Below are 72,089 nucleotides of genomic sequence, written 5' to 3' on the forward strand. Positions count from 1 at the left end.
ACATTTGCTTCTCCTCAGTTGCAGTAACTGCCACAAGGGAGGTGCAGCAAGAACCCTTGGCTCATTCCAATAATACACATGACAATAAAAAAACCTCTCTCCTATCTACAAATGGAACACCAGAAGAACTGACTGGGAAGCACATAAAACAAAGACAAACTGAACAATTACATTGAATACCACCATTCTTGTGAAGATTATGCCAATATCCTTCAAATAATAGAACATTCAGCCAATACTGCAGTCCCATGCTGTATCATGTTCCATCTGAGCAACACAAGTTCATCAGTTTGGTGCGATGAAGATTGTAACATTGCTATTGTAGAAAGATGGGAGGCACTGAAAGCACATAGGCTAAAACCTGCAGCTGAGCATTATACATTATTCAATCCCATATGGGCGACGATGAAACACATAATCAAATGAGAGACAACAGCTGGCTGGAAAATACTTTGTGATAGTCTTAGCAAAGCCACTACAATGACTTCTGTCTGGAACATGACAAATCATATCCAATGAATGTCCAGTAGCTCTGATACATTCTTCACACACTTGCTACACAGTCTGACTATAGTGTTACATTCCATCAGGCCGATTTCTGTGAAACACGATATGGAAAATGTTCAGCCCTGGGACTGACTTGACTGGATTACAGTAGATGTACTTTTTATTCCAGTTGATCCATAGTCATGAGATCCTTTGGAACATGTGAGAAATACAACAAGTATTTACAAAATAAGGACAGATATGCTAATGTCCCTTCCACAGATCCCAAATGAAATGGCCCTTGTGGATATGGAATCAATAAAAAAAAAAAAAATCTTAAGCATATTTACATTTAAAAGGTTATAAGACTTGTCACGAAGTATTAAATGTTCAACACACTTAGGTGCATATGATAATTCTTAGGCTACTGAAACCACATCATCTATGAACCATTCTGTGAAAAGGATCTCCACAGAGCATTGTCATGGGATAAAGTACTGCTCTAGCATCGCACAAAATATTGTATACTATTATCAGGTTGTTTCTGGAAGTTGGGAAACAACAATTTCTCAAAGTATTTCACACAGTATGGTTCACTCATATTGATATCTTGCAGCTGAAAACTGGGAGGAGGAGGAGATTAATGTTTAATGTTCCATAAACAACAAAGTCATTAGAGACATAACACAAGCTCAGGTTAGAGAAGGAAATCAGCCGTGCCCTTGCAAAGGAACCATCCCGGCATTTTCCTCAAACGATTTAGAGAAATCACGGAAAACCTAAATCAGAATGGCCGGATGTGGGTTTGAACCTTTGTTCTCCTGAATGCGAGTCCAGTGCGCAAACAACTGCGCCACCTCACTTGGTCTGAAAAACTGGACACTTTCACCAGACCTATTCACAAGAGTCGTATCATAGAGACAAGTGACACTGCATCTACATATGTACTCTGCAAGCCACTGTATGGTGTATGCGGAGGGTACCATTTATCACTAGCAAATTCCTTTCCTATTCCACTAGCAAATGTAGCGAGGAAAAAAACAACTGTCAATATGCCTCTGTACAAGTCCTAGTTTCTCTTATTTTGTCTTCGTGGTCCTAAATGTGTGTGGGCAACAGAAGAACCGTTTTTCAGTCAGCTACAAATGCCTAGTCTCTAAACTTCCTCAACAGTGTTTCACAAAACATCATCATCTTCTCTTCAGAGATTCCCATTTCGGTTCATGAAGCATCTCTGTAACATTTGCTTGTTGACTGAACTTACTGGTAACAAATCTAGCAGCACGCTTCTGAATTGCTTCGAAGTCTTGTTTTAATCCAATCCAATCCAAGGATGGGTACTCTATATGTGGACTCTTTTGAGGGTGAGCTACACTTTCCTTAAATGCTCCCAATGAACCAAAGCATTCCCTACTATTTTCCTTACATGCTCATTCCACTTCATGTCACTTCACAACTTTATGCTTAGATATTTAATCAAAAAGACTGTGTCAAGCAGAACCCTACTATTGCTGTATTCGAACATTACAGGATTATTTTTTCTACTCATCTGCATTAACATACATTTTTCTGCATTTAGAATGTGCTGCCATTCATCACACCAAACATAAATTCCATCTGAGTCATCATATACCCTCTACAGTCACTCAACAGCAATACTTTCCTGTATACTATAAAATCATCAGCACACAGTAGCAGACTGCTGCGCACCCTGTCCGTCAGATTATTTATACGAGGGTTGAATGAAAAGTAATGCCTCCATCTTTGTTGATTGGGTTAGGATCGGAATATTTTAATAAATTAAATTCAGAAATAATCCTTAGAATGTGATATTTAATTACCAATATTCAATTTTCCACATAATCACGAGCCAATTCGATACACTTCTGCCTACAATGAACAAGTTTTCTGAAGCTGTCACAGAAGTAGTAGACACTGTTTCCACAACTACAGTCTCACAGTTCTCTCAACATCTTCATCAGAAGCATAATGAGGTCCCCACAAATTGTCTTTCATTATCGGGAACAGATGGAAGTCAGACGGTGCACACATGAAGTGTGTGGTTTCGCATTGTCATGCTGCAGGAAAGCATTCCCCTTTTCCTTTGGGACCCTCGTTAGCCGTTGTTTCAGAGTTCGCAGCATTGTGATGTAACGCTCTGAATTTATTGTTGTTCCACGATCAAGAAAATCAACATGGATAACACCATCCGTGTCCCAGAACACTGTGGCCATGATTGTTCCAGCTGAAGGCTGGGTCTTGAATTTCTTTTTCTGGGGCAAGTCTTTGTGTTGATATTCCACAGATTGTTGTTTCATCTCTGGGTCGTAATGGTGTACCCACATTTTGTCTCCTGTCACAATTGAATGGAGAAAGGCATCACCTTCATTCTCGTAACGAGAGAGGAGTTCCTGGCAAATTTCAAGTCTGTGCACTTTCATTTCAGGAGTCAGCATCTGGGATACCCATCGTGCACATATCTTCTGAAAGCCAAGCAAAACAATAATGTGACCCACATGTTCTTATGAAATGCCGATTGTACTTGCAATTTCTCTATGAGTGATACGATGATTGTCCTAAATCAATCTGTCAACATTTTACTTGTGAAACTCGGTGGTTGCCGTCACAGGACGTCCAACTCTTTGTTTGTCACGCAGGTCAGATGTTCCCGCCTCAACATCATCAAACTTACTTGCCCAGCGATGCACAGTACTCACATCAACATGATTGCCATAATCTGCTTTCATTCTCTGGTGAATCTCCTTTGGGGCGACACCTTCTGCCGTTAAGAATTCAATGACTGCATGTTGCTTAAATCGCATTGACCGACCATCTGCACAGGGTTCCATACTTTACACTGTAACAGCACAACCTTCCAATGATAAGTCTTCCCGCCAACCCGAGCTGTAGAGAAGAGGCTAAGAACAAGCCAGTACCTGCCAGATACCAATGCTGCCAACTGTTGAAGAGTTACGAAGGTGGAGGCATTACTTTTCAGTCAACCCTCGTATATACAGGGCAGTCAAATGAAAATGAGACAGATGAAAATAAACTAAGTAAACTCTGCAAAAACAGACATAATGTCTTATGGGATAACAGCAATCAGTGATTTTATAATGTTACTTTAAATCCGTCTTGATTGCAAATTTTTTTTATTATTCATATGACCGGTTTCGGTTCATTCAGAACCATCTTCAGATCTGATATTTAAGTTACAGGAGTAACCCGTCCAATTCAGCAACTTTCACATGCTACGTCACATGTGACGTAGCAATCTATCCTTTTCATCATACACTGAAAATTATAAAGCGTAGCATGTGAAAGTTGCTGAATTGGACGGGTTACTCCTGTAACTTAAATATCAGATCTGAAGATGGTTCTGAATGAACCGAAACCGGTCATATGAATAATAAAAAAAATTTGCAATCAAGACGGATTTAAAGTAACATTATAAGTAAACTCTTTATTATTTCAAAAGTAATTTCCATAACTGTAAGATGAGACGGTCATTGCATTCATGGAAAAATGTTTGCGGTTGTCTCTGTAACAATTATTATACCCAGGCATGCACCTCTTTGTTCGAAGTGAATCGATGGCCACACGTCTTTCTTCAGGACTCCAAAAATACAGAAATCGCATGGGAAGGATCGGGACTGTATGGAGGATATGTAAAGTCTTTCCAGTGAAACTTCTGCAGTGTACTCGAAAACCTTGGCAATGTGTGTGAGCCGCATGTAGCCAAGGCTGTTTGAACTACGCTTTATAATTTTCAGTGTATGATGAAAAGGATAGATTGCTACTCACCAAAACATGTCATGTTGAGTTACAGGCAGGTACAATGTAAAGACAAAGAGGAGGGACAGGTCACTCATATCACAGGATGTGGAAGCCCAACTGCAGAGAGCAGTGCTGATATGAAGCAACAGTATCTGAACTCATCAGTATATGCATTATTGTTTCTTTGTGTGGTTTCAGTTTGAGCTTGTGAAAAGATCTGTGGGCAGATGCTACTTACACGCCAATACAACATGCTAAATGGCGCACAATTTTCTCAGATTTTTATTCCAAGGTCACTTCCCAACTGGTTTATCTGGCTGAAACCTCTATGCCACTAGCAGAGTTCGACGAACAGGCTGCAAAGTATGTCAGATCAGAGGCTGCCCTCCTGATACCAGTTTTTGCACCACTACAGACATGGTACTTGCATTCTACGTGGAACATCCTGATCACTTCTTATTGGCAAAGCTAAAAAAAAAAAAAGACTACTTTCTCAGACGTTTTTAATTTTAAGAAGCTTTTACTGTTTTGACACACTGTTTTGGTACCCTTAATAAACAACATTACACATGGGGAAAATATGTAGTGGTAGTAGTAGCTTTATTCATCTGTAGGTCTCTTTTTACAAGGATATAGGACATGTCAAAGTATTTACAAGTTTAGATCAATTTAAAATAAGCTAACTCACATACACATATATTTACAGAATTCTAGTTAGAGACAATCATTAGATTTAATCCTGGTATACAATACTTTTCTCACAAATAGCTTATTAACTAATGTAATGCCACACTGTTCACTCATATCTCACTATCAGTCACTGCACACACTATACACACATTGTTTCATAACACTTCACTCCCCCCCCCCCCCCCCCCCCCCACACACACACACACACAGGTGATCTCTGGGCCATCTTCTGTACCGCAACTTCCCATTTGCTATCCTGAAAAACTGAGTCAGCATCCCTCCATTCTGAGTGAGATGTTGAGCTCAGAAAGAGGAAGAGGTGTTAGTATTGTGCTATGCATAGCTTGGGGGTAAGTATTTCTAGAAAGGAAAGAAGAGGGGAAAAAACATAAAGTGAAGGTGTTATGTAGAATTTTGGATGTTTTATAGTCATTATTTTTATTTTTATTTATTTGTATAACATTTTTTTATCAAACCCCTACTCTGTCTTATCTAAGGAATCCTGCAATGTATAAAATGTATTGCATAACAGGTATTTTTAGCTGCCTTTTTAAATAAGTGTATTTTTGCAATTTCTTTAATCTCTTTTGGTAACTTATTGTACAGTTTTATTCATTGGTGGAAAATGCTGTGTTGAGTTTTATGTTTATTTTTTCTTGGTAAATGTAAGTTGAGTCTATCTCTTGTTGCATGGTCATGGACAGAGCTGTTTGTGCAGTAATTACCAATCTTATTTTTGATGTGTACACGACTGGTAAATGTATTCACATTGAGCAGTTAAAATCCTTAGTGTTTTGAACAGATCTTTACAAAGAGCTCAACTAGTATTTTTGGTAATTGTTCTTATGGCTCTTTTCTGGAGTTTGAAAATTGTGTTCATATTTTGTGCTTTTGTTGCCCAAAAAAGAATGCCATAGCTAAGAATTGAGTGTACATATGAACAATATGTAACTAAAAGGCACTGTATGTTACACACTGATGATAGGATTCTAAGGGCATAACATGCTGATGACATTCTGTCTGCAAGGACCTTTGTGTGTTCACACCACTTCAACTGAGAATCGATATTCATACCTAGAAATTTTGCATTTGTTACACAGTCTATAGAGGTGCCATCTACATTTAATTTAACATGGTCATTCATCCTCTTCAAATTGAAAATCATGGCATTAGTTTTCTTTATGTTCAATGTCACTTTATTGCTTATTGAACAATCATAAATTTCCTTGAGAGTTTCATTTGCTTCCTCGGCAAGGAGTTCTCTTGTTTTCTCAGTGACTATAATATTGCTGTCATCAGCGAAGAGAATTTTTTCACCGTGAGTAACACTACTGGGAAAGTCATTGGTGTATATCAGGAACAGTATTGGTCCTAATATGCTACCTTGCGGAACCCCTACATTAATGTATTTAGATTCTGATAAGTGTTTTGCTAAATTTTTAGATCTATTTGAAGTATGTGTTATTTCTTCTTTTTGTACCCTATCTGTTAGGTATGATCGAAACCAGTCATTAGCTACCCCTCTTATTCCTAATTCCTCTAATTTATTTAATAGAATCTTGTGGTTGACTGTATCAAACCCCTTAGAAAGATCCAAAACTGTGCCTGTGACACACTCATTTTTATCAAGAGCATCAAGTACATTCTACTATGGCTGACTCCGTATTTTTGCCACTTCGAAAACCAACTGTGATTCACTTAAAAGATTGTATTTATTCAAGTGATTCATTAATCTGTCTTTCATAATTGCTTCTATTATTTTTGAGAAGGCTGACAGCAGGGAAATGGGCCGGTAATTTTCTATGTCTTCTGCATTATCTTTTTTAAGCAAATGTACAACTCCTGCCTGTTTAAACTGATCTGAAACTGTCCCTGATGTGAATGATTCATTTATTATATTTGTTAAGGGGCCTTGTATAATAACTATGCATTGTTTCAGTACATACGTTCGTACTTCATCTAAGCCTACTGACTTTATTTTTTAGTTTTTTTAGTTTTTGAACAGTTTTATTGACTTCATTCTCTGTGGTTGGAAGTAACATCATTGTATTTAGTGCAACATTATTTACAGGTGTTATATTTGTTTTGAAGAATTTTTGCTGTAACTTCTCTGCAATGCTTGAAAAATGCTCATTTACATGGTTTGCTGCGTGTTGCGGATCATTTATTACTTATCCTGCTCCCTTAGCAGTATGTTATTCTGCATTTGTTTGCCTCTTCCCGTTCCTTTTTTATAACATCCCAGACTGCTTTGCTTTTATTCTCTGCATTATATATTATTTTGACATTAAATGACTTTTTTGCAGCAATTAGCACCTTCCTATAGATCTTCTTGTATCTATGATAGAAATTTAAGAATTCTGGATCATTGTGAATCTTTTTCATGGAACTAAGGTGTTTAAGTGTTGGGGGGACTTCTTAATACCTGCTGTTATCCATCTGTTTTTGTGAGACGTTGGTACAGACATGCATACTTTTGGGAATGCCTTTTCAAAGTTCAATTTAAACAATGTGGAGAATTTCATATTCACATTGGTTTCCTTATACACTTCATCCCAGATTTGTTTTTCTAGCTCTTTTGAAAAATCTTTTATTTTGATTTCTGATAGATGTCATTTGCAGGCTTGTTGTTTAGGGAATGATTCGATGCCTGATTTTACTGTCGTTATTTGACAGAGATGGTCTGATAATCCGAGATATTTTACAGCTGCATCACATTTTCACCTGTCCATATTTGTGGCCACATGGTCAATTACTGATGCAGTCGTTTTAGTAACCCTTGTTGCACTATTGACCAATAGGGACATACCAAAATTTTGAAGGATGTTTATGAAGGTGCTGCTGGATTCAATTATGATATTAGTGTTGATGTTAATGCCCCACACAGAATTACGTTGACCTTTGTCCTTGAGACTTTATCTAGAACTTCTGTTAATTTATTGAAAAAAGTATCCACACTACCACTGGGAGATCTATACACACAAACAAAATGATTAATTTCTTGGTGATATCAAGCCCTGTTAATTCAATAGCTGATATTTCAAAGTGTTTGTCTTCACTTACTGTACTGAGGTCATGTCTTGATTTGAACTGTGTTCCTTTTTTGATATAAATGCATGATCCTCCACCCCTTGAAGTAGAAGCAGTTCTGCAGTAAGAGTTTGCCTTTTCATACAATGATAATACTACATGTTGGATTTCTGTGTCTCTACACCAGTGCTCAGTAACACAAACTACTGTGCAGCAGTTCAGAGATTGGAGCTCAACTTCTAATAGTTGTATTTTATTTTTTATTGATTGCATGTTTTGACAGAGGATTGTTAAGTCTGTGAAATGTCCTATGTTACTCTTTCCAATGGTTTGTTTTTCTTTGTGACATCAGTTATATGTGATATTTGAAGTGTTAAAATCTGTCTTGTGAGAGATTGTTCGAGTATTTTTTAAACTGATGGAGATACTCTTTAGGCAGGGGAACCTGTTGTCTGGATTTATCCTAAAAGAGACCTGCTTTTCCTACCTATGACCATGTGTGGCCCGAGATCCACCCCCTATACACTCATGAATCAGCTGTACCAATCTTCCCTTCCCAGTCCTGTTTAAGTGTAGGCCATGCCTAGTGAAACCCCATCTGTTGATTGTCCCGAGAAACATGAGCAAAGTTGGTTGTCCTCAGAGCCATCCTTAACACCACATTGATTCATCTCACAGTTCCATCAAGGTGTGGTCGATCGTGACGCCGGAACAGCTCAACAAAGTGTACTTTGGTGCCATGAGCCAGGGAAGCTATCTTGTCCAGGTCACCACCTATGTCATATGCCCCATCCCTGTCCAAACTGTTTCCCACCCCACTAGCTATCGCAACATGGTCCTCTTTTGTAAAGACATAAAGACCCTAGGTCCTCTATCACATGACTTAGCCCCGCATTTGGCTTGAAGATACTGGTGGCCTGGTACACTGCCCCTAAACTTTCCTGTAACCTACACCTCACCCATGGCTACTACCTGGCAGCAGCACTCTTCTTCCTAAGACTTTGTACATTCCTAGACTTCTTGGCCTCAGTTGAAGTGCGCTGCACAATTCCTGCTCCTCATTCTACCTGAGGCTCTTCTCCACTTCTGGCAATGGTAGATACCAGCTGTTTTTGGTGTTAATCATAAAACTGTCAGATTGTGTTCTCTTTCTTCCTATCCTCCTACCAGCTGCCAGTTCCCAATCACCCTCCTCCCCCCTATCTCCCTTTATCCTTATGGGTTCCTTCCTTGCTTCCGCCAACTGTTGCTGAAGGGCACAGATTTTCCCCCCGTTCCCTAATCAAAATGTTCCTACTGCATACTCAGCAGTTCCAGGAGAGAGACTCTTCTGTTCTCCCAATATTCTCTCCACTCTATCCCCATCTCCCCCCCCCCCCCCCCCCCCCGCAGTGAAAATATTTCCAATCAGATTGGCAACAAATCCCTCTACTCACTATATAACAGTCCCACATTTCTCACTCACGGTCAGTTTCGAAAGAATAATTAAGTTTAAGGAATGTTTTAAATTTGTCAAGGATGTGAGATTGGCAGTGTGTAAACAAAAATGACAGAAAGGTGTTGTGTGCAGTGGTTGTTATTTTTATACTGAATTAGAGATACAATGACAGAAGAATGAATTTGTAATTAGTTTGCTTTTAGAGAATTTATGTTATCAAGTGTGTTTGGTCAGGTTTTTGACCTTTATAACTTGGAAAATTTAGGCCTAGATCGCGTCTGTCTAACTAGTAAACAATACAAAATGTATTAGTTAAATATGATTTAGAAATGTTTATTTACACTTTTATTGTAACAACAGACACTGATGAAATTAGTACCTGTCTTTTTTAAAATAATTTTCACTATCAAAAAAACTTGAATAGAAATTTTTGTTTTTATGTTATGCAAAATTTCAGGTTACGTCACAATTGTTGGGACTTAAGCTAAAGAACCCCCCCAAGAACCATGGACCTTGCCATTGGTGGGGAGGCTCGCATGCCTCAGCGATACAGATAGCCGTACCGTAGGTGCAACCACAACGGAGGGGTATCTGTTGAGAGGCCAGACAAACGTGTGGTTCCTGAAGAGGGGCAGCAGCCTTTTCAGTAGTTGCAAGGGCAACAGTCTGGATGATTGACTGATCTGGCCTTGTAACAATAACCAAAGCGGCCTTCCTGTGCTGGTACTGCGAACGGCTGAAAGCGAGGGGAAACTACGGCCGTTTTTTCCCGAGGGCATGCAGCTTTACTGTGTGATTAAATGATGATGGCGTCCTCTTGGGTAAAATATTCCGGAGGTAAAATAGTCCCCCATTCGGATCTCCGGGCGGGGACTACTCAAGAGGACGTCGTTATCAGGAGAATGAAAACTGGTGTTCTACGGATTGGAGCATCGAATGTCAGATCCCTTAATCGGGCAGGTAGGTTACAAAATTTAAAAAGGGAAATGGATAGGTTAAAGTTAGATACAGTGGGAATTAGTGAAGTTCGGTGGCAGCAGGAACAAGACTTCTGGTCAGGTGAATACAGGGTTATAAATACAAAATCAAATAGGGGTAATGCAGGAGTCAGTTTAATAATGGATAAAAAAAATAGGAGTGCGGGTGAGCTACTACAAACAGCATAGTGAATGTAATATTGTGGCCAAGATAGGCACGAAGCCCACACCTACTACAGTAGTACAAGTTTATATGCCAACTAGCTCTGCAGATGACGAAGTAATTGAAGAAATGTATGATGAAATAAAAGAAATTATTCAGATAGTGAAGGGAGACAAAAATTTAATAGTCATGGGTGACTGGAATTCAGTAGTAGGAAAAGGAAGAGAAGGAAACATAGTAGGTGAATATGGATTGGAGCTAAGAAATGAAAGAGGAAGCCGCCTGATAGAATTTTGCACAGAGCACAACTTAATCATAGCTAACATTTGGTTCAAGAATCATAAAAGAAGGTTGTATACATGGCAGAAGCCTGGAGATACTGACAGGTTTCAGATAGATTACATAATGGTAAGACAGAGATTTAGGAACCAGGTTTTAAATTGTAAGACATTTCCAGGGGCAGATGTGGACTCTGATTACAATCTATTGGTTATGAACTGTAGATTAAAACTGAAGAAACTGCAAAAAGGTGGGAATTTAAGGAGATGGGACATGGATAAACTGACTAAACCAGAGGTTGTACAGAGTTTCAGAGAGAGCATTAGGGAATAATTGACAGGAATGGGGGAAAGAAATACAGTAGAAGAAGAATGGCTAGCTTTGAGAGATGAAGTAGTGAAGGCAGCAGAGGACCTAGTAGATAAAAAGACGAGGACTAGTAGAAATCCTTAAGTAACAGAAGAAATACTGAATTTAATTGATGAAAGGAGAAAATACAAAAAGGCAGTAAATGAAGCAGGCAAAAAGGAATACAAATGTCTCAAAAACAAGATTGACAGGAAGTGCAAAATGGCTAAGCAGGGATGGCTAGAGGACAAATGTACGGATGTAGAGGCTTATCTCACTAGGGGTAAGATAGATACTGCCTACAGGAAAATTAAAGAGACCTTTGGAGAACAGTATGAATATCAAGAGCTCAGATGGAAACGCAGTTCTAACCAAAGAAGGGAAAGCAGAAAGGTGGAGGGAGTATATAGAGGGCCTATACAAGTTGAATGTACTTGAGGACAATATTATGGAAATGGAAGAGGATGTAGATGAAGATGAAATGGAAGATATGATACTGCGTGAAGAGTTTGACGGAGCACTGAAAGAGCTGAGTCAAAACAAGGCCCCGGGAGTAGACAACATTCCATTACAACTACTGACGGCCTTGGGAGAGCCAGTCCTGACAAAACTCTACCATCTGGTGAGCAAGATGTATGAGACACGTGAAACACCCTCAGACTTCACGAAGAATATAATAATTCCGATCCCAAAGAAAGCAGGTGCCGACAGATGTGAAAATTACCAAATAATCAGTTTAATAAGTCACGGATGCAAAATACTAACGCGTATTCTCTGCAGACGAATGGAAAAACTGGTAGAAGCTGACCTCGGGGAAGATGAGTTCGGATTCCGTAGAAATGTTGGAACACGTGAGGCAATACTGACCCTACGACTTATCTTAGAAGCTAGATTAAGGAAAGGCAAACCTACGTTTGTCGTTTGTAGCATATGTAGACTTAGAAAAAGCTTTTGACAATGTTGACTGGAATACTCGCTTTCAAATTCTGAAGGTGGCAGGGGTGAAATACAGGGAGCGAAAAGCTATTTACAATTTGTACAGAAACCAGATGGCAGTTGTAAGAGTTTAGGGGCACTTAAGGGAAGCAGTGGTTGGGAAGGGAGTGAGACAGGGTTGTAGCCTGTCCCCGATGTTATTCAATCTGTATATTGAGCAAGCAGTGAAGGAAACAAAAGAAAAATTCGGAGTAGGTATTAAAATCCATGGAGAAGAAATAAAAACTTTGAGGTTCGCCAATGACATTGTAATTCTGTCAGAGACAGCAAAGGACTTGGAAGAGCAGCTGAACGGAATGGTCAGTGTCATGAAAGGAGGGTATAAGATGAACATCAACAAAAGCAAAACAAGGATAATGGAATGTAGTCGAATTAAGTCGGGTGATGCTGAGGGAATTAGATTAGAAAATGAGACACTTAATGTAGTAAAGGAATTTTGCTATTTGGGGAGCAAAATAACTGATGATGGTCGAAGTAGAGGGGATATAAAATGTAGACTGGCAGTGGCAAGGAAAGCGTTTCTCAAGAAGAGAAATTTGTTAACATCGAGTATAGATTTAAGTGTCAGGAAGTCGTTTCTGAAGATATTTGTATGGAGTGTAGCCATGTATGGAAGTGAAACATGGACGATAAATAGTTTGGACAAGAAGAGAATAGAAGCTTTTGAAATGTGGTGCTACAGAAGAATGCTGAAGATTAGATGGGTAGATCACATAACTAATGAGGAGGTATTGAATAGGATTGGGGAGAAGAGAAATTTGTGACACAATTTGACTAGAAGAAGGGATCGGTTGGTAGGATATGTTCTGAGGCATCAAGGGATCACCAATTTAGTATTGGAGGGCAGCGTGGAGGGTAAAAATCGTAGAGGGAGACCAAGAGATGAATACACTAAACAGATTCAGAAGGATCTAGGTTGCAGTAGGTACTGGGAGATGAAGAAGCTTGCACAGGATAGAGTAGCATCAAACCAGTCTCAGGACTGAAGGCCACTACAACAACAAGCTAAAGAACAAGTTTTTTCAGGAAAAAGCTCCGCTGGGATGCTAATATTCAGTTGTGTGACAAGAACGGACACTACAGCAAGTATACAAAACAAAGAAAATTTAAATTTGACACTATTTCCTCTTAAATAAGTTCATGTAGCGAACGAAGAAAATACCTGTGATCTCACTTGGCGGCCATCTTGTGTATAATAATTTGAGACACAATTAAGGGAAATAAAAGCCGCAGAGAAACACTTTTTGGGTTGAAAATCTAGGACGGAATAACGACAATATTATGAAAAGTATAGAATGCTAATCATCATACAGAGGAGATGTCAAGTCAGTCAGGCATGCAAAAGGACTGCTATACATGTGAGCTTTTGGCCAAAAGGCCTTTTTCTAACATAGAAAACACACACACACACACACACACACACACACACACACACACACACGACCACTGGCTCTGGCTTTAGTGGCCACACATAGTGATCTTGTGTGTGAGTTGTGTGTGCTTGTGGCAATGTGTGTGTTTTGTACATTAGGAGGTGGTCCTCTAGCCAGAAGCCAAAAACTCACATGTATAGCAGTCTTTTTGTGTGCCTGTCTGTGCCTCAACGTCTCCTCATCATTTTCATGATACTGACATTTTGGGTTGATAATTTTATGTTTCAGTTCATGTTTTATGTACGACAAGCAGCAGCAGCAGCAGTAGTAGTAGTAATTGTCATGGTGGTGGGCATGGTGGCGGCAACAGCAGCAGTAGCAGCAGCAGAAATAGGGCTCTCTATAGCAAACTTGATAAACAATTATGGAAAAGGATCATGTTGTAGGTAAATGATAATACGCATACTGTTGTAGTTGAATCATCTTTATGTCTTGTGGTTTGTGATTGAACTATCATGTACATATTAATACAACAGATTAGCACAAGAGCATGAAATTAAAGCTGCACATTAGAGAGTCAAATTTAAAAGAATCTCATCCTCAGTATTTCATAAATACATATTTCTTTACAGAAAAACAAACATTAATGACAAATAGCTGCATGACACAATGTAAGCTAAATACAAGCCGTTCTACACAGAGAAAACAGCTTAGTTAATCTTCATCACTTAAAAGCTTTTTTCTTCTTAACTTTGTTATTCTTACATCATCATCAGTTGGGCGAATATGAACTGGAGGAATGAGAGCTCCTGCTACATAACGTCCCTCAGCATTTAGAAAATTAAATGTAGAGCATGCACGTTCAGTTGGAAGAACTTCCAGATTTATGCGGTGCTGCTTTACAATGTCTGCCACTCTTTTTCTAAGATTTATATCGTATGTTGCATCCCCAATTCCCAGCACAAGCAAATCTGGAATACAAAAAATGAAACAATGAATAATTCACACTGAGAAGTAAGCCTTTAATAGACTAAACCAGGAGATATAAATAACAAGATTTTAACATAAATAATAAATAAATAAAAACATAACAAACTAAAAGCTGATTCTGCTTGTCTAATAGTACAAGTAATGCATAAACTTAACAAATGATTTGAATTAAAACCACTATGCAGTACAACAACAAAGCTCGAAATACACAGCAACATGTAACCTGTGCATTTCCTCTACTGTCCAAAAAACATTTAGCATTTGCCTATTTACTCTCTATCAGTGCGCATTTATCTCTATCAGTGCACACACATATCAGATTATACCAATTGTGTACTCCATCCCTTCCCTTCTGTTTTCCTTCAGAAAAGTGGCAGAGAGCAATGAGAGGTTATTCTCTCCACAACTACAATTATTGATGGGAGAGATGTGAAGGCTGCATGCTTTGTTTCAGACATCAATATAGATGGGTCCCATAGCAGAAGTGAGGGTCACGTGTAATTTCATCCATAAAGTACTGGAAGGTCTGCGCAGGATTGCACAGCCTCAGATGCATTCTAGTGAACTAAAACTTGCCAAATAGCAAACATCTACATTCATACTCCGCAAGCCACCCAACGGTGTATGGAGGAGGGCACTTTACGTGCCACTGTCATTACCTCCCTTTCCTGTTCCAGTCGCGTATGGTTCGCGGGAAGAACGACTGTCGGAAAGCCTCTGCGCGCGCTCGAATCTCTCTAATTTTACATTCGTGGTCTCCTCGGGAGGTATAAGTAGGGGGAAGCAATATATTTGATACAGACTGTAAAGCTTCTGTGATCAGTGTCCAACCTCTTGGCATTTTCGTCCCAGCTATCCAATGATTTGAATTTGTCCAAACTGACATTGCTGGCCCACTGTCTTCATCTGTAGGACACATCTTTGCTGTTTTGCTGAGCAAGAAGCATATTCAGACTGCAGTTTATCATCTAACAGCAAATGCCTCAGTCGAGCACTTATACCACCAATTAACAGTGCGTCTGAGAAACAGTGTTGGACAGACAGTTTATCCCTTCTCCTATCAGGTCTGTGCAACACCACCAGGGAAGATCTTCATGTTACACAGTATAACTGGTCTACAGCCACACAGTCCAGTTACCTGGCAAATTCTTCACCAATACACCAAATGGTTTTATTGAGCCATAAGACCTCTTTCCACAATGATGTTCACATATTCCCTAATTCCCGTCACAGTTCTTAGCCAAAAGAGAAGACATTTAAGAGTGACGTCAGTGACACTTTTACTATGATTTCCATTGATAGTCTTAAACCAGTTTTCTGCATCTACAATGCTGGTAACTACTAATCAGACAAGACACCAACAGTGCCCTCCTCATGATGCCACAATACTCGGCATCACTCCATCTGGACATTGTGTGGATTTCAGAAGAAAATGCCATTAGCATTTTGGATAGGAAGTGATGATTAGTGATAAAGTTGCTCTGTTGGGCTGTTTGGCCAATGAAGACATGCAACATCACATTCAGTGTGAGTAATAGCCTTTTACAAACTACCCTATACTGTATGTCCACTGCATGCAGTTCCCTTTGCATTGTTTGCTTGGAAACTGGCCAAGATGATCCGGCATTCACTGACAGTAGTAATTCCTGTAAAATCAAAAAGCAGTTGTCACAGGTAAGGGAGGACATTCGTCTCTGGTGCCCGATGGTTAGAATATTTTTACAACCACATTTCTTGTGCAGTGTTACATGACTTAGTGGTTTACTATTTTTGTAAAAATGTTGAACAGTCCACACTGATCCACTGAGAAATCAGGCAACATTATTCAGAATGCGGTAAAAAATATAAAAGCCACACGGCACTATTCGCTAGAATATCCCACAGGTAGTTCAACCACCTAGCGGAAGGGGTATTCTTTCTCAATGTGCAACCAAACCAAGTAGCGAATAAAGAAATAAAAAAGTGTACTTGTGTAACAGTTATTTCCAGAAAAATACTTTTTCATCCACACACAAAAATTTATGTCATAAAATAATGGATATCATCATGAGAAATCTACAATTAGGCCAACCATAGACACTCAGTGGTACCTGTTGTGAAACCAGGGAAGGTTGCAGCCAAAAAAGATGCAAACTACTGTAACCAACGTGTTGTCCTTAGGCTATACTCAGTTTTGTTTGCAGGTGGTGTTCTGTATTATTTTAATAAAAACACTGTCTTTTCATTAGTGTGATAATCTTGTCATAAAGTTTAATGGTTATGTGCTATTAAGCACCATCATTTGTTTTTATATAATTTTTGCAAGAAATCTGTTCGCTTCCTGAAAATGAGTCATACCCAGTTACAGGTAAATAAATTGTTTTATTTAATAATATTTTGAGTGATTTATAATATGTCTCTAACTGATCATGCATTATCCACATAATGAAACTCAGCTAAAATGGAATATGAGCACAGCATAAATAAAACAGGAGGGCCATCTCTAGAGACAGTATGTTTTGTCCAACTTAGAAGTTAAAAAAAAAAGACATTATATGTAAATAAAGAAACAGGATGTGTAAATTTAGTCTAGTAAACACAACATGAATGTGGAGTGTTATTTTGAGCCAGAATATAGGGCGAGATAGTTACGGAGAACACTGGGAATAGTGGTGTCTACAAGAACAAGAAATGCGCAACACCATGATGATGCACGGGGCCACACAGTGGTGGCTGACTACTTTTATCATCTGTCTGTGGCATCAATAGACATAGGTATTCAAGGGCATATTGATATCACACCACTTTTCTGTCCATTCATATCAGTATTTCAAAGCTGTAGGTGTTATCTTCTCCTTCAAGTAGCTTTCCAACTACCCCCAAAATGCTATGTGTGCCATGTTTCAGACCAAACACACAGGAAAAAATTCTCGGTAATGCCAGAAGCAAAGATGGATGCTTCATTTTTTGGTCAAGCATTCTCACTATTTTACTATGGGGACTAACATAAGAAATGATTTTCCTTACAAGCTAACTGGACAAAATTTTAGTCACTACACTTAAAGAGGACACTGGTTAGTTTTCAACACTGTAGGCGGTGTACAAGAACTGGCACCGGATGATTGTGAGGCCATCCACCACTGACTAAGTCATGGCAATGAAGTGATGTGTATAAGCCAGTCAGTTGTATGGAATCACTGCAGTACGATGGTCAATGTGTAGATGGGACACAATGTCAGAAAGGAGCTATCATGTCTGGATGTGATGTGCACACAACCAAGTCATACCCGGCTCTGCAGATGAGGTCAGTAATACAGACCTGTGCAGTGGTGTTTGACTCTGAAGTACACCAGTTCACACCTTTACGGTGGATGAAATTGTCACTGCCAGTATTTGGTTGGCAAGGTGGTGGAGTGGGGGTAGTGTAAAGTTCCTAGTCGCCAGTCTTTGTACTAACTCCTGTGATTAAATTTCATATCTCTCCAAAGCATCTCATGAAGTCAGCAGATGTGACATTGTTGGTGCAGATCTGCCGTTGGATGGGGACATTAAGCTCAATGGGCCCCTTGGTTCTATTCTACAGGAGCAGGCTACATGGCGGCGCCAGGTTTCATTCTCCCCCTTCTCTCAGTAATATACAACAAAAATGCAATACTACACTATACACACATTCATTACTCTTATCCATACTCATAAGATAAAACACAATTCTCACATATCACCAAGGAAAGGGGCTACTACTGAAATTGGTGTAACGGTAATGAATTACATATGCTAACCTGCTTCATGAATGAGTCTGTCCATACAGCAGTTCCTGAGATAAACCTTCACATACAAACAGGAAGACACGGCAGTGGACTTATGGATTTATGATATGGATACATAAGACAACTGGGGTCAACATGGCAGTAAAAGGAGAAGTCAGGCTTTGTATGTTATTTGATACAAACTGATTTTATATACAAACAAAACAAATGATGCAAAAGATACAACGGAGCATTAAAAAGTTACATACAATACATAGTTTTTTTGGCTGGTCATAAGAGTTCCAAGGCTATAGCTTTTTCATTTTTTTTTTAATTCCTTTGTCTGCTGCTAGTTTCAGGATTGCAGTGCTATTCTCAAGCACACATTCTTGTCAAAATCATCCAAGCTGTCACGCTGTAACCACAAAACAAGTAGTGAACAATGAAATAAGAAAGTACACCTAAGGCACTGCAATTTCCAGAGAAAATTCTTCATGGACACATAGACAAAATTTTCCCTTGTGAGGTATTGGAGATCATGAGGAGTCTACATGTAGTTGTAACTGTGTGTGTGTAAAAAAATGCTAATCAGGACAGTTATGACAAACTGTATGTTGCATTAGTATCATCTGCCCAAAAAACTGGCTTGGCACAATCTACACACTTATCTACCTCGTACAAGCCATTTTGTATCTCTGTAACTATGACAAACAAAATCCACTTGACGTTACTTATTGTTTCAAGCCTTGATCTCGCTCTGCAATTTTATCCCCCTCTCCCCTTCCACTCCTTCCCACAGACTCCCCCATATTACTAACTGAACTATACCTTGACACCTCAGGATGTACCCTGTCAACCTACCCTTCTCATTGTCAAGGTGTACCATAAAGCCATTTTTTCACCAGTAATATTTAGTTATTCGATCTACCCTTTTTTGTGTAGCACCACATTTGAAGTTTCAATTTTCTTATTATCTGTTGTTTGTCACCCAAGTTTCACTTCCATATTAGGTTAATTGCAACCAAAGACTTTCAAAACAGCATTCCTAACGCCCAAAGTTAGATTTTTTTTTTGTAATGAAAGGAAAGATATTTAAGGGTTCAATGTAAACTGTTATCCTATGGTACATTTGTAATATTTTTGTTACTGAATAGTTTCATATCCTATGAATAATTAATTCATAAATGAAACAGTATAGGTCAAACTTAATATTTACAACAGGTTGTGGCCTGGGGCCACATAAAAATGAACTTATCATGGTTTTAGGAATCCTGCACAAGCCGGTAGTTGAAATTTTTTGTTGAAACAAGCCATATGGTGTTCTGTGCAATTTTTCTGGTATAGAGTATTCCATTATGTTTTGGGATTGTAGCCAGATGGCACTGACTTCTTGCCATGATATTTTGGCTGATAACCGTTTTGCCATCTTCAGGTGAGTGTTTTGCACTGGAGATTGCTAGTTTACATTGCTAGCTTTGTACCAAAAATTGGAGCCATGATGTACACACAAAGCCAGCCAATACATGAGCAACCTCTGTGATGTTTAATGCCCTCTTTCTTATACTACCATGGAAATCTTGGCCTCAATGAGATCCTTCTGGGATTCAGTTACTAAGGAGATCTTATTCATGGTGATGGCAGCTTTCACCTGGATAAGATGCGGGAGCCAGTGATATCTTCAGAAATAAAACGCTTTATGACTGATGACACATCTAGTGACAGTTAATTTTCTTAATTTGACATCTGAATTTTAACTCAATGAGCATGCATTCTGACAGAGAGCGCGCGTGTAGTATCACCATTACACATGCGCCTGTGCACCACAAATGGAGCAATATTCAAAGGCAGGGATTGCTCTGTAATGGCTGCCTTCGCAAACGCATCTCAGCATCAATTTTTGGTATAAAGATAGCGATGAAAACTAGCAACCTCCAGTACGAAAGACACACCAGAAGATGGCTGAATGGTTGTCAGCTGAAATATCGTGGGAAGAAGTTGATGTCATCTGGCTGCAATCTCAAAACTTGGCGTAATAAGTCATACAGTAATAGGAATCTTCTATAAGAAAATAGCTACCAATGTCAGTTATAAAGTAAATATTGAAAAACCTGCAGGACATAATGATTGGGCAAAATGGAAATGGCACATCTCTATGGTGCTTCCTTCATTCATATGAACTGGAAGACACTATTAATGATAAGTGTGAACGTGTATTGGCATGAAAAATATGATAGTAGCTGCTCTAAGTAAACCAACTGCTGAATGTGTGTTAGCTCGCAGTAACACTAAAGAAATATGTGACAAACTATGTGTGTGACCTGAATGTAGCAGAACACAGTGTTTAAATATGTTAATTCAAACTTTTTATGGGTCCAGTATGTCAACACAGAAGATATTATGTAGTATGGGTGGATTTTAAAGAAATTTACTCACAAAGCAGCAGCAGCAGCAGCAGGGCAAAACACAAATAAAAAATATGGGAATGTGCAAGCTTTCAGAGCCAGTAGCTTCTCTTTCTCGCAGAAAGGCTGGAGAGAAAGGAAGAAGGATGAAGGGAAAGGACTGGCAAGGTTTAGGAAATGGGGAGAGTTATAGGACAGTCCTGCAGAATCCTGGGTCAGGGGGTACTTACTGGATAGGATGAAAGGGAAAATGATTGTTGGTGCCTACACCAGATGAGACTTTAATACCTGAGAACTTAAAGGTGGAAGGTAGAGTAATAAGCAAGACTGATATTAATGGGACAAAAATAAAGTAACCAAGAGCAAGAAGAACTCGCACACTGAGGATTCTGTACAAACTTAATCATGTATGTAGACAGTTCACCATTCCAGGAATCGAAAATCTCAAAAGATTTTTGATTGTTATTAATATTGACACTGGCAAGATGTAAGTCCTGGAAATTCCAAGACAAAATCAAAATCAGTCGGCCTACAGTAGTTCCTGAGACTAGCCCAGACATACGAAAGGAAGCAAGCAGGGGACTTTAGTTTATATATGTAGAGAAAGAAGATGATATAAAATACTTTTTATTTACTTACATAAACATGACTGCAACTAACATTTTATATTTGTGTGTAGTAATATTTTTCTGGTATGCTGTTCTAATGGCAAACAGATATTTTTAAGCAATATTACAATTTAACAATTTTTGATTTTTTTTTTCCTTTACTGGTACTGTGAAACCCTGCTTCTTGTTGAATTTCATGAGTATAGGTCAATAGGACCTATACATTTTGATGGGCAAGTTTGGGAGTGTCAAAATATGTGACATAATGGCAGATGTATTAATTATTTTGAGTTAGAAGCTTAAATGTTTTAGAATGCCAAAGGACCACAGAACTCAGAATGTGACATAATTTTGAAGTTGATACACCTTGTCATTGCTGAGAAAAAGGGGCCTCAACAGTCAGGCAGGCAAACAAAGAAGAAATCCTATAAGTGTTCCCACTTAGGTACAGAACCCAACATGATGCAAGCGTCAATAACAGTGTATTATATGAGGTAAATACGTGAGATGGTGAGGAAAAAAATAGATAGATTGGAAAATAAAAGATGTAGAAACGTAAATGGGAGCAAAGAAAAGTTATAGTAGTTGTGTTGGCTGAAGAGCCAACACCGTGTTACTAGAGGAGGCCGAAATGCACGCGTTTTAGCTCACGCAGGCTGGCGTGAGGAGGGAAGAACTATACTGACGTGAGATATGGAACATGACAAGGAATTAGAATTCAGAAAGTGGGCGGAATTAGCTTGACACTTAACTTTAATCCATTAATGATGAACGTCGCTCTTGACGGTACATGACTCACAATATTATCTGTTCAGAAGACATAGTAACTGAATATGGCGCCTTGCTAGATTGTAGCAAATGACGTAGCTGAAGGCTACGCTAAACTGTCGTCTCGGCAAATGAGAGCGTAAGTAGTCAGTGAACCATCGCTAGCAAAGTCGGCTGTCCAACTGGGGCGAGTACTTGGGAGTCTCTCTAGACTAGACCTGCCATGTGGCGGCGCTCGGTCTGCGATCACTGACAGTGGTGACACGCGGGTCTGACGTATACTAACGGACCGCGGCCAATTTAAAGGCTACCACCTAGCAAGTGTGGTGTCTGGCGGTGACACCACAATAGTTACTGAAAAGAAATACTGAGTCCACAAAAATTAACATAAATTTATTCCAAGTGAGTGGCAAGAACTAAGCACATGGTGTAATGCCTTTTCCCACTTGCAGAGTTTTACGGAGCTTGTGTCCAGGGGTGAATCCAGATGGTACATGTGGTGAAAAAGGCACCGATGTTACGCCTATCGTGCTATAGAGTGATTTTTTTTTCTGAGGGAGCAAAAACAACTGAGGTCATAAATGCACGTCATAACAACACTAATCCAAAAATGAGTTAAAAGCAGCAACATGTTAAGCCCAATCGACAGAAGGAAAGAGAAGAACATGGGCTTCCCCTTGGAGAACAGTCCACAAAATACGCCGTAGAGACAGGAGTGGTCCCAAACCAAAGATTAAATGTCATTCACCACATTGCTACAAAGGATAAAAAGTAAAATGCATTTGACAGCCCACAAATCATTTGCTAAAACGGCTGATAACTCAGATGGCAAACATACACTAGAACATAAGTGGTAGGAAAAAAAAAAAAAGGGCATTCTCTCAGGAAATGACCAACTGTCAGAGGCTGAGAACAATGAGCACAAAGTGATGGGGTATCAACACTTAACAAATGATGAGGGCTAAAATGCAAGCACCCAATACGCAAAATAGCTAAAATGAATTCCTCACAGTGAGAGGGCCGAGAGGAGGTCGGCTAAGCTGGTGGTAGAGGTTTAATTCCCTGGCGCTTTTTTCCCATGAAGAAAAAAACAGTGGTGATGCCAAAGTGACACCAGCTGCAAACGGACAGCAACATAGATATCATCTGAAGGATTGGAAGAGCTGTCGTGACCAGAACCCACATGAACATCACAGCAGCTCCCTCAACAGTGGGCAAGTGGAAGCTTTCTTGGACCAGTTGTAGTAAGTGACGGACTGTGTACAGCACACAGAGGCTCTGACAGGCACCGAGAGAATCAGAGCATATGAAAAAATTAGAAACCCTGTGCCACTGGACATACTGGGTGGCCTAATAAGAGTGCAAAGAGCTCTGCTGTAAATATTGAGCAATGTCCTGGAAGCCAATGCCGAAAATGGTTTGTGCCAAAGATGAAGGCACAACAAACACCACAGTCAGTCCTAGAGTCGTCAGTGTACATGGAGGTGCTATCACTAAGCTGCATGTGAAGGTCAAGAAACTTACCACACTAGATCAAATCTGGAGTAGTTCCCTTAGGAAGCGAATGAAATCCAAGATGAATTTAGGCTGCCGCAAAAATCCAAGGTGGTGAATGGTTCACACCCATCAGGAACATGGCAGACAGTGTGAAGTGCCAAAGCAGGAGTCGAAAACGAATTCTGTGAGGTAACAGACAAAAAGGATGTGCCCCACACTGGTAGTCAAGGGAGTCATCGAAAAGGGGTGTCCAACAGGCGGCTGGGCAAGGCAGACAAACATCATGCGTATCTACACAGGAAAACATCATGCCGGTACGACAGTGGTAATTCAACAGCTTCTGCATAGAAATGCACAACTGGGTTAGTGTAAAAGGCCCCAGGTCCCAAATGGATTCTACAATGGTAGATTGTATTAAGACAGAATAAGACGGGTGGATGGACGTGCAGATGAATAAACGAAACACCCATAGTCTAGTTTCAAACGCACAAGGGATTGGTACAAATGGAGAAGGTGGTCCGATCCGTTCCCCAGGAAATACCACTTAGGGCACGCAAAACACTGAGGGATCGGGTACAGCATGTGGCAAGGTAAAACATGTGGGAGGACCAAGAAAGTTTTCTATCAAGCATGAACCCCAGGAATTTCACAGTTTCAGTGAACAGAAGAGTCACAGGCCCAAGATGTAAAGATGGTGGAACAAACCCACTGTGCTGCCACAAATTCTTACAAATGGTTTTGTCAGTAGAAAAGTGAAAGCCATTTTTGATGCTCCACGAGTAACACCAATCGAAATATCGCTGAAGACACCGCTCAAGGAGACAAGTCCATGGAGAACTGCAGTAGATCACAAAGTCATCGATGAAAAGGGAGCCACAGATGTCTGGTGGGAGACAGTCCATAACAGGGTTAATGGATACAGCAAAGAGGATGATGCTCATGACAGAGCCTTGAGGCACCCCATTCTCATGCAAAAAAGGTGTCCAACAAGGCCAAACACACATGTACCTTGAAAACTTGGGCTTTTAAAAATTCCTGAAGGAAATGGGGCAGACAGCCTCAGAAGCTCCATGGGTTAGAGTACAGAGGGTAGGAGTCTTCCAGCAGATGTCATAGGCTTTTTCCAAATAAAAAAACACGACCACAATCTGGTATTTCTTCAGAATACGATTCACGACATGAGTTAACAAAGTGACAAGATGGTCAACTGCAGAACAGCACACTCGAAATCCACAGTGTGCAGTGCTTAGCAGATTGTGAGACATGAGCCACCATACCAGCTGGCCATGAATCACACATTCCATCACCTTGCAAACACAACTGGAGAGAGAAATGGGGAAGTAGCTAGAAGGAAGGTGTTTGTCCTTACCAGCATTAGGTACAGGTATGTATCAGCATCTGGGAAACATGCAATCTTCCCAAATGCGAGTGTGAACATCGTCTGGCGGAAGATCAGGATAAACTGAGAGCACAATCTGACTCCCTCATAGTAAATGCGGCACTGAAGCATGCACGATTCTGAGAGGGGAAGGGAATTGCCTGAGCCTCCTCTGCTCGTTTCTGAGGGAGGAAGATGGAGTGAGTGTGGCACTCAAAATTTCCACAAAATGGTGGCCTAAGGTGTTGGAGATAGCTAGAGGGTCCACAATGACATTATCTGCTATGGACAGGCCAGAAATCATGTAGTGGACCTTGGTCCCAGAGAGCCGACGGAGGCTGCCCCCACACAATAGAAGTGGGAGTAAAAAGAATGAGTAAGTGAAATCTGGCTAGCCTATTTAATACTGTGAAGAATATGATGACACTGCACACACAACTGTTTATAATGAATACAGTTTGCCACCATAGGATGACAGGTAAAAAGGTAAAGAGCACATCTTTGTGTGCGAATCACATCGCAATACACTACAGTCCACAGGGGGGACAGCGCGGTAAAGATGAAGTGCAAGGTACAGAACGTTCTGTGCCAGTAAGGATAATCTTTATAAGGTACTCTTCCTGATCATCACGACTGAGGAAATGTTGTTCGTCGAAGGCTGCCAAGGAGGAGTAAAGCCTCCAGTTCGCCTTAGAAAGCTGCCAATTGGGTTTACGTGTAGGTGGGATAGGAGTCAGAAAATGGATAGCACGTGGGAAATTGTCGCTTAAGTGTGTGTCAGACAAACAGACCATTCGAGATGACAGGCAAGCTGGGCAGTGCAGAATGACAGATCCAAATGGGAATTGGTTTGCGGAGAGTCTGAAAGGAACATGGGTGCTTCAGTGTTAATACAGACAAGATTGAGTTGATTGAAAAGGTCAGCCAAGAGGACACTTCTCGGGCAGGTTCTGGAAGAACCCCAACCAAGACGGTGTGCATGAAAGAGACTGAGCAACAAAACAGGTTGAGAGAGATGACCGGTAAGCTGGAGGAAGCCTACCCTGGTGACACCGAATGATGGAGGGATGTAGGCGTTGCAAAGAGAAAAGGTGAAGCAACTAAGGATAATGCAGACTGCAACAGCTTGCAGCTGAGTGTCCAATGAGACAGTTTGGCTATGAACTTCATCCCAGATGGGATGAAGGGAAGGTCAAAGATTACCAAAAGGAAATGTGAGAGGTCAAAGCAGTCGTGAGAATGCAAAATTGTTTCTTGGAGGCAGGAAGCATGTGGATGCTGCAATTCCAAGGGCAGCCATAATTCCTCCTTGTTGGATCCAATGCCATGAACATTCCATTGGAGAAGAGACATAATGGGGAATGGAGAGGAGGGAACAAATGAAGGGTAGTACTCCTGGTGGTTGCCGAATGCCAGCCTTCGAAAACTCTCTGCCACAGGATGCAGATGCTGGAGATCCTGTTACAAGAGATCTACAGAGGCATCAGCATTCTCCCTGGGTTTGCCTGTGCATTCCAGTGCAGAAAAACAATAGGTGGTGTGCACCGGTGAAATGGGAGTCTAGCTGAGTGAGGGTATCACATGGCGACACTGTTGAAGACGATCTCAACATGGGGAAGGAGAAGACCATTTGCCTTTGTTTAATTTCTTAGGACCTTTGCAGTTGGCAGATATAGTCTCAGATGTGTGTTGACTGGATGGACGTAAGAAGTCTACGTAGGAACATTCCTTTCGTCATTTATGGCCTGCCGGCTGTGTAGCAGGTGATTTCGTCGCCAGGGGCAAAGATCTGGTGGCTTGTTGCACAGCTGGAGGTGAAGGAGACGGGGATGCTAGCATGATACTAAGTAATTTTAGAACTGCAGTGCTGAATTGGCGGTCACAAGTCTGCATGGCCATATGCTACATGGAGCGAGATGTAGCAAGAATGGCACTATAAGAGCCGGATAGTACAATGGGAAAGCTTTCAACTAGCCAACAACTTGCAAGGGTCAAGGTAAGGTACTTTTCCCTTCACCCGGATCCCCTGGAATGCCCTCTCATTGAGATACACAGGACATTCTTGGGATGAGGTGGCATGGTCATCATTACAATTGATACAGTGGGGAGGAGGCAGGCAATTGCCCTCGTGAGTACAACTACCAGGAGTAACACATTTGGCCACGTTTTCATAGGACACGGGAGTGTGTTTGTAACGTTGACACTGGTAGCAACACATAAGGTTTGGAATGTACAATCAGACTGTGATGACTTCGTAGCCTGCTTTGGTCTTCGATGGAAGCACTACTTGATCAAACATGAGAAAAAGAGTGCATGTTGGCACTAACGTTGCATCAAACATATTCATTACCAGATGGACTGCAGTGACGGCTTGGATTTCTCCCTCAGTCAGACCATCAAGCAGCCGAGTGTAAATAACATTACATGAAGAATTCAGCGACAGGCCTCGACACAAACAGGATAGCTGTGGGGGAGTGAAGATGTGTGCAGCTGTTGGGAATGAAAATCACAATTTGCCTCTGGAAGCAAAGTTCCATTACATAAACAAGAACAGGATTTCACAGTGCCTGCAATTGCATGAACACCTTTTTGAATAATAAGCAGTTTAGCTGTAGCAAAGGTCTGATCTTCTTCAGTATGTGATAGGCTGAGGTACCGAGGTGCGATAGGCTGAGGTACCGAGGTGCAATAGGCTGAGGTACCGAGGCGCAGCTGGGAGTGTCTTTGAATCTTTAGCCTCATTCCATTTATGTTTAGTGGATGCAGAGTGAGAAGGTGATTGGTTCACTGCAAAAAAATTCCCCATGGTTCCCAGTATCTCCGATGGAGCACTCCTGCCAACTCAGGGTCTCCTCAGAGGGGGCTCACCTACCTCAGGCGACTGTTCACACTTCTGGTCTTACACCTCCCAAACTCCTGACAGAGGGACCTACTGGCAATTTGGGAAGGTCACAGCTCATGCTATCACCTCTCCCTGGGCCTGGCCTGTACCAGGGGTACGTGCGAACCCTACCTGTCTGTCCCCGCTGGCCTTCACGAGTGCACAAGGAAGAAGAAGAAATAAAGAGGAACCCCAAATGCTGAAGTGGAGAAATGGTATAAGATGGTTAACAGGGGAGGGGGGGAAGGGGGGGGAGGGGGGAAAGCAGATGAGTGATTGTTCTGATGTCAGGCTATTAAAGCTTCAGAACACATTCCCAAAAATATCCCAGATATGTTCCACAAGGCAGGGGAGAAGGAACACATAGAGGATAGATATGCAGCATGGAACGGGGAGAGCTGCTTACGTTTGGGGTACCGTGGTAGCCAAGCACAAACTCACCAAAGAGTGGTAACCCTATGTGGAGGGTTTTAAAGTGCACTCTGAATCAAGATGTAGTGTGTTATCAGTATGCACCCTCCATGCGCATTCATCCTGATACCTTGGTGGTAATCATACCAATGTAGAAGGCCAAACAGTGTTTATGTAGCGGCTAGTACACAACTGGTCATTTCATAGGTGGCTCTTCATTTGGTACTACACGTTTTGTGAGTTACATGGCTGGTAGTAGGAGGATGTATCGGGCAAGTCTTACAGTGGGACAATTGCAGGAGTAGGAGCCATAGGGTAGGGGAATGGGTGCAGGAGCATACGGTCTGAGAAGGATAGTTTGGAGATTTGTGGGAAGGGGAGGGGGGCAGGGGTAGGTTTGCTACTCTAGGTTTAGCGGGCAAAATATCAGACACATTGGACCTCATACCAGGGCATGATTTTAGAAAGTCATAGCCTTGTCAAAGTAGCTGATTAATACTTTCAAGGACGGCACAATACTAGGCAACAAGAGATGTACTCTTAAGTTTTGTTTGTAGGGATCAGCAGTATTAGGACTGGACATAATGGCCTGAAAAATCTGCTATTGAACTAGCCTGTGGAATAATATGACATACAATGAACGCTAAAGTGAGAATCATGGCGTATTGCTGTAAAGAGTTTGCATGTGAGCAAATACGTTTGCCTCTAATCCCAAGGTTGTAGGGAGGCAATGTTTGACACAAAAAGAATGGTAACTGTTACAGTGTCAGTACAGTTGTTTGTTTGCAGTTTTAACGTGGACAGAAATGTGTAGCTGACCTTCAGAGAGGATGATGTCAACAGCTTGAGATTCAGAATAGGATTATGTGAAATTTAATTGTGAGAGTGTATTTAAAGATTCCAAAAGCTTCAGCAGGTCAGCCTTACCGTGAGTCCTTATGGCAAATATATCATCAGTGTATTAAGACCAAACCAGAGGCTGAAGGCTTATGGATTCCAGGAAATCCTGTCCCACTCCAGCTCTCTAAATACCACACTATCAGCCACCACTCCTGTCCTACACACCGACTGTGTCCAACCTTCTTAACATCCCCCACCTTCACCACTGCTACCCAAAGCAATGGAAACTCAGGAGCACAACCTAAGCCACCCCCTCCCCCCAAATTATCCAAGGGTCTCACTTTTAGCCCTAAATCTGCCGTTAATCGTGCTGCTTTGATTAAGGACCTACTGTCCTTAATACAAAAAGTATCACTTTGCAATCCAATCTCAGAACCTCTGCAAAAGCAAACCTGACATTGAGCCCTGGCTTGAACAGCTTTGACCAAGAATCCAACTTGATCCCCCACCGCTACCTCAAAATCACCCCTTAAAGGATTTCCAAGAATTCATAAAATCTCAAACTGGTCGACCTCCCTTTCTCAGGTACCTACATCATTACCCTAACCTGTCCTCTGTAGATTTCCATGTGCTTCATTCCCTAAAAACTGACGATTCCATCATTATCCTCCGAGCGGACAAGGGATCTACCGTGCCATCATGATCCTGTCCCTGTGGTACAAACTGACCTGCAGTCCCTCATTAAAACCACAGGCCCCTTACGAGGATTAGCACGTCGATCGATAGAACTTCTTATCCCACCCAAAACACACACTCACCTTTTACCTTCTTCCTAAGATCCACACACTGAATCCCCCTGGCCATCCCATACTTGGTGACTTCAAAGCACCCACTGATATATCCCTATCTTAGCTGATCAACACCTGCAACTTACAGTACCTTTCAATAGGCTGTCTGGAGAAGGCTTCCCTGGGATCTGCAAGCCATCAGCCTCTGGTTTGGTTTTAGATACAGTGATGTCACCTTTCCCATATGGAGTCATGGTGAGGCTGACCAGCTGAAGTTTGTGAAATCTCAAAATATAGTCTCCCCTCCTATGTTAAAGACACCAACCATTTCCTAAATCACCTGAAATTTGTGCCTTTCCCAATTTCACCATACTAGTTACCATTGATGCCATCTCCCCCTATACCAACATTTCGCCATGTGCATGATCTGTCTACTGCTGAACACTGATTTATCCAGCACCCCCCCCGATTCCTAACCTATGACATCTTTCCTACTCGCCTTAGTAAACTTTATACTTGCGAACAATTACTTCACCTTTGAGCAGCAGACTTACAAACAGATCAGGGGTATAGCCATGGGAACCAAGATGGATCCTCCTTATGCCAACCTTTCAATAGGCTGTCTGGAGAAGGCTTCCCTGGGATCTGCAAGCCATCAGCCTCTGGTTTGGTTTTAGATACAGTGATGTCACCTTTCCCATATGGAGTCATGGTGAGGCTGACCAGCTGAAGTTTGTGAAATCTCAAAATATAGTCTCCCAATTAAATTTCACATTGCCCCATTTCAAATCTCTCTCACTTTCCTTGATGTTGCTACACACTTCTGTTCACACTAAAGCTGGACACAAACAACAGTAGTAACAGTTTGACAGTTGTCGTGCTTCACTCTTCTCACCTCAGCCTTCACTGCACATATTATTCCACTGGCCTAGTTCAAAAGCAGATTTTTTGGACTATCATATCCAGTCCTAGTACTGCTGACCTCTCCAAAAAAACTTATGAGCACACAGTGCTAGTAATGAATGTAGTAATCAGCTGATTTGACAAGACTATGACTTCCTAAAATCATATGCTGAAATGAGATCCATTCCGTCTGACATTCTACCCACCACAGCTAGAACAGCTTTTTGCCCCCCCCCCCCCTCCCCCGTCCCCTCCCCACCTGCCACCAATCTCTGCAATATCCTGCTCAAATCCTATGTTCCTTCTGCACCCATTTCCCTACTCTATGGCTCCTATCCCTGCAATTGTCCCTGTTGTAAGATTTGCCTCATACATCCTCTTGCTACCATCTGTACCAGCCCTATAACACACAAAATTTATACTACCAAATGAGGAGCAGCCTGTGAAACAACATCAACATGTTGTGTAATAGCTGTTATACAAACACTGTTTGACCTTCTACATTGGTATGACTACCATCCACTTAGGATGAATGGGCTTAGAGGATATACAGGGTGTTACAAAAAGGTACGGCCAAACTTTCAGGAAACATTCCTCACACACAAAGAAAGAAAATATGTTATGAGGACATGTGTCCAGAAATGCTTACTTTCCATGTTAGAGCTCATTTTATTACTTTTCTTCAAATCACATTAATAATGGAATGGAAACACACAGCAACAGAACATACCAGCATGACTTCAAACACTTTGTTACAGGAAATGTTCAAAATGTCCTCCGTTAGCGAGGATACGTGCATCCACCCTCCGTCGCATGGAATCCCTGATGCGCTGATGCAGCCCTGGAGAATGGCGTATTTTATCACAGCTGTCCACAATACGAGCATGAAAAGTCTCTACATTTGGTACCGGGGTTGCGTAGACAAGAGCTTTCAAATGCCCCCATAAATGAAAGTCAAGAGGGTTGAGGTCATGAGAGCATGGAGGGCATGGAATTGGTCCGCCTCTACCAATCCATCGGTCACCGAATCTGTTGTTGAGAAGCGTACGAACACTTCGACTGAAATGTGCAGCAGCTCCATCGTGCATGAACCACATGTTGTGTCGTACTTGTAAAGGCACATGTTTTAGCAGCACAGGTACAGTATCCCGTATGAAATCATGATAACGTGCTCCATTGAGTGTAGGTGGAAGAACATGAGGCCCAATCAAGATTTCACCAACTATGCCTGCCCAAACGTTCACAGAAAATCTGTGTTGATGACGTGATTGCACAATTGCATGTGGATTCTCGTCAGCCCACACATGTTGATTGTGAAAATTTACAATTTGATCACATTGGAATGAAGCCTCATCCGTAAAGAGAACATTTGCACTGAAATGAGGATTGACACATTGCTGGATGAACCTTTCGCGGAAGTGTACCCACGGAGGCCAATCAGCTGCTGATAGTGCCTGCACACGCCGTACATGGTACGGAAACAATTGGTTCTCCCGTAGCACTCTCCATACAGTGACGTGGTCAACGTTACCTTGTACAGCAGCAACTTCTCTGATGCTGACATTAGGGTTATCATCAACTGCACGAAGAATTGCCTCGTCCATTGCAGGTGTCGTCGTCATTCTAGGTCTTCCCCCGTTCGCGAGTCATAGGCTGGAATGTTCCGTGCTCCGTAAGACGCCGATCAATTGCTTCGAACGTCTTCCTGTCGGGACACCTTCGTTCTGGAAATCTGTCTCGATAGAAACGTACCGCGCCACGGTTATTGCCCCGTACTAATCCATACATCAAATGGGCATCTGCCAACTCCGCATTTGTAAACATTGCACTGACTGCAAAACCACGTTCGTGATGAACACTAACCCTTTGATGCTACGTACTGATGTGCTTGATGCTAGTATTGTAGAGCAATGAGTTGCATGTCAACACAAGCACCGAAGTCAACGTTACCTTCCTTCAATTGAGCCAACTGGCGGTGAATTGAGGAAGTACAGCACATACCAACGAAACTAAAATGAGCTCTAACATGGAAATTAAGCGTTTCTGGACACATGTCCACATAACATCTTTTCTTTATTTGTGTGTGAGGAATGTTTCCTGAAAGTTTGGCCATACCTTTTTGTAACACCCTGTATACGGGTAACACACAATATCCTGTTGGTGTTTAGATTCTCTCTCTGGACACCAGTTTCTCAGAACTCTACAGGCGGGAAGTGGCGTTACAACATGTGCTTGGTTCTCGTCACCCATCTGCCCCAAATTTATGTTAATTTCTGTGATATCAACATTTCTTTTCAGTAATTATAACTTTTCTCCACTCCCGTTATTTTTCTAAACCTTTTATTTTACAAACTGCCTATTTTTTCCCACCCCCTCACCTGTCTTCCGTGTGTAATACACTTAGCTTTCGAATCTTATTGGCTTTTGCACCATGTTGTTTCAGTAATCTATGGCTTAGTTATTAGCCTCTCTCCCTGCTTTAAGTTCTCAGGTATTCAAATCTCTTCTGGCACAGGCACCAACAATCAATCTTTCCCTCTCAATCTGTCCAGTATGTCTCCCCTGACCCAGGATTGTTGGCGACTTTTCTGAAGTCTCACCATTTCCTGAACCATATCAATCCTTTTCCTTCATCCCTCTTCCTTTCCCTTCAGTCCTTTTGCCAGGATGAGCAGCTACTGGCTTGAAAAGCTTGGGTGTTCCCATATCTTTTATATGTGTTCTCTCCTGCCACCACTTGGCGAGTAGATTTTTTTATCTATACATACTACATTATATTTTCAAACACTGATTATCATCATTAAAACAGATAATATATGAAGTAAAAATATTTAATAACACACCTAGCATTCTCAGAGCTGTAGTGTTACAGCAACATTAAGTGCCAAAACTAATATATGCAATATTTAAATAAAGTAAGGGAAAGGCAACTACTTACCTACAGAGGACTGGTGTGTGGCACACATTAACACTAGCTTTCGAGCTCTTGCTTCTTTTCTAGCTAGAGAACACACATTCTCACACCCAACTACACAGACACCCAAACATATACAACATTACAAATGTGGACATTCGCATTTGGGTGTCTGCAGGTGCGTATTCTTACTAGAAAAAGAGCAAGAGCTCAAAAGCTAATGTTAACTGTTTCCTGTTAAATGTTTCTGTGCACAATGCACCAGTCTTCTATAGGTAAGTGGTTGCCTCTCTCCTATATTTCATACTTTTTCATCCAGGAATTTCCATTATTGTTATATGACAATATTTTTTACTTTGATACAGCTTTTTGATGTTACTATTAATGCCAAATATTTTTCTAGCAATGTATCCGAGAATCTGTGTTGCAAATGGCATTTTGTATTTGATGTCAACATGTAGCTAAAAAGGACAAATTGTGCCTAGAGAAAAAAAAAAAAATCACATTATTTGGACCTGGTATCTTGTGCCCGGTTTAGTTCTGTTTATTTACAGTGTTGTCCAGTACGGGCAACACACCCATGAAAACTATTGCTACTTCTCAACACAAACAAATATCAGTTGTTGAAAGCACAACAATGCTAAAAGAAGAAAATGAGACAATGATAGTTTCAGAAAAAGTACTGTCAAAGTTTTGGCAAAGGCAAATGTTCTACTCGAATAGCTTGGAAATCATGCCTACGGCATATATTGGTGGATTCTTGAATAAAGATTTACCACACAAGGACTTTGTGCAAGAAATATCAGTCAGACTGGAGGTTAGGGTGTATATTACAAATAATGGGAGAAACAGCCCTGTGACCTAGTACGCACACTCTTATGTGCAGAATGTGTGTTTCTTAAAAACAACATGAATATCACACTATTTGCAGCCCTCAAGTGGTGAAGTGAACTGCAACTCAGTTCTTCTGTTCACTGTTGTTTGTGGTCATTCTCGAATTTTGAAGGAGGCATTATCTGAGGGATAAGTCTACAATTAAAACGCATTTCTTGTGCACAAGAATACCACATTATTTTTCAGAAACATGTCAGAGCCCTGAGCTTTTTTACATCAGCATCCACAAAAGGAGAATTCTATAAATGAGTTGCATAGAACGTAAGTAGTCCACGTTTCCTACTAGTATGAACCTTTTCACAACTTTTGTCTCATACAAGTCATACAGTGCAATGCAATTTGTCAAATTTTCCATTAAGCTCTGTGAAGTTCTGATGCACTGTTACAGAGAACATAAAATGAGTACTCTAGAACTGCAAATGGCATACGGAACACGTACCATAAAAAACAAGGTGGTTTCATTTCCTGATGCCAGTCACAATTTTTTCCCAATTTACTTTATACACAAGACATTTGGTAAAGTAAGTCCCATACTCAAGTTCATTTTCTTGTAGCACTATAACATCCTAAGTGGGATACTTGCTGTGTTTGAAGAGTTGCATCATTGTGGTGACTGTTGTAATGCAACTACATGAAAATTTTATCATGCCTCTTGTCCTACTGGTATGTCAAAAAGTGAAATTAACTGGACTAACAGAATTTTGTATATCCTCTTACGCAGACACACCTTGCACACAATTCACTTACAAATTATATTAGCACCATTTTTTTCACATTTGATACCATTTCACTCATAAAATATCAGTTCTGGTTTCTTCTAAAAAAAAATAAAAATAAAATAAAAACTGATGAAACAGTAGCAATCAATGAAGTAATTGCCAAGTACAATATGTAAAATACCTTGTAAATATTAAGAATTCATGTGTGTTTAAATCTATAGGTCAAATCAAATTAGTTAATTTATGTAAACTTTGAAGCTAATTTCATCCAAAAGAGATGTTACCATTGTCATGTCCCTAGTCATTACAACAACAGCAAAATCATAAGAAAACGAAAGCTCACCTATTTTTGGTTCAAGAAGGAAAAACAAGCAAAGGGAATCTTCATTTATTTCATCTGGGCCTGACACATTCCAGCTGAGAACAGATTTTGGAAAGATTGCCATAGGTCCCACTATGAACAACCCGTTATTGAGTCTAAATCCCATCTGAAACATATTTTTTAAATATAATTATTCATCTTGAAACGGTGGAAGACAGACATGTGCAAACTGCAAAATATTTCACAAAAGCCAAAGTTCCATAAAATATTTGCGGCGATTCTACCACCACTATGTGGAAACTGTATTAGTGACTTGTGTGATGATATGATAATGATGTAAAATTGATTTCCTGCCTGAACACTGATAAATATCAAAAATTAAATTCTGTGAAACAGGAAAATTCATCAGAATCAGCAGCTACAAAACCATATTACTGCCTAAACACTTAGTAAGTCATACATATTTTCAACATAATACACCCTAATCACAATACATATCACTTACACATTATATTTGAAAACCACACAGCCAATGTTACACATATTTCATCACCTTTACAAGTTTCATTAACCTATGAATTAAAATGTCTCAAGGATATTAAAACACTACATGTGCATTACAATGAACGGTGTTCATCTATTGTTCTTCAAAACAAACACTAGCTTCAAGTTGAATTACAGTCTTTGAACAGCACAGCGGTATGCATTACAGAACATTGGCATGTAGGTATTGAACTATGGCATATGCTGGTAGTCCTTTTGTCACATGACTGTGCAAGTTAGCACTGACCATAATGGGTTGGGGATCGTGTATTTATGTAAGAGATGGCACACATTTTAAAGCTACAGAAGACCTTATAACATTTCGTGAAGATAATCTGAATTGGCACCTGTCAAACTAATAAAGCTACACATCTCTAAATAGATAGTCATTCTATGAGTGTGCCACTAACCTTGTGGAAAAGTGGACACTTTCAACACATTAACCGAAGTCTTGGAAAGTTCAAACCCCAAAACTAACATAATAAAATGTGGAGACATGGATATTAACACAGGTGTTGTAGGTTAAATTAGTACTAACTTCCTAAATGTTCCTAACACTTTTGGCACAACACAACTGATAAAAAGAAAAGAGAAAATGTTGTCTTTGCTGTGAGTCCAGGCATTGCAACAATGTATGTTCTTTCTTCCATAACCTCATCATCTACTCTCACATTCTCTTCACCTCGACCTTCTCAACTCAACAGCAGACCTCCTTGGATATCAATCTTCACCTCTCAGATTGTTCCACGTCACTACTAACAGTACCTCCAGCTCGACAGCGGTCATGTCTTCCACGTCAAAAACTCTCTTCCTTATAGCACTGCCACCCATGGATTCCACATCTGCAGTGGAAAGCAGGAGTTGTTAAAACACTTACAACCTTGCCAGAGCAGTTACTGACAGACAATAATCCTATCCGCCTCATCCATAGAAAGTACTCCCTTGTAATCTCCTTCTCTGATGCTGATAAATAAGTTAATCAGCCACTGACCAGCACTCCTCTCACCACCCAGTATCACCCTGGCCTCAAAAATGTCAACCCCTTCCTCAGGGCTTCAGCTGCCTCTCATCGAGCTCTGAGATGAGGTGTACATACCCAAAATCCTATTCATGTCACCCAAAGTAGTGTTCAACCTACAGAATATCCCTGTCCGTCTCTATTCCAATCCTGCTGGCAATTCTGCAACCCCATGGGTCATTCCCTCATGGTTGATGGGGGTGCAAGACCTGTCACATACAACCCCCCCCCCTTTCCACATTCCAGTCACAGGCTTCTTGTACAGCATTCTACATGAGCCTGACTTGTAACCAACTGTCTTCTCACATGAGTGACTGGTCAGAAACTGCATAATTGACCATCCAGTTGCCAATCATAATGCACACCATGACACAAATGACCTCAACAGCTGCTTCACTATGTGAACCATTTGGATACACCTTGCCAGCTCAAGTTTCTGTGAACCATGCTGATGGGAATTGTCTACATAGCACATCTTGCACTCACACAATTCCTCTGGCCTAAACGTCTGCTAACCTGTTTCCCACTAGCTAGCTCAATGTATCTTCTTCCTTCTCTCGTCTGTTACTGCCCAAATCATTCCTACCCTGACCAGATCATATACTACTGCCTTATTGCACTGCTCTTCATCTACTTGTCCCTGCCCACATGGGCAATCTCTCTCTGCTCCCTTTGTGATCCCTCTGTCTTTCTGTCTCCCTCTTCTTTCCTTCCCCACCTCCCTATCTCCCTCTTGTATGGTCTACCATCTAATCTCCACCCACCTCGTCATCAAGCCACTAAGTCGTGCTTCAAAAGACCTGCCTCACTTTATTCCACTACCTCCTCCTTGCTTCCTGCATCCTCCCTGTCTCCTCCCCATTTCCATCATCTCTGGCAACTGCTCTCAATAATTTATAATTAGTCATTAGTCTCGCCATAGCTGCAGGAGCGCGTGGCTAGGCATCTGTACTTAAAAAAAAAAAAAAAAAAAAGGCCAGAGCTTGAAAGCTGAAGAATATTGCTACCTATTATGTTCGTCTATGTGCCACACACACACACACACACACACACACACACACACACACACACACACACGACTGCAGTCTCAGGCAACTGAAACCACACTGCCATCTCTGCTATATGGTGAGTAGCAACTTTCCTTCTCATTATTTTGTTACATTCCATCCTGGATTTTCCACTGTTTGATATCTGCCTGACAGCTTTTCTTTGATCCTAACCCAGTGCTGTTTTCCTTCATTATTATTTTCTTTTGCATCACTATACTCAATGTCCATCCTTCTTTCTCTTATTTCCTGTGTTTCTCTTGTTGCCTTGCAAACCTTCATTCTCCACACCCACGACATTACCAATCGGCAGTGTAGTTCAGTCGCCTGAGACTGCAGTCATGTGGGTGAGTTGCGTTTGCATGTGTGTCTATTGTTGATGATGGCTAGTGGCCAAAAGCTTTAATTACGGAAGTCTTTTTGTTGTGCCTATCTGCGACTCAGAACCTCTGCTATATGGAGAGTAGCAGCTTTCCTTCTCAATATTGTTACATTCCATCCTGGCTTTTCCATTGTTTGATTTTATTAATACGTCCATATGAGTTAATGAGTGCTGCTCCTGTCATGTGACTAAATTAACACTGGTTGACAGAGATACAGTAATAGTAGATATAGGCGACAATGAATTGGCAGACTACATTGCAGAAAGCACTTTTGTTGTGGTGGAAACTGCATCTTTGTTAAGTTAGGAACAGGATCCAAGTCTATAAGCAACTTAAGCTACTGACTACAGAAAAAAGATTTGAAAACATCAGCATTCACAATAACTGTAGTACACCAATACAGATCCGATGAAGATGTAAATAAAAAATTCTCCAAGACCTAGAAAATACAATAACTGCAAAAAATATGCAAACTTTACTCAGTTTTTGCTGATTTCAGTATAAACTTTGCAAATCAGATAATACAAGAACTGAAATAATAAATCCAGTTACTTTCATGTAACCTAGAAATTACAATATATTCCCCTACATGAGAGAAACTTCCTGTACACAGCCCACTGTCAATCAAATAATAGTCAATGACAATCAGAAGCAACGCAAATTAAAAATATTTAGAACAGGAATAACAAGCCACTATGGCCAGATCATAAGTTTCTACTTGGAAAGCAATAACGCGCAGAATAATAAACAATGTACAAAATTAGATCTTATAGTAATTAGTAACATGAAGCATTTAGGTGCACTTAAATCAAAGAGTCTGGGTTGAAATTTATAGTCCAGGAAGTATATCTGGTATATTTACAAATGTCTGCTTGTGTCTGTGTATGTGCGGTTGTATATGGGTGTGTGTGCGAGTGTATACCTGTCATTTTTTCCCCCTAAGGTAAGTATTTCCGCTCCCGAGACTGGAATGACTCCTTACCCTCTCCTTTAAAACCCACATCCTTCCATCTTCCCCTCTCCTTCCCTCTTTCCTGACGAAGCAACCGTGGGTTGCGAAAGCTTGAATTTTGTGTGTATGTTTGTGTGTCTATCGACCTGCCAGCGCTTTCGTTTGGTAAGTCACATAATCTTTGTTTTTAGATATATTTTTCCCACGTGGAATGTTTCCCTCTGTTATATCCATATTTAATATATTCATAGATACAGTTAAACAATATTTTGATATAACTTTTCTACTTCACACTAGCAATTTAAAAATAAGCAACAGAAACAGCTGGACCACTCCTGGTATAAGAAAATACCTGCAGATTAGAAAAGACAAAAGCATATGTTCTTGACTAACACAAGAGATATTGGATGTAATTGATGACACGATACAACATAAAAACACAGGCAAATGGGGAATAAAGAAAAAAATTAGGTTGAAAATTGCAAAACAGCAAAGCAGGAAATGCTAGACAGGGCTGTAGAAGCATGCACGACTAGTGAAAAGAACAAGAAAAGTTAATGAAATTTGAACAGAAAGGACACACCTGTCTGAATATTAAGAGCTTGGGTAGCAACACCATACTAACCAAAGAAGGGAAAGCTGAAAGGTGGAGGGAATGTACAGATAGGATATATAAGGGAAATGAACTTTAAGGCAATATTGTAGAAAGGGAAGAGATAGTAGCCCTAGCTGAAGATGAATTGGGAGATACTGTGAAAAGAATTTGGCAGGCCACTGGCAGGCCTAAGTCAAAACAAAGCTCCTGGAATGGACACTATTCCCTCAGAATTATTGAGGTCGTTGGGGTACCCAGTGATGATAAAAATGTTCCACCTGATGTGCTGTATATATGAGACATGTGAAACACAGACTTAAAGAAGAATGTAATAATTCCAGTTTTGAAGAAGGCAGAACTTGCAGACAGGTTTAAATATTACAGAACTCTCAGTTTAATAAATCATGCCTATAACATAGTGAAACAAATTTACAGAATAGAAAAACAGGTAGCAGCCGACCTTGGAGATCGTCAGTTTGGGCTTCAGACAAATGTGAAAGCAATACTGATCCTGCAACTTATCTTAACAGATAAGATAATGCAAGGCAAACTTATGGTTTTAATATCTGTAGATTTAGAGAACTGTTAACACCAAATGTAGGTTTAAGTGTAAAGTAGTCTTTTTTGAGGGTATTTGTGTGGAGTGTAGCACTGAAAGGAAGTGAAATGTGGATAATAAACAGTTCAGACAAGAGTACGTTGCTACGGAAGAATGCTGCAGATCAGAGGAGAGGATGAAAATAAAGCAGTCGTCAATACAAATTCTTTTGAACACCACAGAGCTTTACTAGGCATGGTCCTATTGGAGATGGTATGCTGTTGCCTTCCTCCATTCTTTGAACTGACTCAACCAGCCAGTTATAGCAGTGACGTACAGTTTAATGTGGATACCAAACCATGGTGCAACTCTGCATTTTTCATATCAACAAACACTGCCACAGGTGAAAGAAGTAATAAGAGATGGATAAAAATCCTAGGATACTGACTGGAATTAGGCTAAAACAGAAATTTGTGGCACACGTTTACTACACGAAATAATGAGACACATCCATATGCATCACGGAACTGTGACTATGGTAATGGACGAGGGGTGTGTGTGTGTGTGTGTGTGTGTGTGTGTGTGTGTGTGTGTGTGTGAAACCAGTCTTTGAGCTGACAGCCACAACAACAACAAAGGACCTGTATGGAGAGCAGCACGAAACAAGTCTTGGGGCTGAGGACCACAACGACAACAGTCAACGAGATGACAACTTATTAAAATACATTTCTGTATTCTTAAGGGTGCCCCCTTCATAGGAGCCAAAACACGGCTGGAATTTAATATGGAATCCGCTCATAGTTCTTTGGGAAAAGTATTAGGCCTACTCTCGGTTGGGTTCATGTAACACATTTTTCAGATGTTAGGACCATTCAGCATTGACTACATTGTGTATAACTGTACATTCAGTCTCTGGTCTCTCGAATCTGAGAGCAAAGTTAGTGAGCATTTACCTGGCTGTAAGAATTAATCATTAAGCCTAGGTCAAATTCTCTATTGAGAATTTGCACAGTTGTCTTGCCATCTGGATCATAGCTGTGCAACGAAGGAGGAGTCCGGAAGTAGTTTCTCCTAACAACAGAAAGTAAGTCCCGTTCACGAAAACTGAAGTAATCGCTCCTACAGTTTTATATCCATAACCCAATAACCGGTAAACACAGTGATTTATACGCTACATTTCACGTAATAATGAAAGCATACCCCAGTACAGTGACATGCCTCCTACTGAGCACTGCAAACCTCCATGAGAGGTTTGGAACTAAACTAAACATAAATAACACGGCAAAAATCCACACAAAAACGACTACACAAATAACTTAGCTGCTGCAACTGGTTTCAGCAACCCGCCAGACTTCAGATTGCAATGAAATATCTTTCGTGGTGAAGTTTTGGTTCGTTTGGACTACACGAGTGATCTCTATGCTATGGAGATCACTGGACTACAAGTTCCGCGGTTGCGATATGTCGATTATCTCGTTGGTAAACATCTACTCTGCAACATGTAATTTGAATGCCAGAGGTTACTTCCAATTGTGTAACGTGAGCAGCGTTTCCGCAAGTTCCATTTAAGTATGCAATGAGGAAGAGTAACCCTTACATGTTTCCGTGCTTGTTGTAATTATTCGAATCTTGTCTTTGTATAACCTACGGGAGCGTTGCGTAGGTGGCCGATTTCCACTTAAGCCCGGTCCACACGCAACGATCTGTCTGCGCAGACATCGGCGCAGATGTCTGTACACGCAAAAGATCGCTGCAAATGTGGTGTGTTCACACCACACAAACCCCGATCTACTACCCGTCCGCCATCTGTCGGTGTAGAAAAGAAATATCAATGGCAAGCGACTATACTCCACGTAAACGTCAAAAATTTAATTCAGTTATTTTGAAATATAGAAATGGAGGAAGTTCTGTTGTGGTCTGTGTTCGCAATTTGTGTGGCAAAAAACATTCAGACCAACCGCAAGAAACAGAGAAAGCGGTCAAAATGTTGTAGACAGTGGCTGCTAAAGCGAAAGCAGTTTTCTCACGTAAATTTACTGCGAGAGTTGCAGGGCGAACCTAACGACTGACGAAATTATTTGCGGATGGGTGTCGAAACTTATAATTATCTCTTAAAACTTGTAACCGCTCATATTATGAGAAAAAATACTTGTATAGAGCAGGGCAATTTCTCCTCATGAACGGCTGGTGGTAACATTAAGATTCCTAGCAACAGGAAGGAGCTACAATGATTTGGAATTTTCAACTGCAATATCGAAACAAGAGTTGAGTGAAATAATACCCGCAATTTTTCAATTAGAGCATTGTACGCTGCTGTCTTTTTGTCTCGGTCACTATATTCTTTACTTTAATCTTCCACAAACATGGGTGGTTTCTATATATTTCAATGAATTCACTTACAAAATTTCGAGAACACTGACGAGTATCAACCATTTTAATGCCCTGTGCGCACAAATACAAACACTAGACTGAGCAAACAGCTGTTTCGCGCCAGATTTGCGGTGATCTCATGTCCACACGCTCCAACTTGTCTGCGCAGATGTGGTTTGAACCCACAGATTTGAGAGGTTTCGCTCAAACCTCCGACTCCAACTTCCAGGTTTGCACACTCCTCAGGTTGGTGCAAATCTCCTGTCCACACGCAACGATCTGTCTGCGCAGATGTGATGTGCGCAGACCGATCGTTGCGTGTGGACGGGCCTTTAGGATTACGAACCGTCTTGCTTTTCGACGCTGTTTTTAATGTCCAGCTGGCATTTTTGCTTTTCAGAAAATGTCCGGCTTTTTGGTAGCCCAACGAAGTTGTATTTCATCATCTACAGAATTTCAGTGCAGTGTAATTGGGCAGAGGTATAAGCTGTAAACAGTTGCTATATGTTTTTCACTAAATACGCTACTAATGGTGTAACTGTTCGGAGAAACGTGAAGATTTTCACAAGCATGAATTGAGAGCTTTGTTCATGTCTGCGACCCACGCGATATTCCATCCTGAGGCTGCCAAGGAATTGTGTTCCCTGATCGGCTAACGTTCATGACATCGCCGTACTGGTAACCTTCATGACTTACGTCTGTTCTAAGTCAATAATTCATTTATTTATTCGTCCATAAACCATTCAGTACAACAGTATTGGACATATCAGATACATTACGTAAATAATATATACACACAGGGCGAGTTTTTCATTTTGAGACAACGAAATATCTCATAAACTACGCATCGGATTAAAAATACGTGCTGAATATTTTTAGAAGTGCTATTCGGCCATACCTACATTGACCCCCTCACTCCCAACCCCACACCCGGGGTGGGAGCAACTTTGAAATCTTAATGGAAACATCCTATTGTTACCGTCAATTCGGATTTGCGAGGAGAAGTTGCGTGGCTTCAGTATGTATCACTTTTGCCGTTACACGATGAATGGCGCTGTGATCCACAAATTACAATTAAGTTCCAAAATGCTATTATCTTGAGCAAAATATATTAGATAAAAAAAAAGAAAACCAGAGGTGACCAGTAAGTGTGTAAAAAGCTTGTGTGAGGCGTATCTCCTTACCAATGGGGTGCTCGTTTGAGGTACCGTATGTTCTCTCATCAACAGGGTGCTTTTTTGTTAAACTAAGTACCTGTACGCACTTGTAAACAAGATCCTACATCCTACCTCAGCAGCAACTGGCTAGGGTACTCTCTAATACTACGCTGAAGCGTAAGAGAAACTGGTATAGGCATGCGTATTCAACAGTGATCTCTATAACTGGATGGCGAACTTCGACTGTCACAGCGTGCCGTCGTGTGTTAGCGCCGCCATATTGCAGTTAGGCAAGAAACTGTATGTGATATTTTAGTTAGAAAGGCGGCACTTGTTTTCGTTCGAAAGTATTTACATTCTTGACGGTAATAAAAGTAACTAGATTGACATTAAAGCAACGAACTACCAATTTAGTTTCACGCTCATGAATACTAAAGTCTACTGTAATATCATAAATATAAAGTACCTAAAAGCGAAACAATATTTTTCCCAGGCGTAAGGAACAGTTTTATTCACATATGTAATGCACTTAACAGTAGCGACATCATCTTTGGCGTCGACAAAAAACGTAATGGGGTTTATTTAAACGTGATATCCCAGGGGGGTGAAACTCATACAGGGATTTCCGGTAACACGACGTTGGTTTGGTCCCAGGCCACTTGGAGCGCTGCAAGTTTAGCAATTTATAGTCTCGTATTCCTATTGGATGACGTAGTCTTCCATAATTGTTTTGGTATCGTAGCAACGTGATCGTGATTTTTCGTTTAAATTGCAGCGTAAGTATGTTGCTATTATTCTGCTTAATTTCTGGATGAATTCGTAATATTTGATGGTGTGATGATTCAGTATTTACTTTTTTACTTTTGTTTCACATAAAACACGAGGTTGTATCATCACATTACTTTCTGTGGACTCTTGTATATTTGTTCCTGCAAAGAAATACAATTTCCGTTGCTCAGTTTACTTAAAGGGTAAGTATATTTCTTATTTCTGTTAATATTTCCTTGTATTTCATAGAGAATCCCATGCTAGCAGCTTTTGACATAGTTTGTATTCAACTTTCTGAATCCTGTAATGGAATATAATTCTGCCTTTGATTCGTCTTCCTTTTTGCCACGAAGTACTCTTAGTGACATAATAAGTATCATTTATTGTGCCGTTTACTACATACCAAATATTGGACATGTTACAATTGATTCGTAATGCCTTGAGTGTGTTCTATTTCCCGTTTTCGACAGTAAATATTCTGTACAGTACATAACACTCTATCCAGGTAAAAAGTATTTGTTGCTGTTGTATCGACAAAGGTTGTGTTCTCACATAATAAGACATTTGTTTCAAAGTCACACAAAGCAGGCCCTTCAAGCAGTTGAACGTTTACACGTATTATTGTGGCAATATCCAATGCAGTAGAAATCTTCTCGCACTTTAATGCTCAACACAATGTAATACAGATTTACAGCTGTAACTGTTACTGATAATGTACAGTTGAATTTGGTATCTACCATGGTATCCAGATGCTGAAAGATACTGAAATGGTACAATAAGCAGTGTACGTACAGTTGAATTTGGTATCTACCATGGTATCTAGATGCTGAAATATACTGAAATGGTACAATAAGCAGTGTTTCTACCGCCTGATAGCACTGTTTAGCACTGTTTAAATAAGTAGTGTTGAATATAGAATATAGTGCAACTACGCTCACGCAGTTATATATAGAGTGATGTGCATATCCCTAGTAGAAATGAGAATTTGTTTCGTTTTTTCACTATTTTGTAGCAATAACACATCAGATTACAAGCCATGATAGCAGTTATCAATACTTCAGTACAGGATAGCTGCATTTAGACATAAGCTAATATGATTTTTGATAGTGACATTAATTTCACATTGAGTTTTCTTTAACATTAATCAATGTAAACCATACCTGATCTTTTTTCTCGTTCCTAATTTTTGGTTCAAATAACATTTCAGACACATGAGGATGGATCATACAGGAAGAGAAGAATCCAGTTTGAGATTGAAATTGAAATACTCGTGCAAGTTTCCTGGATGCAGGAGTAGTTATTATCGAAAAATAAATTCCAAACACAAGAATAAACATTTCTATAAATTTCCAGCTGCATCAAAAAGTGAGACTTTAAAGAAGTGGAAATTGATCTGCAATATAGATGAAGGTGTCAACTGTAGTTATTATTATGTGTGTGAGGATCATTTTTATGAAGCAGATTTTGTGAACTTTACTAGACACGGGCTAAATCCTGGTGTTATACCAAAGCACATGGAATTGGTGTTGTATCATCCTCCCCCCACCCATCTGTGTTACACTGGTGGTGGTGGTGGTGGTGGCGGCGGTTTCACCACATCGGGTGCAAATATAAGTGTGCACGAGACAGGTCACAATGCAAAATCTACAGTAATACAACAAAGCAGTCCCCCTTTACAGAGCACAGATGATGGTGAGTACAGCTTTTTATCTTCACCTGTTTATGATGTTGAAAGTAGTGCAGGTGTAATGGGATCTGGCGTTTCTAAATGTGATTGAACTCCAAGAAAACACAAAATGTATAAATAGCATAGAATTACAGTTTCCAGAGTGTGTAAATTGAAAAAACAGCTACAGAATGAGAGGAATAAATTGAAAATTCTAAAAGAGTTGTATGATGACAGGAAATTTCAGTTAATTGAAGAATAGTTGAATGATGTGACTAAAACTTTTATTAATAGTCAGTTAAGAAATGCCAATATGCAACCCACAGCAGTATGGTGGTCTATACAAGATAAGGCATTTGCTTTATCTTTTTATAAGCGTAGTCCCCGGTTGTACAGATATTTGGCCACATACTTCTCCCTTCCATCTGTCAGGCTGCTCAAGGGAGTGCTTTCCCACATACCATTTGATACAGGACTTAATCCAGCTTTATTAAACTTTTTAGCAAGGGAAGTAAGTAATATGCATGAAAATGACAAGTATTGTGCTCTACGTTTTGATGAAATGTCTCTGGATGATGATATGTACTATGATGCACACAAACAGCTAATCTTTGGGTATCAGGACTTGGGTCATTTAGGACGTTCACCTGTAGCTGCTAGTCAAGCATTGGTTTTTATGCTGAAAGGCATTCACAGAACTTGGAAACAAGTTCTAGCATATTACTTTACTGCAACCACTTTCCACTACACCCATTTGAAATCACTCATTGTTCACATCATAAGTGAACTACAGAATATTGGGTTCAAAGTGGTTTGTACTGTATGTGACCAGAATGCAACAAACCAAAAGGCCCTTAAGCAACTGTGTGAAGCAAATTTGTTGAAGCCCACTATATTTCATTTTGTCGTCAATAATCAACCAATTGTTACCATTTATGATGTACCACATCTGCTCAAAAACACTAGAAATGCTTTGATAGATAATAAAATTCAATTTGAACCTCACAAAGCAGCAAAGTTTGAGTACATCAGTACAGTGTTCTTCTTGGATAAAAAAAAAGGTTCAAAACTCTGCCCAAATTGAAAGCACAACACTTTAACTTTTCTGATTCCCATGTCAAAATGAAGGTAAAAGTTACTGCTGCACAAATGAACCATACTGTTGCAGCTGCAATTCAAACATATGTTTCTACTCACACATTACCATCTGAAGCTATACAAACAGCTGAGTTTGTGGAGAAGGTAGATAATCTCTTTGATTCACTCAACAGTAATGAGCAATATCCCAGGGATGGAAAACAATTTAGGTGTGCTTTATCAGAAAATTCGCCACATTTAGAAATGTGGTATAGCATATTGAGGGAAATAGGCAGCTGGCAAATAATAGATTTAAAAACGGGAAGAAACAAGACTAATATGTTTAGCTTCATAAAAGGTTGGCAGATTACATTACAGTCTATTATTTTCTTGTGGAAGACCTTGAAAGTGGTTGGCTTTAAGTACTTAAATTTAAAGGCGTTCAATCAAGATGCTTTAGAAAATTTCTTTTGTTGTATAAGACAACATGGTATTGCTAATACAAACCCAACTTGTTTTCAGTTTGTACAAGCTCTGAAGACTTGTGTTGTCAATCATATGACTTTGCCTTTCAAAGCCATGAAAACGATGATTACACTCCCTTAAGCAGTTTGTGTCACTTTTTGGCAGCTAGTGGTAGGAGTGAACATTTAAGTGAGTGTGAGATGAAAGACACTGATACAGCTGAGCAAATTTATTCTTACTCAGATGGTATCATCGAGTCTGTAGAAGATCAACAATCCTTAGCCTATGTAGCAGGCTATGTACTAAAAGCCATAGATGTGCCAGATGATTGTGAAACATGTAATACCAGTCTCTACTCCTCTGTTGTGACTGAAAATCATTTGTTTATCTCATTTAAAGAGAATAGTGAGGAGCATTCTCATTTGAAATATGCAAGTGAAAGAGTCATGATTTTCCTAAGGGCACTCCATGATCAGCTGTATGGGTATCTAAATAGTCGTGGTCACACAACAAAACTACATGATAATTTAAAAAAAAAAAACATTTGTTCTGTCTGAAACAATTTGTAATAAACATGACATTGAAGAGAGACTTCTGAAGACAAGTATTCCATTCATAATATACAAGCATGTGAAAGAAAAGAAATTTACAAACAAGAGGAAATTGTGTATGCAACAACTTAAAAAGAAGTTCAAATCATGTTAAAAGACATTGTATTTTGTTTATTATGTGTACAATGAGAGTAAGCTCCCTATACATATACAAATGTTCTTGTATCAAAATCATGCCTTTGACTTGTTATGACAAAATCTGGTAATTCAGCAGGCACATAACTTAACACTTCCTAGATGTGATGATTGGATTCTAAAAGTATAATGAATAAAGTGCTGTCAAGGGGAATTTGTGTTAATTTTCAGTAGTGTACCAAACAGTGTTTTCAAAGAGGAAGTAAATAAATAAAAATGTTAAAAATAAATGTTGTACCAGTGTCTTCTTTCATTATTTAAACATGATGGGTGTTGCCAAAATAACAGCCAAGTTGGGGAAAAAAGAAAAAAAAATTTGTGTGTTGCAGTTAATTTTCTTTGTATGTCTCATTGGCAAAAACATTTTGGTTACATTCATGGAGTGTCTACCTGCTCTGCTCCCATTTTGTTTTTCAGTTGATGTAAAGTAGCATTTTGTGTGTTTCATAAATTTATTTGAACTGCGCAGAAGTTCAATTTCAGATGACTGAATATCCATAAATAACAATCAACAGAAAAAATAATAAATCGTATTTTGTAGAATTTACAGTACATCCTTGGTTTGTAGCACAGATTTTTTTTTGTAAATGACCTCTTGGTTATCCATTAGCTGTGTAGTTATTTATTTGTGTAACCTACTATTCCACTTTCGATCATGCGAGTGGACATAATGTGCTTTAGGATATGTGGAAACGTAAAAATCATTTATATATGCATGCAATGTCAGATGATTTTTTAGTCTGATATGTGCTAAAGCTCGTTTATTTCCACATGATAACGGCCACACGGCCAAAATCGCAATATTGAGTTTTACAAAAAAATTTCACAGTCAAAAGGTGACGTCGTAATTTACGAAAATTTTCACAATGTAAACTGCAGCTACGAGTAGTTAATGTGTGTTTTTGATTGAGATTTCTTTTATATATTACTTTGCAAGATCTCAAAAACCTTTATTACTGCATTATGCAGCCCACATTCAAAGATTAAATGAAAAATATTGTCATCTAATTCGCATATTTACAAATAAACATAAGAGATTTTCGCGCCATATTTTTTCGTATTGAAGTTCACAGCCAGGCCACAAGTAGCGCTGGTGTCGTTCTGTGTTTCCGTATAATAACATGGTCTTTGCACTTCTACTATATTGGTGTTCTGTGGTGATATCCACAACAATATGCTAATTATTGTCAGGCACCGTATGAAACAACCAAAATTACGTGTGACACTGACAAGAAAATTGCTCTTTTCTTTTACTGAACTAATTCACATGTACCGACATGGAAATTGCGATGAAATCAGTTATTTATAAGTGCATATTTAACTGAGGACTAACGTATATAAACAGTTCTGTCAATCTGGGTGACTTTGCACCACTTTTTCCGTCTTTTTGAAAGTACTGCACACACAATGTACATCACAACAAACAGCAAAATTTCACCCATATTGCAAAGGTGTGTTTGGCAATGAGGAAATATGTACTAGAGACGTTCTCTTGGAGTAAAATTTCAATTTTAATACTGGTACAAAATTACTCAGTCATTCTGGGTAACTAGTCTTAAAAAACATAGTATTTTTCCCATATCTAATGTTCTGAATACATTTACATCCCAACAACAGGAAATCAGGAATACATTTACATCCCAACAACAGGAAATCAGGAGTTAATAAGAAGTAAAAACAGTGTTGATTCAGTTTCCAGATTTACTTTGAAATATCAAGATATTTGTATCAACCTGACTGTGTTCATCTTACATCACTGTCAGAAGCTCACTTCACAGTCAAAGCAATTAAAGAAAAATCACAAGCCTAAGAGCTTTTAGGTAGGTGGAAAGACATTTGAATGAATCACAGAGGTAATAAAAACGTTACATTTGGTACAAAATAACACAAACAGGTGGAACACCAGCCATTTGAAACAAGATTAGCAATTGGTACAAAGATACTATGTTTAGTTAAAAGCTACCCTGATTGTAATGTTCCAAGGAACACCTTCATACATCTGTACTTTTTTATCATTTGTAAAATGATGAATACTGTAAACATTAAGCATGAGTATGGGTACTGAAATGAGAACACAAACATTTGAAACACGAAATTTATTTTTGTCATTTCCATACATTTTTAACCACTGCTGCAATGTTACATGCACGACACTACACATTACTGAATAAAATAATCTGACTGAGTTTTTGTCTTACACTAGTTGTATTGTGACGTATTTTCTCAAGTGAAAATCTTTTCCCATTTGTTTTCAATCGCAGCTGAATCTACCTGGATGCAATCTCACGTACAAGCTGTGTCGCATGCAAATCTTCAAGTCTGTATTCATTATGAGAGTCATGGTCAAGTTTAGGGAATGAATAGCTCACAATTTTTTTAAGAACACACATGACAATCTTAGTAATTAAGTGCTTTTGCCTCAAACAAACATTTGAAACAATTTTTCTGAGTGCTCCACCACAGAGTATACAACATTACTTGTTTCAATAAGCTTGCCTTGGCTTAGAAATTTTGTGAATGAACTCTTTTCTGTAATACTAAGAAGTGCATATGTTGTGTCATTACAAACAACGGGTGGCCTAAGAATGTAGAGGCATTCCTTACATGTAACTTGTTTTGAAATTGTGAGGGCAACATACCCTGCAATGTAGTACAAAATGTTCTGCTTGTATGTGGAAAACAGAGTACCCTCTTCAATAAGAGAGCACCATTTTTCTACTTCATCTACAAACATACAAGAATCATCTACACGAGGACACTTTTGAAATCAGAAATCATACAGAAATCATACATCAGAAATCATACAGAAATCATACTGTACCATTGAAACACATGTTAAAATTTGTACAGTTTCCCCCAACAGTGCTAACATTAGCGCCTAAAAGCGACTTGCGCATAGCACACTTCAACTGATATTAATTTGGGTTGTTATGCAAACCCCCTCTAGATCTCACACATGAGAAGAAGAGTTCAATATGATCATGGGAAAACTTACATGTCAATAAATATTGCACAGGAGAATTTTCCCTAGTCATTATTTCCAGTGCAATGGCTTTAATCGAATGCATATATAAGACAGCAAGTGTCTGACGAAGTTGGTAGATCGGTTACTGCTGCTCAGTGGCGGGTTATCAAGATTTAAGTCAGTCTGAACGTGGTGTTATAGCCGGCGCACGAGCGATGGGACACAGAATCTCCGAGGTAGCGATGAAGTGGGGATTTTTCCGTTAGACCATTTCACGAGAGTACCGTGAATGCTAGGAACCTGGTAAAACATAAAATATCTGACATCACTGCAGCTGGAAAAAGATCCTGCAAGAATGGGACCAACGACACCTGAAGAGAATCGTTCAGCATGACGGAAGTGCAGCACTTCCGCAAATTACTGCAGATTTCAGTGCCGGGGCATCAACAAGTGTCAGTGTGCGAACCATTCAACGAAACATCATCGTTACGGGCTTTTGGAGCCACAGGCCCACTCGGGCTGCATGACACAAAGCTTTATGCCTCACCTGTGCCAGTCAATACCGACAGTGGACTGCTGATGACTGGAAACATGTTTCCTGGTCGAACAAGTCTCGCCGGCCGCTGGTGGCCGAGCAGTTCTAGGCGCTTCAGTCTGGAACCGCGCGACCGTTACGGTCGCAGGTTCGAATCCTGCCTCGGGCATGGATGTGTGTGATGTCCTTAGGTTAGGTAGGTTTAGGTAGTTCTAAGTTCTAGCGGACTGATGACCTGAGATGTTAAGTCCCATAGTGCTCAGAGCCATTTGAACCATTTGAACAAGTCTCGATTCAAATTGTATCTAGCAGATGGACGTGTATACGTATGGAGATAACCTCATGAATTCATACATCCTGCATGTCAGCAGGGGACTGTTCAAGTTGGTGGAGGCTCTGTAATGGCGTGAGGCATATGCAGTTGGAGTGATATGGGACCCCTGATACGTCTAGATACAACTCTGACAGGTGACACGTCGTGAGCATCCTGTCTGATCACCTGCATCCATTCATGTCCATTGTGCATTCTGACGGACTTGGGTAATTCCAACAGAACAATGCAACACCCCACACGTCCAGAATTGCTACAGAGTGGCTCCAGGAACACTCTTCTGAGTTTAAATACTTCCGCTGGTCACCAACCTCCCCAGACATGATCGTTATTGAGCGTGTCTGGGACGCCTTGCGACATGGTGTTCAGAGGAGGTCCACCCTCTCAAATCCTTACAGATTTATGGACAGCCCTGCAGGTTTCATATTCATGGTATCAACTCCCTCCAGCACTACTTCAGACATTAGTCGAGTGCGTGCCATGTCGTGTTGCAGCACTTCTGCATGCTTGGGGGAGGGGGGCTACATGATATTAGGCAGGTGTACCAGTTTCTTTGGCTCTTCAGTGTAGTTCTCCTACTGCTGCTTTCCTTATCGCATACACTGATAGGAGCACTCCCAAATGCTTTGCATCCATACTTGTTCCTTTATGTAGTTTATTATATCTTCGAGACTTTTTCTGTGCGTGTGCGCGCTCATCATCAATATATTTTGTGCATCATCCCATCAACTGCTGCTATGTCGAAGCTATCACAGTAGCTACCACTGCTACAGTTGTCTCTGTTATCGTCAGCACCACCACTGCAGTTGTCAAAGCCGCCACCCTCATTAGCTGTCATCACATCACCTTGGACGTTGTTGCCATCAGCTCCCACCATCTTGGCAGCGCTCTGTCCCCGGTAAGTATCAACAACTACTTGTTCCCTTTCTGCTTGTCCCATAGTGGACACTCCCATCAAATCCATCGTTTATAGCACCACTTCCTTTTCTCCCACTGGCACTGCGCGGAGCAATTGCTCTGGCCCATCACCATATGTCGACCCCTTCCCTTCTCACAGTATTGTCCTCATCAACAGTGTGTTCCTTTGCGTATCCTGCCCTTTCCCACAACCTCATTGACACATTCTGTTTCATATCCCCCACATCCAACTTACCCCAAAACAACCACATCTCTTGCAAAACCAGCAAAAATACAGACTCACAGTGCTCGTGGGAACACCAGGCACCCAACTACAGTCACCAAGCAGGTGAACCAACTACAGCCAAATGGATATGTACCTTGCCTTATCCCACTTTCTCCAATTTTCCAACCCCCACTCCAACCCACTACCTCCAAGGAAACTTGAGAAGCGCCCTAATGCAGAAGCCACTACCAGTGCTGTATAAAAAAAACCATACAAATGCAATCCTACTGAACATAGGGGCACTGCTCTATGACATACATCTTCTTCTCTGGCTGTTCACGCCTTCATCCTCTCCTGTCCTGACTCCAGATTCCTAAATGCCAAATCCCTCACTATTGAAATCAGGAAGTATGTACGTCACACTCCAATCGCCCAAGTCATACCCTAGCAGGTTTGGTGCTGATCAAATCTATGATCCCGACTTCCACTCAGACGTCCTCCTCAAAGAGACCTCATTTACCTTCGGCACCTCCCTCACTCATTTAAACATCACCTCCACAACCTAACAGCTCCAGTCACCTAGCCACCCTCCCATACTCACCGCCATGGTAACAAAGGTAGGCCCCAAAGTCACTGCAGTGGAAGTAGTTTCCAAACTAAATTCCAATGTTGCCTTAGATATTTGTACAGCTCACTGTATCTAAAATGACTAAGGTCCCATCTTCCTAGGGTAAGTCTTCACAGTGACTGGTCCCTCCATCAATTGCCTCCTCACGTTATCCTTAATGTCTTCTTCAAAACACTGTTACCTATGCGTCTATCTAACCTAACAACCCCATCCTTTACCTCACCCATGTTAACCACATCTTTTCATCTGTATTCTTGCTGTTGACCTCAACATCCATAGCAAATCCTCTCCAGATCTCCTGCTGTGACGTCACTTTACAGATTCCCTCCAAGGTGACATTGTCTTCATCGCACAGTACACTCATCCTGAAAACAGCACCACTCCAGATGTCGTCCTAGCATCTCCCAATCTCCTTGAACTCCTCACTGCAGAAGTTCTCAATCCAGTTGCAAGTGACCATTTACACTATGTGATAAACAGTATCTAGACACCTGCCTGAAAATGACTTACAAGCTCATGGCGTGCTCAGTGTTGACCCACCATTAGTCTTGATGACAGCTTGCACTCTCTCAAGCATACGTTCAACCAGGTGCTGGAAGCTATCTTGGGGAATGGCAGGCCATTCTTCATGGCGTGCTGCACTGAGGAGAGGTATCGATATTGGTTGGTGAGGCCTGGTATGAAGTTGGCGTTCCAAAACATCCCAAAGGTATTCTATAGGATTCAGGTCAGGGCTCTGTGCAGTCCAGTCCATTACAGGGATTTTATTGTCTTGTAACCACTCCACCACAGGCCGTGCATTATGAGCAAGTGGTCGATCGTGTTGAAAGAAGTAATTGTCATCCACAAATTGTTCTTCAACAGTGGGAAGCAAGACAGTGCTCAAAACATCAGTGTAGGCCTGTGCTGTGATAGTGCCACGCAAAACAACAAGAGGTGGAAGACCCCTCCATAGAAAACAAGTCCACACAATAACAACACTGCCTCCGAATTTTACTGTTGGCACTACACACACTGGCAGATGATGTTCACCGGGCATTCGCCATACCCACACCATGCCATCAGATCGCCACATTGTGTACCGTGATGGTGTGGATAGATGTCTGCCTATTACACTTTATGACCTTCTTCAACTGTCAGGACTTCTGAAGTGAGACATCCAAGGAGATTGAGAGATGCTAGCCTGACACTGAGGATGGTGTTGCTAACAGGATGTATGTGGTGGAGCCAAAGAGGGTGGGGAGGGACTGGGGCTTCTGGACCCTCCTATCACCTAAATGAAATTACACACCGCCAAACTGCCATGTAGTGGAATTGAAAGATATTTTCATTTTCATTCTCGAGACGAAAAAGTGATATGCCCTATCGATAGCCAACAAGACCAAATATAGATTCAAACTATCGATATATCGATAGCACTATCGGCTATTATCACCCATTCACACATTAGATAAGACCAACTACTGTACATTGTTGGCCTTATTTGAGCATTGTTCGATTTTGTTAATCAGTTTTTACCTGCAGCTGAATTTAATGTAAGTGCTGCCGTTTATAACATTTCAACATAGTGCTATGGAGATAGTTTCTAATTAAGTTTGTAACAAGAAAGAAGAGGTAAACCCATTCTTACTTGTCCAGTAACGTTATGTTAGGTTAAAAATGTTTACAAGCTACTATAATAGCCTAATTACCTACATATAGCAGTTTAATGCTAGCACTGGCATCGTATTTGGACACTCGTAGAATTTTGGGGTTCCAATATTTCTGCATTTCACAAGGCAATGGAGTGGTAATCATCATTAAAAATAACACCAAATTAGATCAATGCATAAATATACTGTTGGTTTTGCCTGTGTCACCCTAAAATCGCGTTGATCAACAAAAATATCACCCAAACGGCAATGGTTGCATTTCTTGCAAAAATTGCTCAATATTCTGTAATTAATAGCCCTGATGACAGCACATTCTATAGTTCGTTCGTTTCCAAAATAATTTTTACAAAGTTAATTGAATTTGTCTGAGGCAGCTATGCCCTGAATGCTCCCCTCTGTCCCCCTTTTGTCCTGTATCTGCTCATGCTCTTGTGTTACTATAAAAACTCAAGCTCTTTCAGATGTTTTGGGACTATCTTCAAGCTGTAAGATTTTTAAATAGTAGGAACACTTATATAAAAACCAATTTTTTCGTTACTTTCGGAGCAGTACTTTTACTTATTTTAATTTGGGATCTTTTTTTATTTCTCGGGCATTTTAATGTTGGTTTACATAAGATTTTGATAACATACATAGTTCAGCAATATTTACATTGGCAGGTGGCTAGCGATCATCATTTTGTACTGTGCACATAGATGACTTATTTGTGGAATAACGATATATCATGTCTGCAAGTTTAACCACAGTTTGGTATATGGTGGTTTTACTGCAGTCTGATTCATATGTTATAACATTACGTTAGACTGTGGGTTTACTACAAGAATGATGTACTGTGAAATGTGTTATTTGTAAAGTCCTTGTAACAGTGAGTCAGCTGTCACAACTCTAATATATTTGTATATAAATATCACATAAATGATAAGGTGTTTTGTACATCATAGTTGCGTTTATTGACGTCAAAGACTTTGCAACTGTGTTATCATGGATAAATCCTAACTTATTTATGAAGTCTTATACGTTAGAAGCCTAGTTGAAATCAATGTGTGAACCAATTTTGAGATCCCAAAACTGTAGCTCATAATATTTGTATATCCCAATTTGGAATTTGGTTGTTGTAGTTTCAAGCTGACTGTTGAAACAATGATTTAAAAAGAATTTCTTGATCATGTAACTAAATTGAAGAATTTTAATGAAATGAAAAGTACTTTAATGAGATATGAGACTGAATTGAGGAGCTTGAGATACTCTGATGTGTTGAAGGAATTTTGACTTGGTTTCAGACAATAAAAGGTTGTAGCAGCAGAAAGACGCCTAATTTCAAAAGACCCATTCAATTTTAATGGTTATTCAACTGAATATAATGATTCTTCTGCTCTACGATAGTGAACCATGTACACTCCTGGAAATTGAAATAAGAACACCGTGAATTCATTGTCCCAGGAAGGGGAAACTTTATTGACACATTCCTGGGGTCAGATAGATCACATGATCACACTGACAGAACCACAGGCACATAGACACAGGCAACAGAGCATGCACAATGTCGGCACTAGTACAGTGTATATCCACCTTTCGCAGCAATGCAGGCTGCTATTCTCCCATGGAGACGATCGTAGAGATGCTGGATGTAGTCCTGTGGAACGGCTTGCCATGCCATTTCCACCTGGCGCCTCAGTTGGACCAGCGTTCGTGCTGGACATGCAGACCGCGTGAGACGACGCTTCATCCAGTCCCAAAAATGCTCAATGGGGGACAGATCCGGAGATCTTGCTGGCCGAGGGTAGTTGACTTACACCTTCTAGAGCACGTTGGGTGTCACGGGATACATGCGGACGTGCATTGTCCTGTTGGAACAGCAAGTTCCCTTGCAGGTCTAGGAATGGCAGAACGATGGGTTCGATGACGGTTTGGATGTACCGTGCACTATTCAGTGTCCCCTCGACGATCACCAGTGGTGTACGGCCAGTGTAGGAGATCGCTCCCCACACCATGATGCCGGGTGTTGGCCCTGTGTGCCTCGGTCGTATGCAGTCCTGATTGTGGCGCTCACCTGCACGGCGCCAAACACGCATACGACCATCATTGGCACCAAGGCAGAAGCGACTCTCATCGCTGAAGACGACACGTCTCCATTCGTCCCTCCATTCACGCCTGTCGCGACACCACTGGAGGCGGGCTGCACGATGTTGGGGCGTGAGCGGAAGACGGCCTAACGGTGTGCGGGACCGTAGCCCAGCTTCATGGAGACGGTTGCGAATGGTCCTCGCCGATACCCCAGGAGCAACAGTGTCCCTAATTTGCTGGGAAGTGGCGGTGGGGTCCCCTACGGCACTGCGTAGGATCCTACGGTCTTGGCGTGCATCCGTGCGTCGCTGCGGTCCGGTCCCAGGTCGACGGGCACGTGCACCTTCCGCCGACCACTGGCGACAACATCGATGTACTGTGGAGACCTCACGCCCCACGTGTTGAGCAATTCGGCGGTACGTCCACCCGGCCTCCCGCATGCCCACTATACGCCCTCGCTCAAAGTCCGTCAACTGCACATACGGTTCACGTTCACGCTGTCGCGGCATGCTACCAGTGTTAAAGACTGCGATGGAGCTCGGTATGCCACGGCAAACTGGCTGACACTGACGGCGGCGGTGCACAAATGCTGCGCAGCTAGCGCCATTCGACGGCCAACACCGCGGTTCCTGGTGTGTCCACTGTGCCGTGCGTGTGATCATTGCTTGTACAGCCCTCTCGCAGTGTCCGGAGCAAGTATGGTGGGTCTGACACACCGGTGTCAATGTGTTCTTTTTTCCATTTCCAGGAGTGTATTAGACGAACAAGGTGTCTTTGTTAGCAAAAAGGCAATACATTATATGATAATTTTTATTCATTTGGCAGTAAAGTGAAGTTACCGTATTGCCAAATACAGATATATTTAATTATGCATTAGGATATTTCTCATATAGATATTGTGAGGTGATAAAAGTCATGGGATACCTCCTAATGTATCGTTGGACCTTCTTTTGTCCAGTGTAGTGCAGCAACTCGACGTGGCATGGACTGTATGAGCTGTGGAGGTCACCTGAGCCATACTGCCTCTATAGCCGCACGTAATTGCGAAAGTGTTGCTGGTGCAGGATTTTGTGCATGAACAGACCTCTTGATTATGTCCTGTAAATGTTCGATGGGACTGATGTCGGGTAATCTGGGTGGCCAAATCATTCACTCCAGTTGTCCTGAATGTTCAAATCAATCACGAACAATTGTGGCCCAGTGACATGACATCATTGTTTTGAAACATGCAATCCATGAATGGCTGTGAAAGGTCTCCTGGTAGCTGAACATAACTGTTTCCAGTCAATGATCGGTTCAATTGGACCAATGACCCAACCCTTTCCAAGTAAACGCAATGCACATTATTATGGAGCGACCACCAACTTGCACAGCGCCTTGTTGACAACCTGACTCCATGGGTTTGTGGTGTCTGCGCCATGGTTGAACCCTGTCATCAGCTCTTACTAATGGAAACCGGGACTAACGATCAGGTCTTGGTTATCCAGTAGCCTAGGATCCAACCAATATGGTTACGAGCTCAGGAGAGGTACTACAGGCGATCTCGTGCTGTTAGCAAAGACACTCACGTCGGTCGTCTGCCACCATAGTCCATAACGCCATATTTCCCTGCACTGTCCTAACGGATACATTCATCATACGTCACACATTGATTTCTGTGGTTATTTCATGGAGTATTGCTTATCTGTTAGTACTGACAAGTCTATGCAAACGACAATGTTATCCCATCGTTAAGTGAAGGCCATTGACCACTGCGTTGTTTGTGGTGAGAAGTAACGCCTGAAATTTATTTTCGGCACGCTCTTGACACTGTGGGTCCCAGGATATTGAATTCCCAAAAGATTTGGGAAATGGAATGTCCCACACATCTAGCTCCAACTACCACTTCATGTTCAAAGTCTTTTAATTCCAATTGTGCGACCATAATCACGTCAAAAATCTTCTCACATGAATCACTCATGTAGAAATGACAGCTCTAACAATGCACTGCCCTTTTATGTTTTGTGCATGCGATACTACCGCCATCTGTGTAAGTGCATATCGCTATCCCATGACATTTGCCACCTCAGTGTACATATGCAGTTGAGAATATGTTATACCTCTGTAAGAAATACTTTTATTGCTTAATTTTGCTGACCAAATACTAATTGTATGAAGGCCTCCCAAAGAAAATTATGAGCATAAAATTAAAATTAAAAAAATTTTTGTTTTCAGAATAAACGAAAAGCATGAGCCTTTTTAAGGTCCTCTTTAACAAATTGGACACCCCCATTTCCCTTTGACAAAAGCCTGGCTACATCCGTGGATGTAGGATGGGACCAATGTCATCCTGGAGGGAGTCTGTAAACTGATGCCACCATTAGAGTTTTGCAGACGATGTACTACGAATGTTGAGGTCTGCATCAATAATGTAGATGGAAAAGGTATGATCTATGTGGGTGAGGAAGACATAGGGAATGGGGTGATTAGGTCAGATGTAAATAGTGTGGACATGTAGATGGGTCTTTGGAATCTGCAGTAAGATGCTCATTGTAACAAAGACATTTTTTGGCAACAGTAGGATTGAGGATGGGATTTAAGAAGAAGGAGGTTGATTCAGAGAAGACATGAACAAGGCGAGTAGGGTGAAGGTAATTATTGATCTAAAGGACTTTTCAGACTTCTAAATCAGAATGGTTGTTCAATTCATATGCCACTTCCTCGTCTGTGATTTCAATGACGACTTCTGTGATCACTGCAGTGTGGGTAGGAGGACAGCGGGGATGATATGGGCTGGTGATGACCAGTGGAGAGAGGGAAATCTCGATGCAAAGATGATGATAGGCTGTGAATGCTATGATGAGTAGCGTGTACTGGCAGCAAAGGAGACGACACATAGCGAGGACTGGCAGTGAACGTGACGATTGAGACGACTGGCAACTATTCACAGTGCTGTTAAACACAGGAACATATACGCAGAAGCCATGTAGCATCGACATTTGAGAATGAAACTCACTTGTATATGTTTACAACTTGAATTGTACCCATTAAAACGTGACCTATACATCTGATAGGAAAGTATGATATTTTATTTGAGAGTAATGATCTACTACATACTTGTACATCACATTTAAAAACGAAAAACAGAACTGCCATCATCAACAGAGTGCAGCGCCAACTGGTATTAGATGAGTGTTGCATTGCCCAGTGACACAACGCAGGTAATGATATGGGCTGGCGATGACCAGCTCTGGTAGAAGAGTATGAACGTGGCGCCTCGATAATACGAGCAGAAGTTAACAGGAATGATGTGTGCAAGCTTTGTCCACCACACATTGTTGCATATGATTCATGCACACTGGCTGTGCTTCATCTCCCTGGATGCAGACAGCACTGACAGCCACCTGAATTTGTTGTCATGTCGTCATGTCCATACGATTTTTAAATGGCGACAGGCTCCATACATGCACACAATACCAACTCTCATATCTTTTATCCCACCACAGGTGTCCCCCAAGGCTCCGTCTTCTCCCCTCTCCTCTATCTCCCGTACACTGCCGATATGCCCAAGCCACCCCCACCTGTACACCTCCAATACGCTGATGACACCCCCTTCCTGGCTCTCTATCCTACCATTCAACGGTCCCAACGAACCCTCCAAACCCACCATGACCAGTTCATCACTTCGTGCAATCAGTTGTTCCTTTGTATCAACCCCTCCAAGACCCAGGCAATCATCATAGGCTGCACCACCTGCTCCTTCAATTTCCATGATTTCTACCTCACCATTTATGGTCATCCCATCCAGGTCACCCCAACTCTGAGATACTTTGGCCTCACCTGAAACCCTCAGGTTCTGAGCATCCAGCAAAAAGCCTGTACACGCCTCCACCTCCAAAACTCCTGTTCAGATGGACATGGGGATCGCATCCTTCCACCATTCTCACCACCTACAAATTTCTAATCCGTCCAATCCTTCATTATGCAAGCAATCTGACCTAATAATTGCCTGGATCTACACCTCCCTCCCCCTCCCTGCGCTTTTATAAGGCCATCCAAATCCTTGAATACCATGCACTCTGCCTTGCCTTCTGTATCTGCCTTCCATCCCCCACACAACTCCTGTAGGAACTCATCACCTTCCACCACCTCCTCCTTTTCTTCCAACATATCCGCACCCTTTACACTGTCCGCATGCTTGATCCCCCCCCACCGCCTGGTGTCTCCCTTCCTCTCCAGCCTCTGCCTGTTGCTGCGCCTCTATCACTGTAGCCCACTCCCTCTCCACCTCCACACTCTCTGAATCCTTCATCAGTACAATTTTCAGCACCTCCCGGATGGTGAACTTCACTGTGACATTTATCCTTCTTACCAACTCTTGCCTGGCCTTGCTTCCCCCCCCTCCTCCCCCCTGAGCGGTTTCTCCTCCTCCCGCCTGAGTCTCTGCACTCCCTCCTAGGCTGTTTTCCTCTCCTGTCCTTTCCCTCCCCAGGCCCTTTGGTGTGCCACCCACCCCATCCTCCATCCCCTTTCTCTTCTCCCCTTCTAGCACCACCCTTCCCCCTTATTCCCTTCTCTCTCGTATCCCCAACCCTGGAAGATCCTCCCAGTTTTTTATTCATCATCGAGTGTGCTATGTCAGTGTTCTGCTCTGTGCAGGTCTACAGTGTCGTCAAGTGGTGTGGTTTTTAATCGTGTGCTCTAATTGTGTATAGTTTTGCCATCCATTGTTTTTCCTTGCTATGCTGCCTGTCATGTGGCTGCTTTAATCGCTCTGAGACTGTTTATGCTCCTGCCACACTTGGATTTGTGTCTTTTAATTCTCACAGTGGTTCTCTTATCTCCAAAGGTCTCTTTAATTTTCCTGTTGGCAGTAACTATCTTACCCCTAGTTAGATAAGCCTCTACATCCTTACATTTGTCCTCTAGCCATCCCTGCTTAGCCATTTTGCACTTCCTGTTGATCTCATCTTTGAGACGTTTGTATTCCCTTTTGCCTGCTTCATTTACTGCATTTTTATATTTTCTCCTTTCATCAATTAAGTTCAATATTTCTTCTGTTACCCAAGGATTTCTACTAGCCCTCGTCTTTTTACCTACTTGATCCTCTGCTGCCTTCACTACTTCATCCCCCAGAGCTACCCATTCTTCTTCTACTGTATTTCTTTCCCCCATTCCTGTCAATTGTTCCCTTATGCTCTCCCTGAAACCCTGTACAACCTCTGGTTCTTTCAGTTTATCCAGGTCCCATCTGCTTAAATTCCCACCTACTTGCAGTTTCTTCAGTTTTAATCTTTTGTGGCGGTGTTCGTAGCAACAAACACTTGGCTGTGGAAATGGCTTACGAAGTCACCGCCACACTTTTAATAGCGGGCCGACCGGTCCGCTGGAACAGGGAACAGAAAGATGAAAGCCCAAACACTCATATTAAATAAAAGTCGGTACTTATCTTTTATTAAAGAAGATACAGAACAGTAGTGAACTCCGTGTGTACAGAAATCTGTCTAGTTCGAGTCGGAGCGGCTAGGTCAGCGTCGGCTGACGACAAACAACAACTCTGCTGCGATGAACACACAACTGACTAGCAAGTACACAATTCGGTGGCGAGTATACAACTGAGCGGCGAATACAGAATTGTCCTAGCGCTCGCGACTCCAGCGCTTAAGAAGCCAGAAGCCAGCGGTGGCGCGCGCAGACTCGAGGCGATTTCCTGTATCGCTGGCGCTACTTATACGGACGGCGTCCGGACTTTGATGCTGCCAACCTTTTGGCAGCGGGCTCGGTTGGCATTACTGGCTAGGACATAACACTCCTCCCCCCCAAATCGCCGCACCGTCGTTGAATAATGACGTGGCGAGCGTCTACAGCGGGGGAGGGGTCTGGCCGCAGGCGTAGCAGAAGAGACCGGGGCGGAGACTGTTGTCGGTGGCAGTCCCCGGTCCGCACCCCAGCATTGGCTGCGAGGGGCCTCGGGAAACACCGACTGAAAACCGAGGTCAGGGTGCACGCCTGTGACCACGGGCGCAGCTTCTGGTACTGGACGCGACGGGGCGTCGGGACCCACGAAGAGAGGCAGCGTCTCCTGACGCTGCGTCGACGGCTGCTGAGAGGGCGCCGGACAAGGCGCTGCGGTGTCAGACTCCTTGGGGGTGCCCAAGGAAAGCGGCTGCAGGACAGGCTGCACAGCCACCGCTTGGGAAGGCGGCCCGGCTGAGGGGTCGACGTCCATCAGCTCCGAAGGCGGTGGCGACTGAAGAGGGACCGCAGGCGCCGGAGCGACCACCTGGGGCGCTCCCGAATGAAGCTGCGCGGGAGGCATCAACGGGACGGGCTGTCGGCGTGGTAGCGGCGACGGCTGCTGCTGCTGCTGCTGCTGCTGCCCTGGGGGCGGCAGCGAAGTCTGAAGGCGCGGCTGGAACCCGCCGCGGACCAAATCTGTGGACAAAGAACGAGCGGCAGAATCCGGGCGGCCAGCGCGGCGCAACTGGTTCTGATGCCTCCTGTGCACCCCAGTAGCACCTTGAACAGTATAAAAACCGCGACCCTGGACACTTATCACGGTACCACGTTCCCAACGACGGCGACCGTGATAAACTCTGAAAAAAACGGCGTCGTTGCTCTGAAAACGCGTGCGATGCTCAGAAGCGGCGGGTCGATCCGGGGGGGTGCAACAACCGGAGTACGGTGCGATGACGACGGCCGTGGAGAAGCTCCGCAGGCGAAGGGCCGTCGCGTGGCGTGGTCCGGTACGACGACAGGAACGTGATGAGGGCCTGCTGACGAGAGTGCGTAGCACGAAGGCGGTCCATATGATCCTTGAATGTGCGTACAAAACGTTCCGCTGCACCATTCGATTGAGGGTGGAACGGCGGAGTAAGAACATGGCGAATGCCATTGGCAGAACAAAAACTTTCAATTCAGCAGAGGTAAATTGTGGACCATTGTCAGACACTAAAACTTCTGGAAGACCCTCAATACAAAAAATTGAAGTCAACGCCTGTATAGTTTGTGCAGACGTTGTAGACTGCATGGGCACAACAAACGGAAAATTACTAAATGCATCTATCACGATGAGCCAACGAGAATTCCAATATGGACCAGCGAAATCAATATGTACTCGCTGCCATGGACCGGCAGGGCGTGCCCACTCAAAATAGTGTTGAGGCGGAGCAGCTTGGTGTTCGGCACACGTCGAACAATCTGTAGACATCTGCGTAATCTGCTTATCAATGCCGATCCATGTACAATGAAGGCGGGCAAGCTGCTTGGTGCGGACCACGCCCCAATGACCTCGATGCAACAAGTCGAGGACCTTGGATTGGAGCACTTGGGGAACCACTACACGAAGCTGGTCATTCTCGGTGCGTAACAGCAAAACTCCGTGCGAAACAGACAACAGATGACGTTGCGGATAATAGCGACGAACCACAGGATCCGATATGTCCTTTGCCTTGGACGGCCAACCACGTTGAACAAAACGTAATAGTAAACTCAGATGAGGATCCGTAGCTGTCTCACGTGCCACCTGACGATAGTCAATCGGAAAATCCCGGAGGGATTGATGCTCATCGGCGTCAATCTGATGGCAAGAGTCTTCAGAGGAATCGAAGACATCATCCGCAGCAATCGGCAATCTAGAAAGCGCGTCAGCGTTTGCATGCTGAGCTGTAGGGCGATACAGTATCTCATACTGGTATTGTGATAACAAAAGAGCCCAACGTTGTAGTCTCTGAGCTGTCCGCTGAGGAACTGGTTTAGACGGATGAAACAGTGACGTCAGGGGCTTGTGATCTGTTACTAAATAGAATGGCCTACCATAGAGGTAGTGATGGAATTTTGTGACACCGAACACAATAGCCAACGCTTCCTTGTCCAATTGGCGATAATTACACTGAGCTTTGTTGAGCAATTTAGATGCGAACGCAATAGGACGTTCGGTGTTACCGACTCGGTGAGACAACACAGCACCGAGGCCGAAAGAAGAGGCATCACAAGCTAACACCAGAGGCTTGTTAGGGTCGTAATGGACCAGACAACGATCATTCAATAAAGCCTCTTTAAGCTGCTGAAAGGCTGATTGGCAATCAGCTGACCACACAAACGGAACATTCTTACAGCGGAGACGATGCAACGGTGCAGCAATCTGTGATGCATTAGGTATAAACCGAATATAATACGTCAATTTGCCAAGAACTGCTTGCAATTCATGCAGATTGCGAGGGGCGGGCAAATCACGAATAGCTGCTAAATGTGACTGGGAGGGATGAATGCCTTGAGCATTAATAACATGTCCCAGATACTCCATCTCCGTAAGGAAAAATGAACATTTATCGATGTTGCAACGTAGGCCTGCCTGAGACAACACTTTAAACAAACACTCCAAATTACGGAAATGTTCAGCAGGCGTCCGACCGGACACAACAATATCGTCTAAATAGTTGCAACACGATGGCACATTAGCCAGAAGTTGTGACAAAAAACGCTGAAAAACAGCTGGAGCTGACGCACAACCAAAAGGCAAACGCAGAAAACGGAACAACCCCAACGACGTGTTTATGACAAAATACTGTTGTGATTGCTCGTCGAGGGGCAATTGCAAATATGCTTCACGGAGATCAATTTTGGAAAAGAAACGAGCTTCCCCTAACTTATCCATCAGCTCGTCCGGTCTAGGCAAAGGAAAAGAATCAATGACAGTCTGAGGATTAACTGTCGACTTAAAATCAGCACACAAACGTAACTTGCCAGACGGTTTCTTTATAATAACTAAGGGAGAAGCCCACTGGCTCGCTGAAACGGGTTGAATAACACCGTTGTTTTGCCAACGACGAAGTTCATCTTCTACAGGTGCCCAGAGGGCGTGAGGCACTGGACGAGCACGACAAAATCGAGGCTGAGCATTATCTTTTAACGTAATATGAGCGGCAAAGTTCGCAGCACAACCTAGTTCGTCTTTAAATATGTCACTGTATCGTTTACACAAATCGGTTATGCTGTCTTGAGGAACAACAACAGAATTAATTTGCAACACATTGTCTTGGATAGACAGGCCAAACAAGTCAAAACAGTCCAATCCGAAAATGTTTACACTGTCTGTAGCGCGGAGCACTGTGAATGAAACTGTTTTTGTATTGCCACGGAATGTGGCTGGCACGCTACATACACCTAACACAGGAATTTGTTCGCCACTATAAGTAGCCAAAGAATGTTTTGTCGCTGAAAGTTTAGGGCGGCCGATAGCCGCATACGTAGCACTATTGATGAGAGTCACAGACGCACCAGTGTCTAATTGAAAATTGAAGGTTTTATCCTGGATGCGTAGCTTCACAAATAGTTTATTACACTGTCTCTGGATCGGTGCACTGGAGGCGGAAGACACAAAATCAGCGCGTTTAGCGCGTGGTCGCTGCTTACGACAACTCGTGGGTTGGGCGGGTGGAACAACAACTCCCGCTTCACTTGCAGTCTGTACCTTACTTTTTACAGCGTTTGACTTACGCTTGGATCGCATAGCAGAGGGCTGGGTGGGTGGCTTATTGCGAACAAGTTTATTACCCACACGAACCGTGGAAGAGTCGTTAAACGCGACCTTCTGGGCGGGCTGGCTTTGAAGAACATGAATATCCATGGGCTGGGCAGCACTAGAATTGTTCTTGCGTGTACGCAAACAAACGGTCTGGATGTGTCCTTTCCTTTGACAAAAGTGACAAACCGCGTTTCTTAACGGGCAACGTTCACGAGGATGAGCAAGAACACACTTAGGGCAAGACTTAACTTTATCATTTTGCACACGCGGCTGACGAATGTGTTTAACATGACGCGGCCGGCTAGTGTTTACAGTATGACTCTGCCGGTGGGGCCGCGGGCGTGACATAACTTGCTTAGCACAGGCAATTTGAGAAATACATGGCTGATCTAACTCACACTCAGCATAGTCAAAAGTATCTTGGGCTTCAATGATGTTCATCACAGTCTCTAAGGACGGGTCAGGCAACTTTAAGATAGCAGCACGAATATGAGAATCTGCAATGTTTTGAGTAATAGCGTCTCGTAACATGACATCACTGTAGGAAGCTCCACACACACAATTAAATCGGCACTGACGGGTGAGGCCCCGTAAATCTGTTAACCACTGTTTATTAGATTGATGTGGCAGTTTCTTTAATCTGAAGAACTTGAATCTGGCCGCTGCCACATGAACTCGCGACTCGAAATACTCAGCAAGCTTGTTAACAACAACGTCATAGTCTAAAGCTTCTGGCTGGGATTCCGGGAACAACTTACAAAGGAGTCGATAGATTTCCACGCCTGCAGTGGAAATTAAATAAAGCTGCCGCTCAGTACCTGTGATTTTGTAGACTGTCATGTGCGCCTACAACTGCGCGAAATATTCTTGCCATTCTTCTCTGGATTCATCAAAAGCCCTGAACGGTGGTGCTGCCTGTGCTTGTTCCGTTTGCGTTGGAGGATTAGCCGCTTGTTTGGCGATTGCTTCCACCAGACTTTGTATTTGCTGACTCTGTAACAAGATCAACTGTTGTAAATCGGCAGACATAGTGAACACAAATGAAACCAGCCCCCAAAAGTTTATCGCTATAATTAGTATAACAAGAACAAGGTGAACCAGCCCTGCACACGAGTTCGGAATACCTCGTCGCCAGTTTTGTGGCGGTGTTCGTAGCGACAAACACTTGGCTGTGGAAATGGCTTACGAAGTCACCGCCACACTTTTAATAGCGGGCCGACCGGTCCGCTGGAACAGGGAACAGAAAGATGAAAGCCCAAACACTCATATTAAATAAAAGTCGGTACTTATCTTTTATTAAAGAAGATACAGAACAGTAGTGAACTCCGTGTGTACAGAAATCTGTCTAGTTCGAGTCGGAGCGGCTAGGTCAGCGTCGGCTGACGACAAACAACAACTCTGCTGCGATGAACACACAACTGACTAGCAAGTACACAATTCGGTGGCGAGTATACAACTGAGCGGCGAATACAGAACTGTCCTAGCGCTCGCGACTCCAGCGCTTAAGAAGCCAGAAGCCAGCGGTGGCGCGCGCAGACTCGCGGCGATTTCCTGTATCGCTGGCGCTACTTATACGGACGGCGTCCGGACTTTGATGCTGCCAACCTTTTGGCAGCGGGCTCGGTTGGCATTACTGGCTAGGACATAACATAATCTACAGGTCATAACCAATAGATTGTGGTCAGAGTCCACATCTGCCCCTGGAAATGTCTTACAATTTAAAACCTGGTTCCTAAATCTCTGTCTTACCATTATATAATCTATCTGATACCTTTTAGTATCTCCAGGATTCTTCCACGTATACAACCTTCTTTCATGATTCTTAAACCAAGTGTTAGCTATGATTGCCGGCCGCGGTGGCCGTGCGGTTCTGGCGATGCAGTCCAGAACTGCGGAACTGCTACGGTCGCAGGTTCGAATCCTGCCTCGGGCATGGGTGTGTGTGATGTCTTTAGGTTAGTTAGGTTTGAGTTGTTCTAAGTTCTAGGGGACTTATGCCCTAAGATGTTGAGTCCCATAGTGCTCAGAGCCATTTGAACTATTTTTTGTTAGCTATGATTAAGTTGTGCTCTGTGTAGAATTCTACCAGGTGGCTTCCTCTTTCATTTCTTAGCCCCAATCCATATTCACCTACTAAGTTTCCTTCTCGCCCTTTTCCTACTACCGAATTCCAGTCACCCATGACTATTAAATTTTCATCAACCTTCACTATCTGCATAATTTCTTTTATTTCATCATACATTTCTTCAATTTCTTCGTCATCTGCAGAGCTAGTTGGCATATAAACTTGTACTACTGTAGTAGGTGTGGGCTTCGTATCTATCTTGGTCACAATAATGCGTTCACTATGCTGTTTGTAGTAGCTTACCCGCATTGCTATTTTCCTATTCATTATTAAACCTACTCCTGCATTACCCCTATTTGATTTTGTGTTTATAACCCTGTAGTCACCTGACCAGAAGTCTTGTTCCTCCTGCCACCGAACTTCACAAATTCTCACTATATCTAACTACAAGAATATAATAATTACAATCCCAAAGAAAGCAGGTGTTGACAGATGTGAAAATTACCGAACAATCAGTTTAATAAGCAACAGCTGCAAAATACTAACACGAATTCTTTACAGACGAATGGAAAAACTGGTGGAAGCCCACCTCGGGGAAGATCAGTTTGGATTCCATAGAAATACTGGAACACGTGAGGCAATACTGACCTTACGACTTATCTTAGAAGAAAGATTAAGGAAAGGCAAACCTACGTTTCTAGCATTTGTAGACTTAGAGAAAGCTTTTGACAATGTTGACTGGAATACTCTCTTTCAAATTCTAAAGGTGGCGGGGGTAAAATACAGGGATTGAAAGGCTATTTACAATTTGTACAGAAACCAGATGGCAGTTATAAGAGTCGAGGGACATGAAAGGGAAGCAGTTGTTGGGAAGGGAGTAAGACAGGGTTGTAGCCTCTCCCCGATGTTATTCAATCTGTATATTGGGCAAGCAGTAAAGGAAACAAAAGAAAAATTCGGAGTAGGTATTAAAATCCATGGAGAAGAAATAACAACTTTGAGGTTCCCGATGACATTGTAATTCTGTCAGAGACAGCAAAGGACTTGGAAGAGCAGTTGAATGGAATGGATAGCGTCTTGAAAGGAGGATATAAGATGAACATCAACAAAAGCAAAACGAGGATAATGGAACATAGTCGAAATAAGTCGGGTGATGCTGAGGGAATTAGATTAGGAAATGAGACACTTAAAGTAGTAAAGGAGTTTTGCTATTTGGGGAGCAAAATAACTGATTATGGTCGAAGTAGAGAGGATATAAAATGTAGACTGGCAATGGCAAGGAAAGCGTTTCTGAAGAAGAGAAATTTGTTAACATCGAGTATAGACTTATGTGTCAGGAAGTCATTTCTGAAAGTATTTGTATGGAGTGTATCCATGTATGGAAGTGAAACATGGACGATAAATAGTTTGGACAAGAAGAGAATAGAAGCTTTCGAAATGTGGTGCTACAGAAGAGTGCTGAAGTTTAGATGGGTAGATCACATAACTAATGAGGAGGTATTGAATAGGATTGGGGAGTAGAGAAGTTTGTGGCACAACTTGACCAGAAGAAGGGATCGGTTGGTAAGACATGTTCTGAGGCATCAAGGGATCACCAATTTAGTATTGGAGGGCAGCGTGGAGGGTAAATATCGTAGAGGGAGACCAAGAGATGAATACACTAAGCAGATTCAGAAGGATGTAGGTTGCAGTAGGTACTGGGAGATGAAGAAGCTTGCACAGGATAGAGTAGCATGGAGAGCTGCATCAAACCAGTCTCAGGACTGAAGACCACAACAACAACAATTCTCACAATATGTGGTTTTTTGTATAAAATATTTTTTGTTTTTATCTCTGTTTTTCAGTCACCCCTTTTTTGTGTACTTTCAACCATTATTTTACCCCTTGTTTATATCTATGTTCAACTGTGTTTCTCCTTTTTATTGTTTTAAGTGTCCCCCTGTACAAATGTAATGCTGAAGAGCAGCGCCCATGCTGCTGCCAGCCCCCCCCCCTGCCCCCACAGATGGGGACCTGAAATCACAATAAAGGAAAAAAATCCATACATGCAGCAAGTCATTGAATTTTCATATCAATTTCATGGTGAAATCAAGAACAATGTATCGAAAGTTACACTATCTGGTGTCCTAAACTCCACCTTTAAGAACAACATGATATTTTCTGGGAACTCATCAATTCATTTGTAATTTCCCCATAAACATTCCATATATTGCTCATGTTGTAACATCTAGGCGGTCAACACTGAATCTCACTGTGCTGGTCCACTTCTTTTCAGTGCTGCACATCTCTGTTGCACAAAT

General features: G+C 41.7%; 1 protein-coding gene across 1 annotated transcript; it reads right to left on the reverse strand.

Moving 5' to 3' along the window:
- Positions 1-14,023: 14,023 nt before the first annotated feature.
- LOC124711256 (NADH dehydrogenase [ubiquinone] 1 alpha subcomplex assembly factor 3) lies at positions 14,024-42,044 on the reverse strand. Its single transcript, XM_047241228.1, has 4 exons — positions 41,873-42,044; positions 41,626-41,743; positions 35,619-35,763; positions 14,024-14,528 (listed from the first exon to the last, which is right to left on the reverse strand). Exons 1-4 carry the CDS (start codon positions 41,941-41,943, stop codon positions 14,272-14,274), a joined length of 591 nt encoding a protein of 196 aa, XP_047097184.1. The 5' UTR covers positions 41,944-42,044; the 3' UTR covers positions 14,024-14,271.
- Between the last annotated feature and the right edge of the window lie 30,045 nt (positions 42,045-72,089).

The sequence above is a fragment of the Schistocerca piceifrons genome, chromosome 8 (assembly GCF_021461385.2).
Source record: "Schistocerca piceifrons isolate TAMUIC-IGC-003096 chromosome 8, iqSchPice1.1, whole genome shotgun sequence".
Classification (NCBI taxonomy): domain Eukaryota; kingdom Metazoa; phylum Arthropoda; class Insecta; order Orthoptera; family Acrididae; genus Schistocerca; species Schistocerca piceifrons.

What these genes read in the sequence shown, in the direction of transcription:
- LOC124711256 (XM_047241228.1), bottom strand. Translation starts at nt 41,943, where the DNA reads ATGTTTAGTTTAGTTCCAAACCTCTCATGGAGGTTTGCAGTGCTCAGT. An exon ending in TGATTAATTCTTACAGCCAG is followed by an intron (nt 35,764 to 41,625) that starts GTAAATGCTCAC and finishes AATATGTTTCAG; the next exon opens with ATGGGATTTAGACTCAATAA. An exon ending in CCTTCTTGAACCAAAAATAG is followed by an intron (nt 14,529 to 35,618) that starts GTGAGCTTTCGT and finishes TTTGTATTCCAG; the next exon opens with ATTTGCTTGTGCTGGGAATT.